Here is a 71,126-nt window from a genome sequence, read left to right as displayed (position 1 = left end):
CTAGAAAGCCTGATAAGAGTCCTCCAATAAGCCTGCCCAAGCGATAACAGCACTGGAAGAGGAAGAGAAATGGCCAGCCAGGGACTACAAGTTTGATTGGATTGTAACAAACCTTTAATTCAGACGCACGTTTGCCTGTAATAAAGTTTGTTGGGCCAAAAGAACTTTGCTAAGAGTACACATGATGGATGAGCACCTGAGACCCAAGGGCCCGGGAAGCTGAGCTGCTGATGTGCAGGTGGGGTAGGTGGGGACGTAGGAACTCTCTCTGGCTGGACTGGGGTACTCAGAAATGACTACGCCCCATTTATAAAGTCAAATGGAAAAGCAAAGGCTAGAAGTGCCTGGGGCAGGAATTGCCATCTCATCTCTACAGGCGAGACCATCCAGTCAGAGTTAAGGTGCATTGCTCAGCCGCAGTGTGGAGACACTCGCTCTGCCTGTGCCGTACGTGCCCTGTGGAGCAAGGCTGGAGAGGACTTTCGTCTCAGGGACTCCCTGTGCCTTTCACGCCTCCTTGGCACAGGAGGTGCTGGCAGGGATCTCTGCACAGGCTTCCCTCATGTTGACCCTATGGCGCTCATCCTTGTTGGCTGACTTTTTTTGTCACCCATGTAGAGTGAAATCCTGGTTCTGTGGCCCCTTCCTTATCTGAAGGGTGGGGCTTCCACTCCATGGGTGGCTTCTGCCCACCAGTCCTAGGACTTAAATAGGCTAGTGCCTTTCAGCAGGGCCGGCTCCAGGCACCAGCCCACCAAGCATGTGCTTGGGGCGGTGCCTGGAGGGGGGCGGCGTGGCGGGGTGCTCCGGCCCGAAAGCGGGGCCACGACTGGGCTCGCCACCCTCCCCCCGGCGCTCCAGCCGGTCAGGGAGAGCGGGGCCGCGGCGGGCTCGCTGCCCTCCCCCCGGTGCTTCGGCCAGTCAGGGAGAGCGGAGGGCCGTGGCCGGGCTCGCCGCCCTCCTCCCAGCGCTCTGGCCGCCGGGGAAAGCAGAGCCACAGCGAGCTCGCCGCCCTCCCCCCAGCGCTCCGGCCGGTCGGGAATTGCGGGCCCGCGGCTGGGCTCGGCCCCCTCCCATGACGCGCTGGGGGGCGGGGGCGGCGGGTGGCTTTTTTGCCTAGGGTGGCAAAAAAGCCAGAGCCGGCCCTGCATTTCAGAGCTGTGGGTGCCGTCCAGGGTTCTCTGCTTAGTGTCCCCTCCCAGGCCCCTAGCCTCACTCCCCTTCCTCTTTTGTCCCCTGTACTCAGTTGATCCTTGCGGTCTGTCCCTTCGATCTTAGGGGAAGATCTTTATTGCATCTGTAGATGGTGCTTTGGAGGCTCCACCTGCCAAAGCGGGAATCAAACCAGCCAGCACCTTCTACTAGCACTGACAGATGCAAAATTCAGTGTGTGTGTGTGTGTGTGTGTGTGTGTGTGTGCATGCACACCTTGGGTTTTGCTCCCCTCAGGGCCCCTGGCTCCCACCTCAGGCCTTACTAAAACCCCACAGAACATGGCTCTCCCTCAGCCGTGAGCTTGACCAGATTCCGTGCGGGCGGCACTCAGTGACCAATCTCACATCCTACGGGGCTGAGTCATCCCAAGGCTACCCAGGGCAGGATTAGGACGGTGTCTAACTTCAGCTTTGGAATTTCTTCAGCGGCTCTTGTCAGCTGAAGTCGCCCTACCTACGGCGACTATTAATGCAAAGTGCCCCTCTGCAGTCGGGGCACGAATCTGGGCCAGCCAGCGGAGTCGCTCCACGTCCCAGCGTGGCGGGTCTGTCCTCTGATACGAAAGAACTACAGCGTCCAGGGCATTATGTATCCTGCCACCCGCCAATGCTAGATTCTTCTTATCAGACCTAAAATAGGCCACGGGCTTTTTCTCCCAGTGACAGGCTCTGCTTGGGCCCTGAGAACTCCGCTTCCTCTGTGGCAAAGGAGCATTTAATTTCCAAGGCAATTTGGCTTTGGGCAAAAAGCGATCTCAGCGCCTCAGCCTGCTGCAGTGTTATCTGCCACATCCCGCGCTGCCCTGCCACTGAGGAACGGCTCTGCTAATCAGCTGTGCTGGGTAAGATGTGACTTAGAGCCCCGGGGCCGAGGGGCCAAGGGAAGTTGGTTTGGTTGACATGTTTGTTTTAGTTATTTATTCAGTGGCACTCCCCGCTGCAGAGCCCTGTCTGCTGTTGAGCGATAAGCAGCGAGGAGGCTGTGGTCTTGTCCCCAAGTCTCCGACCCCGGCTGGCTCTCTCAGCCTCCATTTTCTGCAAGGCCCTGTTGCCACTAGCACGCCAGCTGCATGGAGGAGCCCCCACGTAAGTCTCTGCCAAGCTGCCTTCCTGCCCCATATCTGGAAGGCCACACTGAACGCCATGGAAACGCTGTCACCCAGTGGACAGAAGGGCAGGAAAACTCATGATTTACTCAAACAGAATCCACCAGAACGACTACGCTGGGACAGAGATGCAGCACCGGGGTTATACACCCGCCTGCAGAGGCCCTACGTGTAGCACGCCATGCAAATTGTTAGACCTCGACACTAATTGCCTGGCTAAGAAATTTGCATATGTGCCACTAATGTGCATAGGCCCACATACTTCAGCTCAATGCACCCTGCCCCAAGCCGTGGCAGGGGTTAGGACCTTCATAGAATATCAGGATTGGATGGGACCTCAGGAGGTCATCTAGTCCAACCCTCTGCTCAAAGCAGGACCAATCCCCAGATAGATTTTTGCCTCAGATCCCTAAATGGTCCCCCTCAAGGGGTTGAGCTCACAACCCTCGGTTTAGCAGGCCAATGCTCAAACCACTGAGCTATCCCTCCCCCAGCCTGGGCTGTGGAGAGGGCATGTGCCACTTGGCAGGACAGACCCAACCTCGCTTCCGTTCCCCCTCCCAGTGCCCCATGGCTCCCTCATACAGAGCAATTTCCCTTGTTGTGGGCACTCCTAAAGCTCAGAGCTCTTGGCCAGCGGAGCATTGCAAACCTGTGGTGCTGCCTGGCAGCGGGAGGGAAAGGAGATGTTTCCTGGTTCCCTGGAATGACCTGCTTGGGTGGGGGCTAAAATCTGGTTGGAGGAGAAATGGCACCTCTCCCCAACCGTTCTGCCAATTCACCTCAGTCCCGCTTTGCAAAGCCACAGCTGTCTGTCTCTCCAGGTATTTGCATCACGCCCATCACCATGGTCTTGGGCCATGAAAAGAATTAAGGAAACAAAATCCAATCAGCAGAACTGGGATCCTCCACTCCCGCCTTTAATGATGCCACGGGAAGAGAGAAAGTAATGAAAACAGTCAATGAAAGTGAGGTTGCTGGGCCATTGTGATATAGCCGTTGTGAAAGGCAAATGCGAAGAGCTGGGACTGCTCTTCTGCTCTGAAGCTGGTGAGATCCGGGCTCATTCTAAGCTGTCCCAGCCCCCCGCCCACACACACACACACACACACACAGAGCTCTGTCCATGCACCTCAATCCTGACCCACAATCCTCCTGTTATTCCAGCCCTGAGTCCACATACACAGCGCTGCTGACGCACCTCAGTCCTGAACTGAAGCATTCCTTGCTCTGCCTCCGGTTTGGCATGGAGGTGCCTGTGTAACTGAGCTGTCTATGGGAGTCGGATGCAGGGCCCAGACAGGGGAGCAGAATAGACACACGCAATTGTCCCAAGTCCCTCGCCAGAGCAGTGACGCCTGCTTTGTGTTCTCTGCCCACGGACTGCAAGCATCTCCATTCCAAGTTGCTCTGCGGAAGGGAATGAGCAGTGTCTGAGAATCCCACAGCACTACACAGCCTTCCTGCTCCCCCTCCTGGCACGCTAGAGCTAAACAGCCAGATGGAGGTAAGATCCCAGGGGAGAGGGAAGAAAAAATCATACCAATTGCTCTGTCGTGTCTCCAATCTTGAGCCCCAGCAAAGCCCTCTGATGGGCTATTAAATTATCCATCACACCCGTCAAAGGAACAGCAGCACAGAGAAACTTCTCAGCAGGATTATATGGATCGTTTACTTCCCTGGCTTTGGAAGATCCTTTAAGAAGCTTGTAAATATCATTTTTCTTTCTACTGATTTGTTCTTTATTATTTGTATCACAGTAGCACCCAGAAGCCCCCGCTGAGTTAGGGCCCCAGTGTGCTGGGCGCTGTACAGACACCCTGTAAGCCGGTGGATGTGCCAAAGAGCTTACAGTCCCAGCAGGCAAGACAGATACAGATGGGAGGGGAAACAGAGGCACAGACAAGGGAACTGACTAAAGCCAGGTCTACACTACAGATTTATATCTGTATAACTATGTCACTCAGAGGTGTGAAAAATCCACACACACACCCCCGAGCAATGCGGTTATACCGACCTAACCCCCTGGTGTAGACAGCACTACATCAACAGGAGAGCTTCGCCCCCTGTCATAGCTACTGCCCCTCTGGGAGGTGGCTTAAGTGGGCTGATGGGGGGAGGGATAGCTCAGTGGTTTGAGCATTGGTCTCCTAAAGCCAGCGTTGTGAGTTCAATCCTTGAGGGGGCCACTTAGGGATGTGGGGTAAAAATCAGTACTTGGTCCTGCTAGTGAAAGCAGGAGGCTGGACTCAATGACCTTTCAAGGTCCCTTCCAGCTCTATGAGATAGGTATATCTCCATATATTATATTATAAGCTTTCCTGTCCGCATAGGAGCATCTTCATTAAAGTGTGACAACTGCACCTCTGTAGCGCTGTACTTGAAGACGAGCCCTTAGCCAAAGGCACACAGCTAGGCTGTGGCAGGGGCAGGAGTAAAACCAGGTCTCCGGAGTCTTAGCCCAGCATCCTACCTACCCCAGCACTGCCCCTTTGAACCACACCTTTCCTTAGAATTAAAAATAAAAGGTAGGCAAAGTCGGTCTCTGCTTCATTTACTTTCTTTCTGTCCTCCCGCATTCTGAGTCCTACTACTACTAATAATAATCATTAATTAATCATTTGTATTGTAGTAGAGCCTCGGAGTCCTGGCAATGGACCAGGGGCCCACTGTGCTAGGGATGTTCAGACACAACCTCCCCCCCGGAATCTGGTTTCATTAGCTGCTGTGCATTTCCTTTGGCAGCAACAGAGCGCTCAGCTTTTTAAGCTGTGACTATTTGTTTCTTTAAGTTCGTGGGGACCCCACTGTGTATTTGCAAAATGCAGAATTGAAAAAGCCAGCGAGAGTACTTTGCCACTTTAGAGACACAAAGTGTTACATTCTGTACTTATTCTAGGTAAAAACCCATCACCCCGCGAAGTGTGAGCTGCATTGCTAATTGTGCAATTATTTTGTTCGGTAGCAAAGAAAAACTTGGAGTGCTTTCAGCAAATTCTGGGGAGGAGCAAATGATGACTTATTTTAAAATGACGTACCAAAGTAAGCAGTTCTTTGTGAGATTTGTTTTTAGGCTGCAGGCATATTTTACTGCCAGTCCTCTAAAAAAACGAAAGCAGTTTGTCTCATTACATGGTGGCCTCACCAGCCATTCCTGCTGATGCAGGCACCTGCAGGCACCGAGAGGATCGCTGCCATCCACACCTGGAGTCATTTTGCAGCTAAATACCCATGAGCAATTTGTATTCACAAATGTCAGCGCTATGGGCAATCTGGGTGTCCCATGGTCTGGGCTTCCTATTTTCAGAAGGCACCGTTTTTCCTTCATGTACATTTTATTTCCTAGGATATCTCCGGTTGAGAGGTGGCACAGTCTAGTGGCTATGAGACTTGGGTATTGTTCTCTATCCTGCCACTGCCCTGCTGTGTGACCCCCTGTCTGTGCCTCTGTTTTCCTTCCCACCTTTATCTCTCTAGACAATCATGGGGGGACCCAAACTCTTTCTGAGCCTCTGTTTGGCAAACGTGGTTGTTTTAGTATTTGATTCTCTCTGTCCCCTACCGCCCCTCCCTCCCACCAAAAAGAAGTATCCCCTGGGTCAGAATGAAGTCTCCTCTCCATCTCGGCTCCAGGCTGAGCGTGTACCTGGCGCCATGAAAGAGGAGCAGAAAATAGATGAGAGAGAACAATCCCCCTTCTAAACTCAGCAAGTGATCACAGATGTTTGGAAAACAAACCTCTCCCAGACCAAAGGAACACTAAGTCTGTTTGCTGCAGATTGATCGCCAGTACCAGCAGAGGCAATGAGCAGCAAATTAGGGGGCATCTGCCTGCAGAGATTTCCAAGATATTAGGATCCGGATCTGGAAAACATAGTGACATTTTAGCCATGAGACTTATTGGGCTGTACAGTGGTAGCTGGCTAGTCAGCTAAGCCAGGTTTGTTGGTACTCTGCAGGCCAAATGAAAGTTAGCGTGGCTCTTTTCTACGCCAATAAAAGCAAACTCTGTTTCTATTTATCTTTCCTGCAAACACCCGCGTAGCTTGCTCACATGCTCTGCCATTCAAAGCTGATTGCTTCAAAAAGAATGGGCAGAACTGTGGGTGTAACGCTTTAAACTGGACTTCCGGTGTTTCCTGCTTTCACGGCAGCAGTGTCCGCATGCTCCCAGGGCAAACAGGCTCAGCACGAAAACTAGAAAGAATCAGCCGTCATACCACTGAACATCCCACACGTGTATTGTGGATGCCCTTAAAACCATGCAAATCTGTCCTTAAAATGAGGAAATACTGTGAGTATCACACAGGGGTGAAAGTAAGTTAAAGGACTTACCAGTACGCCTGAGTCCTCAGCAGGGGCGTGGCCTCAACCGGAAGAGGTGTGGCCTCAACCGGAAGAGGTGGGGCTCCTGGGCTCTAGCTGTGGCTGGGAGCCCCAGGGCCTTTAAATCACCCACGAAGCTACCAGCTGCAGAGGCTGCTGGGTGCCCTGGGGTGATTTAGAGGGCCCCAGGGCTCTGGCTGCTGCTACGGTCATGCAAAACTTTAAACCTTCCTTCCAAACCATATAGCTTGATTTTAGTACGGATTTCAACACAGCCCCACATGACATTCTCAGAAGAAAATTAGGGAAATGCAGTCTAGATAAATATTACTATATCGTGGGTGCACAACTGGTTGAAAGACCATACTCAAAGGGTAGGTTCACTGGGAGAGTGTATCTAGTGGGGTCCGGCAGGGTCAGTTCTTGGTCTGGTATTATTCAACATTTTCATTAATGACTTGGATAATGGAGTGGAAATAAAATTTGAAGGTGACACCAGGCTGGGAGGGGTTGCGAGCACTTTGGAAGACAGGAATAGAATTCAAAACAACCTTGACAAATTGGAGAATTGGTCTGAATTCAACAAGATGAAATTCAATGAAGACAAGTGCAAAGTACTTCCCATAGGAAGGAAAATCAAATGCACAACTACAAAATAGGGAATAACTGGCTCGGCGGTGGTACTGCTGAAAAAGCTCTGGAGATTATAGTGGTTCACAAATTGAATATGAGTCGATGATGTGAGGCAGATGTGAAAAAGGTTATATATTCTGGGATGTATTAGTAGGAGTGTTATATGTAAGGCAGGGAAGGTAACTGTCCCGCTCCACTCAGCATTGTGTCCAATTCTGGGCACCACGCTTTGGGAAAGATGTGGACAAATTGGAGAGAGAGTCCAGAGAAGAGCAACAAACCTGATAAAAGGTTTAGAAACCTGACCTGTGAGGAAAGGTTAAAAAAATTAGGCATGGCTAGTCTTGAGAAAAGATGATTGTGCGGGGGGAGGGGGGGGGATTGATAACAATCTTCAAATAGGTTAAGGGCTGTTCTGAAGAGGATGGTGATCAACTGTACTCTGTGTCCATTGAAGGTAAGACAAGAAGTAATGTGCAAAGTCTGCAGCAAGGGAGATTCACGTGAGATATTAGGAGAAAATTTCCACTGGTAAGGCTAGTTAAGCTCTGGAACAGGCTTCCAAGGGAGGTTGTGGAATCTCCATCCTTGTAGGTTTTTAAGAACAGGTTGGACAAACACCTGCCAGAGATGCTCTAGGTGTAGCTGGTTCTGTCTCAGAGCAGGGGGCTGAGTTTGATGACTTCTCGGGGTCCCTCCCAGCTCTACATTTCTATGATTCTATGCAATTATTGATCTCAAACTGCAACTAAATGTGGGCATTTGGGACAACTTGCATTGCATCTGACTTGGCAAATGACCTCTCTAGCTTATGCTGTTGCACAGTAAGTGCCCGATCCTGCTCCCAGGTAAAATCAAGGGCAAAATCCACACTGGCCAAAAGGAGGCAGGAGCAGACCCTATTTCCTTTGCTAAAAGTTCTCTCACTTTTAAAGTGTCTTAAGGGTCTGATCCAAAGCCCACAGACTCCAATGCAAAGACTCCCATTGACTTCAATGGGCTTTGGACTAGGCCCAAACTTGTGTCCTTCTAGACGCCTCATGGAAAAATGTAGCTCAGACCCTTGTCAGAGGGGGCCCATGCTTGGGTTACTTTCCCCCTTCGATTTCAAGCCTTCAGTCCTTCTGGGAGCTGATCCTGCCACCCTGAAGCCGGTAGCTCTTCCTCACGTGAGTAATCTCAATGACTGCAGTGGGGCTGCTCAAGTCAGCAATGGTTGCAGGAACGGGCCATAAGTTATAGGCATAAGAAAGCTGATTTTTTTTTTCTGAGAAGGTTAGTAAGGAGACCCAGTTGCTGTTTCTCCTGCGGCAAGATCTTACTGCATCTTCTGAGCGGCTTCACAGACAGAACTGAAGCTTTTAGCCTATCGGCTTTATCCCCATCTGATCAGTTTCACAGCAACTCTTTTGTTTGTGCAAAACCACCCGTTATCCAACAGACCAGGTGTCCCCGTCATGAAAGCCACCGCCACAATTTGCCCATTGACGGGCTTGTTGAGACAGGCCGAGGGCTAAACAAAGGCAGAGGACTCCACATTGGGGGAAACCCTTTATGCAAAGAACTCCCATGGGGACCAGGTCCATGTGGAAAGTATCTACAGGGTCAGACCCAGCAACTGAACTACCTCCTCAGCCAGGGCTGAGGTGCAAAAGCTTGTTGCCCCCATGTTGGGGTAAGGGAAGCTTGCATTGCTCCTGGCCTTGGACAACTCATTCTGAGGAGTCACAGAGGGCACCATGCCCCTGGACAGCCAGGCTGGCACTTCTCAAGAGCATTATTTTTTGCAGCTGGCTGGGGCTTTGGCATAGGGCTACGTTCTAATAGCCAGTGTGAACACCCGCTGGTGAAGTGAGCTGCAGTCTGAGTGTCTGCAGCCAGTTGTACAGTTCCTCCATCCTAGCAGACCATTTGTCTCCTGCATCTGTCCGGTACTTCCGTAGGGGCTCTTGTGTCGGAGACTAAAGATTCAGCTTGGGTCCTCTTGCTTTTAAGCCTGCTAACTTCTCCTAACAGTTTCCTGGCATCTACGGTCCCTTCTGCTCTCCTTAAGGGGATAATGAGTGCCTCTGGTTTGGGCGTTCAAATTTCACTGTGGCCTTTCCTCTCATTATTTCATCTGCCTTCTTAACCAAACATGAACCCACCCCAAATCTGGAAGAATAATTCTGTGCTAGTTTCCAAGGTTTCCAGACATCCGGTGCCTCAGAGCAATCAGACCTTCCAATTAGCCATAGTCTCTACGGGTCTGCTCCAATGCGGACTGAGGTGAGGAGAGTCTCTCCATTGGCTTTGCATCAGGCTCCTAAACAGTGTCATTCAGACACTAAAACTAGAAACTCTAAAGCCACCTTTCCAGAGGCGGCAGCAGTGGGTGTGCCCACACAACCTCAGGCCCGTTTGCACAAATAGTATTGTGTAATTACACACCAGTCTGCGTTCCAGTGCAGGTTTCTGTGCGCACAAAATGACCCACTGGCAGCAGACACTTCAGTTAAATCAGAACTTTCGGTAGCAGCCTCATTTTTCACCTGCTTCTGACTTTCTCAGCCCTCTCCTTCTGGACAGAAGTGCATTTACCAGATATATGAAACGGGAAGAAAGCAAGCTTTGACTCAGGGCCGGATTCTCCCAGCAAGGCACAAGGGATCAGCCTGTTCAAACACAGGATACTTTCCCAAACGCCATGCACCCATTTGCACAGCTATTTTTCAAGTTTGGCAATTGCCAATCTGGATGTCCCCTTGGGAGAATCTAGTGTTGTGAGCACGGCTTACTGATGAAAGGAGAGCCAAACAGCGCTCTACCTGGAGAGCTAGGTGAATGCCAATATACCTGTTCACACATCCCTTGAGAGGAAGGATGGTCTTGTAAGTAAAGTACTGGACTGGAACTCTAGAGATTAAGATCCCATTCTTGGGTCTGCTACGGACCCAGTATGTGACCTTGAGAAATCATTTAATCCCTGTGGATCTTAGATCCCTCTCTATAAAATGTGACAACAATACTTCCTTTCTCCCACCCTTTGTCTTGTCTGTGTAAATGGTGCTGGATCTGGGGCAGGGACGGTCTCTCGCAATGTGTTTGTACAGCGCTTACCACAATGGAGCTGCAGTTTCACTGTCTAGGCATTATTGAAAACTATTCACATGGAAATTAATTGGCTTCAGGTCTGCTCCTGTTTGCCTTCTGCAGGCCTCCATGAGACAGCTGTGTTTGGGTAAATCCTTGCATAAAGCAAATTTTAACGGCTCACGGGTGCTCTTTCATGGCAGGTGAATTTTAAACTGACCAAGAAATAAGCCGATCAAAGATATGCCTGAACCGTTTGGAATTAGGTCTATGCATGCACAAGCAATTACTTTCTGTCAGTGACTATGCTGATGACAGAAATTTCCACCATGAAATGCCTCATTCTCTAAGCTAAATAAAGACACTTAAGATTAATTTGGGTTTTTGATTAATTATCACTGATTATTTGTATTAAAGTAGCATCTAGAGGCCCCAGTCATGGATTGCAGCAGGGTCATATTGTGCTAGGCATTGTACAACCACATAACAAAGAGATGATCCCTTCCTCAAACAGTGTACAGTCTACTGTGTGGTATGACTTTTTCCCCCTCTTTTGTCTCATATCATAGAATATCAGGGTTGAAAGGGACCTCAGGTGGTCATCTAGTCCAACCCTCTGCTCAAAGCAGGACCAATCCCCAACTAAATCATCCCAGCCAGGGCTTTGCCAAGCTGGGCCTTAAAAACCTCTACAGAAGGAGATTCCACCACCTCCCTAGGTAACCCATTCTAGTGCTTCACCACCCTCCTAGTGAAAAAGGTTTTCCTAATATCCAATCTAGACCTCGCCCACTGCAACTTGAGACCATTACTCCTTGTTCTGTCAATATGTGTCAGGAGTAGGGCTATATTGTACGGGTGGGTAGACTGACAATCTACACATACTCCATGCATGAACACAGATTGAGATCATGCTACATCAGGGAGAATCACAAAGGTTCTAAATATTGCCTGAGGATCTGGCCCTCAGAGTCAAAGATCTCCAATTATAGCAAAAACTGCCCCACTGACATGGACAGGTTAAGGGACAAATTCAGTCCAGTGTAAGCAATCGCATCTGTAATTCTGCCTGAAGGGTGAAATCTTGGCCTCACTGACGTCAAAAGGAGTTTTGTCCCTGACTCCAATGGGCCCCGAATTTCATCCTAAATGAATTCATTTAGATTAGAGAATTCTGCATTCTTTCTGCTCCATTCCCTCTCTATATGTACGGGGCTCTCTGGTTTTGGGTGCCTGTCTTTGAATTAAGCCACAAAGCTGCCATGGCTTTAGCATCAGCTCACTTTGCTGTAGATATAAACTCTCTCTCCATTAACTGGAAAGACTTAAATGACCCCAAGAGCTCCATGCCTTTGCGTGTAGCTGTGTACAAGAGAGAGGGCAGGGCAGGTGAATTAAAGGGAAAAAACAGTTCCAAGTGTTTCTATAATTACTGAGAGTTGATTTTTATCCTGCTTACATTTAACTTTGCACATTCAGTTGATTGCAGCCAAGTGCAACAGCAATACCCAAAATCCTGTTAAGGAGAGAGGCTGAAGAAGTCGGGGAGTATTTTGGAGAGAAGGGAAGGACCTTCTGATGGAATTAACACCTGCTGATTTTTCATCCTTGCTAACAATAAATTGCTTGACAAGAAAATCAGTGGGGACCAACTACTGTCAGTTAACCATGCACTTGAGAAAAATAATTGGAATGCAAAGTTCAGTCATTTGTAGCAATATCCAAAATGTCCTTGGTTCTTGAGTTCTTATCCAGCAGGATCTGCCTCTCAGCAATTTGGCATCCTTCAAAGGTTTTCTTCTGTTCTCTCTCTCTCTGGTGCTAATTGCTGTGTCTTTCCAGAAACGCTCGTTAAAATTTCAGGATGAAGGAGTCCCAGGAAGGCTGGCTGGACTCACTATTGTGTCTGTGACTTTTCAACTGTCATCAATTCCAGTGGCACTTTAAATAAAGGAGTTTGATTTAAGAAGATTTGTTGTTAGAATGGAGACAAAGCCCAGCTGAATATTGGAATCACTTAGTGAAAGCTACCAGCTAATGTGATACTTGGCTCTTATGTGGCACATCTCATCCATAGCTTTACAAAAGGAAGTTAAGTATCATTATCCTGACCTTACAGATGGGAAGCCTAGGCACAGAGAGAAGGGACATGCCCAAGATCACACAACAGGTCAGTTGCAGAGTCAGGAATGGAACCCAGATCTCCTGACTATGTATTTATTAATTATTATTCTTATTATTACTTGTTGTTTCTGTTGCTGTAATGACTAGGATCCCCAGTCAAGGACCAGAACCCCATGTGCTAGGCGCTGTACAAACACAGAACAGAAAGACAGGCCCTGCCCCACAGACCTTACTGTCTAAGCATGAGACAAAAGACAACAGATGGACATCGACAGACAGATGGAGGAGAACAAGTACTGATCAGAGTGACAGGCATTGGTCTCAGTATATGAGCTACCTAACTGGTGACACTTGACAAAGGAGAGTTTGCAGGAGCACAATGAGTTAGCTTTGCGGATGGTTACAGGAAGCGCCTTGTAAACAGGAGGGGCAGAATGGGTGAAAGCAGGAAGATGTTTATTTGAAAATTCAACAAGTGGGCAATGAAGCCTACCTGAGATCAGGGCCGGCTCCAGGCACCAGCCCACCAAGCATCTGCTTGGGGCGGCGCCTGGAGGGGGGCAGCGCAGCGGGGCACTCCGGCCCAAGAGCGAGGCCGCAACTGGGCTCGCCGCCCTCCCCGCGGCGTTCCCGCCGCCGGGAGAGCGGAGCCGCAGCGGGCTCGCCGCCCTCCCCCCAGTGCTCTGGCCAGTCGGGGAGAGCGGGGCCCCGGCCGGGCTCGCCGCCCTCCCCCCAACGCACCGGCCGGTCGGGGAGAGCGGAGAGCCGTGGTGGGCTCGCCGCCCTCCCCACAGTGCTCTGGCCGCCGGGGAGAGCGGAGAGCCCGAGCCAGGCTCTCCGCCCGGCTCCCAGCGCTCTGGCCGCTGGGGGCTCTCCACTCTCCCCCCGACGCTCTGGCGCCGGGGAGAGCGGAGAGCCCCAGCTGGGCTCACCACCCTCCTCCCGGCGCTCTGGCCACCAGGGAGAGCGGGAAGCCGTGGCGGGCTCTCCACCCTCCCCCCAGCGCTCTGGCCGGTCGGGGATTGCGGGCCCATGGCTGGGCTCGGCGCCCTCCCCTACCGCGGGGGGGGGAGAGGAGGGGGAGGCGGCCCTGCCTGAGATTCCACCTCCGCTGGACACCACAACTATTTGGAATTTCACGGTGACAGAGGAGGCGGAGCTCGGATCATTCTGCCTCAAAAGCACAGGCTCCTATTACTTCAGCTACAAGAGAATCTCCATTAGGTGTTTGCAGTCTAGGGCCTAAGACACACATCTGATAAATTCTTATAATCTGATACCAAGTCTATTGTTGCACCAGGTGGTGCCTGCTGTGGCCGTGACTTTTGCGATGCAAGCCGCTGACCACTAGGAAATGGTAAGAGACCTCCTAGGACATTCCAGGTGGGACATCAGATAGTACCAATTTTAAGCCACAAGCAAACTGAGCCAGCAGAGGCTTTGTCCTTTGAAAACATCTTTGGTTCTTTCCTACCCCTTTAGATATTCAAGGACTCTGCTGTCTGCAGACGCTGGCAGCCATTTTGTGCTGAGGTCAGTGCGGATGTACAGAGGAGACACACGTACTATACTCTCTCAGGGAGACTTTACTTTTGTTCTTCCTTTTTGGTTCTTTTAATCCTGGCTGGAAGGACATGATTGCCCCTTTGGGCATAGAGTAACAGGATGCTATCTCTTTGTGTGTTTGTGATGCACCCATCACCATGGCATCTAGGTACCATGTTGGTTCTTCATAATCCCAGAAATTGCTAAAGAAAGGACAACCCTGCTTCTGATAAATTATGTAACTGACAGTGATGTAAATTAGGGAGCCCACTCTGACAGTGAAATAGAACCAAGAAACCTAGGATCTTCCTGTTAATGGCTGCTGCCTCTGGAATGCACTCATTTCAGAGATTAAATAACCACCAAAGCATTGGGGTCAGTGGTGGGATGGAGGGAGAAGGACAGACTGAATGGAGGGACAGTCGTTCTTGTTCTCCTCCAGTTAGTGCCTTAAAGGAATGATCACTGGGTTTATATGCACCTGTATGTATGTTCCTCATCTGTAACAAGCAGAGGCCCCTTCACAAAAGTTTGCTTTCACAAACCAATAGGGTATGGAGGAAGGACAGGCTACATATGTCCCTCCCATTCCAAAATGGCCACTCACCTCTTCCACACATTCCAGGCACCAAGTGCTAGATGGATGCATTTGATTTCCTATGCTCCTTACCCCCTTGTGGTCGCTATTATGTTCCTACTAATCACCCACTTCACAAACCAGGCATCTGTCTTCTTTCCAGCAGTGATTGTGCAAGCAGTCACATGAGGGATGGCAAAACAGAGGGGGGAGGGAAAACGCCTCATTTCCCATCTATTTTCCTTGTCTGGCTGGATTGACAGGCGCTATGCCTGTCATGTGGACGTGTGCTTTAATAAACAGTTGGGGTCCCATAGCCTGCTGCTAGCACCAGAATCATGTTGCTTCTTGAGCCAAAAGAATCAGATTAGAAGTAGAATCATCCCTGGATCCCAACCCCCCTGAGCTGCGGAAAGGGGATGGGGCAGGAGACCAGAATCCAAACCCAGATCTGGAGCTGAATTTATAATGGACCAAACCAGATCCTCAGAATCAAACACTTTGAGGAGTTTGAAGCTGAGCTGTATTGAACTGATGCCCAATTCTGAAATACCAGTAAGAGAAAACTCCCAACTGCCCCGGGATAATCCCTAGCAACCTCAGTGCAGCCCCAAAGAGCTTTCAGAAAGTCCTACGTGGATCAAGGCGATAAAATCAGTAGAGTTCCAGGTGAGAATCTGGCCCCCCTGAGTGAATCAGTTGAGTTTCACTGCAGATCAATTGAAAATCTATGCCAGACCTGGAGAAGCCGAAGCAGTGATGCTAGCCTGCCTTTCCTCTGCAGTAGGCTCTATTCCACCCATGTAAGACCCAGGTGCAGAAAGCACAAAGACCTTGGAGGAAATAAAATGACAAAAGAGAGCTCAGCACTCCGTCGAATGAGGCACAGAGCAATGACAAAGCAGAGAGCGAAGAGATGCCCACAGAGGACTCTGACCTTTATGGGAAATGCTAAATCATTGTGGGTTTATTTGTTGTTTAATATTCTTCATTGATTCATTTCTATCGCCCTGAAGGGCAGGAGGATTTGACTAAGAGCCTACAAAATACCTTCCTCCAGTCTCTGCTGATGCCCCTCAGTCTTGGCTTCCTGTTTTCGGCCCTGGGCCCTTCTCCCAGCTCTGCCAATGCACCTCACTTTTGGCTTCCTGCTTTCCGGCCCTGGCTGGCCATCTCTTGAGCAAAGGTGGCCAAACATACTCCAGTATAGAGGTGACAAAGAGTATGTGTGGATATTCCTTTAACTTCCATGGAACTCCATTGTGCTCCATGTCTGGGCCTTTCTTTGTTGGCTCCTGCACAAACGTTCATGAGCATCTGGTTTTGTTCTCAGGATGCTGGGGGAATAGCTGTTCTTCAGGGGGACATCCTTTTTCTATGTGCAGATGATATTGTTTGCAATGTTTTGCTCATCCAGTCATGGAGCAGAAACAATACCAGGTGACTCAGGTGACCAATCACACGCAAGGAATAATAAACCATAACAGCCAGAGACTGGTTTTGTCCTCGTGGACATCTATAAAGCCCCAGTACTTTCACTGGGGTTGCACAGGCAGCAGTGATCAGAACTTAGTACATAATTCTGTTGTTGATGCACAAGGAAGAACAGACTCCAGACCAGCCATTCTCATGTGCGTTGGCTCTGAAGGGCTAACAGGAGCAAGAAGCAGTAACCATGTATATTTGTCAGCAGATCTGAGTGTGAATACGTACAAAAGGAGCCTAAGAGAAGCTGCTGCCATCAGTTGGTGCTGACTTATTTCATATAACAGGGTGCATAAGTTATACCCTACAACCATTTTCAGCCATGACTATTGCCATGTGACCAGGAATAAAGTCCAGGTTTTCCCCCTCGCATTCCCGTACACCCACTTGGTCTGCTGCATGTGCAGAGAACCCTTCAACCCAACCATGCATAGGGACTTCCTCTTCCGCTCTTCAGACTCTGAGTAATATCTGTCCTTGCACAGATACACACTTCTGTGTGCCACACCTGTATTAGGAGCAGAACTGGTGAGCAAAACGGCATCCATTTTAGAGCCTGTTTAAGGGTGCAGCTCCTCAGAGACACGTTTAGCAGCAACAGAAATAATAATAATAATCAATAAAAGGCTCATATCCCTAGAAGAGCAACCATGAGCATGGTTAATAATTGCTTGTTCTCCTGATGCTCTTTCCACAAAACTCTCACTCTCTTCTTTCTGCTGAGTCATATATAGGCCAATCCCCACAACTCCCAGCGTAGTTCTCTGTCTCATCACTGTTTTTAAGGCCTTCGTTTCCTGGGCCCTGACGAATGCCTTTGGGGATCTCGCTTATGAATTTAATTTTTTCAAAAACTATTTTAATTACTTCCTCATGTTCCAAACGTGGGACCAGCACTCAGCATCTCTTCGGCGCTTTGCTTTGTCGCTCAAAGGTGCTGTAGGCAGCATTTGCTACGTGACTGCTAGGGAATACCATCGCTACCCTGGTGCTGGAAGACAGCACAACAGGAGATGAGGCTTCTCTGAGAAAAAGCCCTCAGAAGTAATCAAAGGCTTCACCCCACCCCATTTCAGGACTGTGTATAAGTGGGCAGTATCTTGCAATAATGCAGCTGAAAATGAGTGACTGTTGTTATTCTTTATTACAGTTGCATCTGAAGGCCTCATGTGAGATCAGGGCCCATTTGTGCTAGGCTTTGGGTATCCATGTAGCAAGGGACTGTTCCAGCCCCGAAGAGATTACAACTGAAATAGACACATGGTACGATGGGATTTGCTCAAAATTGTGGCAGAATTAAGGCTGGAACCCAGACCCCTAGATTGCCAGCCCAAAGCCATAGCCACACACTGCCTCTCCCTAAGGCAGCCTACTGTCCGGTGCCATGCAAGCCTCTTCTCTCTCTCTGTGAGCTTGGGCCCACCTGCAGCATTTCCTCCTACTATTTCTGTGTAAAGACCAGCTGAGTGGAAGCTTTGGCAGTATCTGTAATTAGATGCAAAGGAAAGACCAGCAGATTCTCTTTCGCCTTTGAGCGTAGGCTGTTTATTTGAACCTCCCTCCCTAGAGACTAGTTTATTAACCCCTTTGGCCATTTCCTCTCACCATGCTAACATGGACCTCCCCTAAAGGCAGAGATGGCTTGGGAATCCATAAAGCCTGCAGCCGTCCTCCCCATCCACGTCTATCAAGTTGCCAGCCGCAGGACAGTGATGCCGGGGCTAATCTCAGCTTTCATTGTCTAGTCTTTCTTCTCTGGCAGACAACGTTGGTGTCAAGCAATGGCTGGGTCTGAATGTCCGTTACTGATTTTTCAACAGGTCGTAGGTTAGTCAGTCACCATCTTCACCTCGCCCACACAGGCCTGGCAGTTTGGTTCCGTGCCATGGAGCAGGGCCCCGTGCTGTACTAATGCAGAATAAAGAGATGGTCTCTGCCCCCAAACTGCTTATGATCTGGGTATGTAAGTGGCTTGGTTCTCTTGATGGGGCTGTCAGCTAAAGCCTGAGTGTGACTTCTGTTTGGATTGGTAACCCAGCCACTTCGGAGTGGGAATGCCAGTTAAATCACTCAAGTGTGGATAGCCCCCCAGTACCTTCCCACAATTCCCCCCGCCCCCGTGCCCAGAAGTGCAGACAAGTCCTCCCACAATTCACTGGGCAAGCATCATAGAGCGGCTCAGCTTACTGCAGTGCAAAGACCCAGGGGATATGCCCTAGAAGTCCTAGCAACACACGTGGGGGAACACAGGACCAGTCAGGTCGCATTAACTTGGGTAGGGCTTTGCGGTGGAGGTGCTCACACCCGGGCTATGCTAACCCAAGTGCCCAAACATGGAGCCAATCACCCGAGTTAAGTCTGTACTGAAAACCTACCCATAAACAAGTCAAACTCAGCCCAGCTGAGCGGGGGAAGTCAGCACTTTTGGACATGCCGAGCTCCTGTTTGTAAGGAAATTTTAGGCTTTCTGTGAATCTGTTATTAGCAGGGAGAATGGAAGCAATTCCCCCCTGTCCCTCGCCTCCAAAACAAATCACTCCTGGACATTCCCAGGGTGCATTGCTTTCTGCTTTTCAATGATTCATTCCCCCATCATAAGCTTTTCTAAGTAGCCAGCGTTCTCAAGCGGCTGTTACACTTATCTCTTGTAAGTGTCTCTCGCCCCCTGCCTGTTCTATACCTGCTGTAATGCTGTGTTCATTAACGGGGACCTTCAGCCGGCAAGGTTATGAAGCAGCCTCCCTCCCTTATATAAGCTCTTATCAGGTCTAAAGAGTAAAAAGCAGGAGCAGTTGGGAAACTGGAGAGTGTTTATGCTTTTTGTTTTAAGTGAAGTCCTTTTCCATTTTCAGGAGTTAATTTGATCGAGGAGGAATAATAACAACAGGAGATAACGTATAACTATTGAACTATTCAGAAGCTCCTTCAAAGCAATCTCAGAATATTTTTTTTAAAAAACCCGTGGAAATATCCCTGCTAACTCCCTTATCTTTTCGGGTGCACCTGGCACTGTGAAAGATTTAAACTTGCAAATCCAAAGCTCAAACAGGGTAAATATTCTGGCTTCAATCAAACTGCCCTATAAAAAAAAATGATTCACTATATTTGGCCTTTGGATTTGTTGCATGTCTGTGGGAGGGAGGGCTTCGTGGGAGCTTATGGATTTGTTTGGGAGCTGAAAACCTTGCGCCTGCTTATTAATCTTCATAGCAATGCGTTTAGGGGAGAGACGCTAGTCTGCTGCTTTAAGTAGGGTTTGCTGCTGTTTTCTTCAATGCCCTCTTTAGCAGAGGCAGCGCTGGCACTGACTGTGGAGCTGTATTTAAAGGGTCCCTGCTGGCACTGGAATGGCATGAAAGGGCACCCGCCCGAGCCATTCGTGATACTCCATGCCTGGGAAAATTGTCTTCGGGCAGCACTTTTTCCAGTGCAATTCTGGCCTGCTGTCTCCTCTCCCCATTGTCCTCCACCGGCTGCCTCCTGCCCCCTCCTCTGTTTGAGATAATGGGCTGGAGTCGGGCTCCTTACAGCCCTTTGCGCTACTGTAAAGGACAGCACGAGGGCCCGTGTTTCCAGGTGCCCAGCACCCAACATTTAAAGCCAGGTTTCCCTCAGAGCTCAGCTCCCATTTAAGCAGCTCACCGGGGGACAGGTTTTCAAATGCTCAACACCCAGCCCTTAGCTCCATGCCCAGGCTAGCATTGGCCACTTGCTGCTTCGTTGGGTGGCCCTTGATGTGGGGCAACGGCGAATCAGGCCCTGTTTCTCCCACATTGGTTATTTGAACGCTACCAGCCCTCACCCACGCTCCACACGGATGCTTGCCAGGGAAATGTTGGCTGTAGTCCCTTTGGCTGGAACCTCGGGCTATTTTTGGAAGCTTTAAAAAAAACCACTATCGAGGGAGGGGTCGCTTTTTACTTTTATGCGTAGATTTCTCCTCCCCCCCACCCCCCAGCCCACTCCCCAGAAAAGCTATAACCAGCGTCTGCATTTAAGAAACAGAAAGCCGGGTGATTCCAGAATGGGCCAGGAAATCACCCTTGTCCTTTGCCCAGTGCAGTCCCAGGAATGTGTTCCAAAGAAACCCTGTAACAAGAAGAGTTCACCCAAGCGCTGAGGCCGTGGGCCTGAGATGAGGTGCTTGGAGTGACTAACGTCAGCTGTGGAGCAGAGCTGGAGCTGGCGTAGACTGTCACGGCTGCAGTAAAGTGCTATGATCGTTTACACCAGCTGAGGATCTGGCTCTGGGCCTCCCCAAGGTGAGGGGGTGGGTCTGGGGTTGGCTCTCCTCTTGCTCGCACCACTGGGACTCCATTGCCTTCAATGGAGTTGCACCAAAATTACACCAGTGGGAGGTGACAGAGAATTAGACCTGATAAGGTCGGAGTCATCCAGGGCAGGCTGCTTATCCCTCCCCTATTCTCCTGCTGGGGGCAAAGATACAGGCTTGGACAGCACTAATAACTCCTACTGCCATAGTCCCTAATGGGGAATAGCAGGGGTGCAAGACTGCCTGGGCCAGGCCTTCTAACCCCATTGTGCCCTTCCCTCCTCTGTCCCACCCCTGCTTTGCCCCAGTCCAGCCCTAGAGCGCCCTCTGCAGCAGGGCAACTGTGGAGGTGGCACACAGCTGGGTGGGGGTGTATTGTGTGTTGGGGGGAGATATACCAAAGAGTTGATACACAAAGGCGACATAGCATGGGGGGGGGGGGCGTGTCTGCAGCCCACCAAGGATGTTTCCCCCGCCCAGTTGACCAAGGTTTTCTGCTCATTCCACTCCAGGATTAAACCCAGCTCAGTGCCTGCAAGAGACAGTCAGGGGTGTCAGACAATAGCCTCCCCGGCTAGAAATGGGGCTGGTGACCGAAGTCCCCCAAGACTCCTGGCCACCCTCACTTTTTGCAAAGCATTCAGGCAGCTTTTGCCACACTGCCAATTTCTGCACGCATTAGCAAAGCGAAACTCCGTGCAGACAATAAATCATTCGGCTTCTGAAAGCTGCTCTCCCCAAGGAGCCTCTAGGGTGTCCTTAATGTCCTATCTCCAGACGGGCAGACTTCAGGGCCCTGAGACAACATTCCCGTCCCCATAGACCACAGCGCCACAGGCCCAAACCACTGTGAGATGATCCCTGAGCAAACATATCAGCCTCTTGCTGTTAAAAATACACCACCCGAGGGCTCGGCCCGAACAATTAATGTAATGGGATGCACTTAACGCAGCTAGATGCAAAGGGACTGTGCCGGCTGTCTTTACTGAGGTTAGTGGGACTTTTGCCATTGGCTTCATTGGGGACAGGACTGGGCACACGGTACTGGAAGCAACCTTGTCTCCACTAGGAACATGACCTATTGCTAATGAGAGGTGTAGACGAACCACTGCTGAGCAGAGTTTAATTGCAGGCAAGGACAAGGGCAAACCACAATCAGCTCCATTTCAGAAACTGGGGTCAGACCCGCCCACTGCACCTGTTGTCAGCAATGGGTCATTTTCCTAGGCTGAGGGGTCAGGAAGCATCACCATGGCCACTGGATCCATATACCTTGACCCCTGCCGTCGCAGTGGGACACGGGCCCTTTTGTAACCCTGATCCAGGTCGTATGACGGGAGCCAGGAAATGAAAACCGAGGCTGGGCTTTTCAAAGTAGCTTGGGAGTTGGGTGTCCAACTCCCTTGGGCCATGTTGAAAATGCCATGCAAGCTCTCCTGAGTGTCAAATGGGTTTCATGAGGTCTGTGTCTACACAGAGGACCATGTGCAGAGGACCATAAGGCATTCCAGGTACAGCCACCATGTCAGTCATTCCCAGTGGAATGACTCTCATGATTTGATCATCAGTCTTATGACATTTGGTTTGTTTCTTACAGCCCCAGCTCCTGGAGTCCTGTGAATACATAGGTATGCCAGCTTTCATTTTAAAAATAAGTAAGTTTCTAGCCCACATTGTTTCATAGATTCATAGATTCTAGGCCAGAAGGGACCATTGTGATCATCTAGTCTGACCTCCTGTATAGTACAGTCCAGAAGACTGCCCCGAATAATTCCCGGAGCAGATCTTTTTTAAAAAAAAACAACCAATCTTGATTTCAAAATTGTCAGTGATGGAGACTCCACCACAACCCTGGGGAAATTGCTCCAGTGCTTAATCACTCTGACTGTTAGGAATGTATGCCTTATTATTGCTGAGAAAAGCTGGAACAAAAGTCATCCAAGTTCACCCTAACGGCCCAGAACCCTGAAGGCAAATAAAAAGAACCCTCTATGTATTGTTTTGTTTGGGAAGGGTGGGGGGCTGACTCATGAGTTTTGAATGCGTGGGGTTGGCAGTACAGCAGTCCATATCAATGGCGTGTTGGGGAGAATGGGTGTTTATATCTCAAAGGCGTGGAGTCCACAGGAGGGATAAGGCAGGTCCGGAACTGGATAGGAGAAACAGCTGTTCCTCTGAAGCTCAGAAAAAGGAGACAGAGACAGTCGAATCAGAATCACAGCGTCTACCTGCTGCCTTTCAGTAATTACACAATTTAGTTTCCATTACTTTCTCCTTCTTCTTTTTAACATTGAGGTTTATTTAAGCAACCTGCCCAGATGAATTTGAATGTAACAGACGTCTCCCTGTAGGTAGAAGCTGAACAGATCTATTCCTCCACCTTGTTAGCAGTAAGGAAGAAAGAGGAAGGTGGAAGAAATTCAGGGCCGCAAGGGCTTCTAATGCCTCACTCGTCATGGCCGAGTGCAGTGCTATTTATGATGCAATTATTACCAGGCTGGAATCCTTTATGTTCCAGCTAACAACCTTAGCAGAAACCCCAGCCTCCTCCAGGCTTCCTTATGTGTCACCAGGACGCAGGCAACCTCCAGATCATGGGGTTCTTTTTGGAATCAGACAGTGAAAGAAATGTGTATCTTTGGGGTACCGAGACACTGGAATCCTGACCAGCTGGTTTATGTTATCTCCTGTATTTTAGACTGCAAGCTCTTTAGGTACTGACTGTCATTTTCTTTAGCTATGTGCAGCGCCGAGCACATTGGGGGCCAAAATGGAGGCAGTACTCTAGGCACTTCTGCAATATAAATGTTTCTTAATAATAACGAGGATGCAGAACTAGATAGTGGTTCTGGGCGGCCTGACCCTGTGGGGGAGCTGGTAGAAAGGCAGGGAAGGGGAGGTAGCCTAGCTGATGGGTTGGTGTATTGATTATTGATTCATCTCTTAGATTGCAGTGGGTCGATCAGGGTCAGGTCTCCTGAGCAGCTACCGCATAAGGAAGATTATTACCAATATTATTAGAATGAACGAGAGACCCGAGGCGCACACGAGAAACAATTGCAATTTCACAAGGTCCTTTATTAACAAATCCATTAGGCAGATAAACAATCCTGCGAACACTGAAATACAACAGCAGATACAGAGCTAATACACGAGGTTTAACCCACTGAGTGCCATCACGCCCAGGAACCCCAGAGTGTCAGTTATCGTCTTCCTTATCATCTTCATCATCATCATCCTCACAAGTGCTTGACAGTCTGGAGTCTCCCATGGCCTACAGGCCAGGTTATACCCTTTTAAAGGCATTACGCTGACACCCACTGGAGTTCAGACATATTCATGAGGGTTTTAACCCCTTTTTCGTATCTGTACTTCCACACCCCACCAACTTTGGGGTGCCCCATTTTTAATAGGCAGGGTGGGGAGAAGGCGTAAAAATGCAGCTTCTTTTTCCCTTGTCAGTGTTGCAGAAGGGGAAGCAACGGGCAATGAAGGATGCTGAATACCTTTCACACCTCAGCTGCCTTTCCTTAGTTTTCATTGCATGGCGTTGGAAGGCATCACTTCTCCAATTGCCCCTCAACGGTGTGTTATTCCAGCAGAAAGGAACCAAAAATGATGATTGTTCTTAGAGCTCTTTTGCCGTCTAATTGTCACTGATTCCGCCATGTTCACATTCCCAGCACTCCCGCAAAGGGAGGAGGTAAATCTAGGAAACATAATTAACTACCCCAAACATGCCAGCGTAATTGAAAGAAATTAATCAAATTTATTTAGGCTTTTGTGCGCTGGCTTCTGTGGATCTCAATTTGTACAAGTCTCCCTCTCAAATGATAATTAATGGGAGGAAACAATTAAGGTAAACAGAGAGCAGCTTAGAGAGTTGTCCTTGCTAAAAGTCACATTTGATTTTAATAACATTATATTTATATAAGTCGCCCACTTTTAACGAGTTTCCCATTTTCTCGCCGTTTAATCATCTTGTAAATATTTTGCTTCAGCTGAACAGTCTAGTGAAATCATAAATCAGCAGCAAGGGAGCTCTGGGGGAGAAGGAATGAACAGCTGATGGGTGCCTAATGGTACGTGAGCTGTGGGTTAGGGACTCAGGAAGAGGCAGTGTTAGACAATGGTTAGAGCAGAGTCCTAGCAATTGGCCGTCCTGGATTCTTCTCCAGTTGATGTCCTGGGGCAAGTCACTAACCTCTTTGGGCTCCTCTTTCCTACAAAATTAGCCTTAATTAACACTTAATTGCACTCACATGTAGCCTCCCCCTTGCAGCACAGCATGTGACAATTTGCAGGCAAGAGGCCTAGTTGCTCACTGAAGGAAGAAAAGGGCAGGAGCTGAGGTAGGATTAGATATGTGGCTAAAGGGTTAATGGTCTCCCTGTGCAGGCAAGCGGCTCCATGTAAACTACTGTGTTCCTCTTGCCTAGAAGGGGCTATAAACAAATGAAAGATATTTTATTGCAAGCAGTGTTCTAGCCTGCAGTTGTCATAACTGTGTCTGAACTCAGAGCTGTGCCAAGACGCAGCTTGACAGCTACTGCTGTGAAGCAAGCCGGTTTCTCTGCTGGTCATGCAGCTGTTTGGATGTCTCGCTCTTCGAAACCCTTGTTTGCAATTAATAAGGAAACCCACCTGGGTGCTTGGAGAATCTTCAGTGCAGACCAGCAAACCTCATTGCTCAGTATTAGTGAAGTCCCCAGCAGTAGAAACCCGAGTCCAAGCTTTCATTGTATTGGTACACTCTTTTGACCCAAGCAGTTAGGTAGTATTTGGTGTCTTGCAGGTTGTTTCTGTTAGGGGAAGAAACTGATGATGGAAACAGGTATTTCTTTGATGAAATCCTCTTTCTCTACAACGAATGTTCACAAAGTTCTGTTTCCCTGAACATCATGTGAATCAAACAGGAAACCGTTTCCTTGGTCAATACTCCAAGCCTCTTTTTCCAGCCAGCACTCTGCCCAAAAAGCTCTCTCTCTCTTAGCTTTTTCTCAGGGTCTCACTACAAGTGCTTCTCTGGCTGTCCTTGGCTTTCTGCTTGCCTTCTCTGTCTGCCTCTCCGGTGTGTTTGGCTGCCTCTCCTCATACATGCAGCTCCTCCAAAACAATACACATCCCTCTGCATTTGCATTCAGTCCCCAGTGAAACCCCTCTGCCTGTGTAGTTCAGTTTCTGATTCCCACTCCTAACGGAGTGTAAGTATGTCTTACATTTATTGTGAATGAAGGGTGGTTATTACACCAACCCGCTTCAACAAGGTTTCACCTGACCCCCAGAATAACAATACTGTCAGCTATTGCTCAGTGCTGGCTCTGGACTGAAGCATTCAGTAGGATTTAAATGGGCTCTTTATTTAAGCAGCTGCTCCTAAATCTCAACTCTTTGGCATGCTGAGCTCTTCCTCTTGTGTTCCCTTCCCAAGGGTCCCTCTGGTGTTCTCTAGCATGTTTTGCCTGTGCCCACTACTCTACTATTCAATGGCATTAGCATAATATCATGGACTTCTAATCTGTCTCCCTGCCTCCTGCAGCCAGGAGAAGCCTGGCCCTGGATTACTCACACCAATACACGACCTGCAGTTTTGCTTGGTCCAAGGGAGCCGTGACCATTCACGTTATGGGGCCAGATCCTCAGCTGGTGTAAATGCAGATTTACACCAATTGTGGAGTTGGGCCATGAGTTCTCCATTGCTGGCACGGATAGAAATGAATGCCAGAGAACTATCCGATCCTGGGCGGTGAGGTCATGTCATTCTGCTGTCTGTCTTGCCTCTATGCACTCAGTCAAAACCTGATGTAAGCAACCTGTGCCTCACCTGTCTCTGAGCCCCTGCAGCATCCAGGAGCAATTGAGGGGTGTGTGCATGTGTGTGTCTGGTAAGTCAATAGCCTCCTGGCCCATGGGCTAGCCCCTGTCTCAAATGCCCAGTGACTGGTCCATTCTGAATCACGCAGCCAGCTGACTCTGCGGTCATGGTTCCCTCTTACTGCAACATCCGGGTGCGGAGGCCCTGAAGCATCACGAGAACAATGAGACGGACTTGTAAAGCCGTCCCGCTGCACGGCCCTTCTCGTCCGTGTTGTTCACGCCCAGCTCGGCACCCTCTGATGAGCCACGTGCCTCTGCAAAGGGACGACTAGTGGTCCAACAGCTTCGGCTCATTGGCATTTCTTTGATCCTGAGGCTGGCTTGTTATTGGGTAGGTGCTTTGGGCTGCAGCCTCTGTCATTGGAAGGCACCATGATGCAAGAGAGGAGTGTGAACTAGTTGAGAGGACCAGAAACTCCCCTCTGATACAGCCTACTCCTTTAGACCAGTCACTGGCAGCCAGGGGTGCTGGCACTGAAGGTGCTGGGGGTGTGACAGCACCCCCAGGCTTGAAGTGGTTTCCATCACCTACAAGGTTTACAGTTTTGTTCAACGGATCTCAGCACCCCCCACTATAAAACCTGTTTCAACACCCCTGGACTGGTAGCTTCAAATCAGTTGTTATTGCTATTTATTATTTCTATTGCCATAGCATCCGAAAGACCCAGTCATCTGGGTCCCCCTGTGCTAGGTGCTGTACATACGCCTGCACCAAGGAGCTTAGTCAGACCTTCCTTGTTCATGCACATCGCTCCGGGCGTTCGTTTCCGTGCTCTCGCGGCGCCGATATTGTGCCTATCACCCTTGTGTCTGAGGTTCCCAGCATGGCACCTTGTAAAACCGCTTCCCTGCCCCAGGACACGAGAAAACAGGAGGAAATGGGATGAGCTCTACACGCCCCCCTGAGAAAAATCACCTGATCAGGAGCCTCTTCCTGCCCTCTCCAACTCCCCGTGCTTTTGCTATCACCTCAGAAGCCCCTAGCTGTTCCCTTTCCCGCTGAAATGCCCAAGCGAGGTAATTCACTGGTGTGTGAGCATAGGGAGGAGAAGGAGACTGCTCTGTAATTCTAGATAAGCAGCCGAGCGTGCCAGGCTATTAACGGCTGCCTGGCTCTAATATGGGGAGGGAATGAGAGGCTGGCTTTTTTTAATGCCTCTTACAGGCACTTCTCAAGTCTGTGTTTTCGGGTTTTTTAATCAGCCTTTCCCCAGTCTGTGGTGACCTCAGCGACCAGGGGAGCACTTTGGCCAAGAAGCTGTGGGAAGCTGAAGCAGAAGAGCAAAGTGACAGCCCTCGAGTTCAGTCTTTCATGTTCTCTCTGCCCAGGGCTTTCGCCCAGCGAGCTGCTGTCCCTTTCTCACAGGAAGGAAAGCGCCACAATTGGAGAGCTGGCACAGAGATGTGGGCCTCTCATGACAGAGGCAGTGGCTCAAATCTGAAAGGAGGGTTATGGATGGACACCTCGTGCGAACCGAAGCACTGAGGCCATGCAAACAATGGCATCGCGTCACTCTGTGGCCTGTGCATGGAATTGCCCTCACTCCCTTGAGTCTCACTTGTAGGCTTTAAATACAAAACAGCAAGTGCCAGAGAACATTATGTGGGATGAGTCAAATTCTGCTCTCTCAGCCACCCCGGGGTAGCCCCATCTGACCTCAGTGGTGTAACCTTCGGAGATTGTTTGCTTTCCACCATCTTCATGGCTCTGGTATAAAGAGCTCCTCCTTTCTTCAGCCCCCTTCTGCCAATACAAGACTTTCAGTTTGCTTCTGTGACGTAGGCACCTGGTGGGGAGTGCCCACTGCAATGCTTTGATACCTCCACGCTGGGCAAGCCGGAAAGCTGATAGATAGAAAGAAGCTAGAGACAAAGAATGATCTTATGGTGAAGACACTGAGAATCAGGAGATGTCGGTTCACATCTTGGCTCTGGCACAGGCTGACTGTGAGACCTAGGGGAAGTCATGTGAAGCCGGATTTCGAAAGGTATTTAGGCAGCTAAATAAACAGACAGGAAAGTGCCTCACTCCCACAGAAATCAACAGGGTGGGATGCACAGGGGCTGGCTTAAAGGAACTTAGTCTGGCCCCTGCTGGCTTGGCCGAGGTTGGCATTTGTGAATCATCTGACATGGCAGCTGTCTGAGGACAAGCTGGGGCCTGTTGTAATGTGTAGGATGCCCAGCCCGGCCCCCGGAGGAGGGGCTCTGCACTGCTAAGGACACTAGAAGCGCAGGCTCAGAAGAATACGTCATTTTCAGAAGAGGGAGGTTTCATTTGTCAGTGGCTGGTGCTCTCTCTCACACACATCTTCATTGACATTAGCGCCAGGATAAAGCCAGAGCTGTTACCGCTGCCCTGTGATGACTGGCGTGCCCGTCAGTGGAGTTACTCCTGATTTACACTGAGTGCAAGTGAAGTGAATCAGGATCAGGGAGTGAGCCCCGTTGCACCCAGGCAGTGCCAGCATTTTAATACCCCCGGACAAAAGGGAGCTGTTTTTTCTCTCTGGCCCTGGCAGACAATCGCCCTGGGAAGGAGGGGCGGGGAGTCTTGCCCTTAAGGACAAAGCCACTGTGTTACAACATTGTGTGGCTGTATTGCCAGGACGTCACAGAGCAAATGTTAGCTGCTGACCTGTGACCTCAGGGTGCTGTGGGTGTCCAGGAATCCCACCTCGCTCCATCAGCCCTGGCCCATCCTGGCATCACTCCCAGGAGATGGCAGTGCTGGAAGTGTCCTAAGGAGCTGGCAGGTCCCTTCAGTTTGGAATCCCTCAGAATACTAAGCAAGGACCCGAGGCTGCAACCACTCACACAGCCAGACCCAGTGAAGGCCAGGAGCGCTCAGGCAAACGGTCCCATTGAGTGAGGCCTGCTCGCATCCGGTCAGGGTCTGAACAGCGAAGGGCCCCCAGCACATTTCAGCCGCACTCGCTAGACGGATGTGTGTGAGCTCTGGGACGTAGCCAGACCCAGCCGACTTCGGAGCTCCCACTACATACGTCTCCATGGCCCAGATTTCAAACCGCCACGCCACAGAGCTTCATGCAACCCGCAAGCCGCCTCACAGCAGCTGCTGCTATTCTCCAGGTGCCTCCTCTGAGCTCTGTGTTTGCTTCTTGGGGGTTCCCTCCTGAAACGGTAAGGCAGCAGCAGAGATAAAGCAAGCCTTAATAAAACCCAGTAGAAGGCGGAGGAGGGACGTCTCACTGCAGGACTCCCGGGACTCAGCCCCAGAGGACAGCAAGCCCCTTCAGTTCAGTGGGGGAAACAATGGGGGCCATTTCCTCCGAGGGTGCAGGCAGCTTCTGTTCAAACAGCTCCAGCAGGGGTTTACGTGGCCTTTCCGTGGCTGGTGGTTGCTTGGGTTTGAGTCTATTCCAGGGGTGGGCCTGCTTGGAAGTGAAGACACATCCAGTTGATGTTATTTCCTCTTGCTTACGTAAGGTATTTCAGAGCACTGGAGGCCAAGCTACATCTCACCGCAGGGGGACAAGAGCAGTACTCTCAGTCTTGAGTTATACTCATTTTTTTCCCTATGATACATAGGAAACTAGGTGGCGGTTTGGTTTTGGTTTTCCCCTCTGGTTGCCTCTCTTAACCTTAAAATGCAATCTGGTTCACGTTAGGCAAAAGCTTGTCTTTAACAAGCAGCGGATCTTAACCTGAACAATCGTCTGTTTATTTCCCTCTATCTCAAGAACTGGCCAGTCTAATTAGTTGGGAGCCATGCCAAACACTAACGAAACACAAGACCCAGCCAGACACCTGCTGTATTAATTACTCACCTGCTTAGCTAATTTCTCACCCAGCCTCTTAGACTGGGGAAGCTGCTATTGGGGTTTCTTCGTGAAAGCAGCTGATGGAAGAAAGATAAAAGTTTCAGTTTAAGTGAGATGGAGAAATCCAGTTGGGGGGTTTTCTAATCTCTTTATTATTCCGGAGTGAGGAAGAGACCTGTACGGGTCTGGTAGCTCATAGCAATAGTGTTATACCTCCAAATTGCCACATGGTGGGAGTGTTCCAGAGTTTTGCATGCCAGGGTGTTGCAATTCACATGCAGTTTGGCATTAAGGTTTTTTCCGATATAAAACGCAGGCTGCAGAAGGAACATCTCCCACCAAGATTAGAGGAGGAGAGGAATTGGGTGCGGTGCCGGAGGCAGGCGAAAGGACTCAGGAGATCCGCTGGCCTGCTGGGCAATGTAGGGAACTTCTGTAGGGCAATGTAGGGAACTTCTGTGCCTCAGTTTCCCCATCCCTGAAATGGGGAGACTGACACTGACCTGGGGAGGTTGACCTGTGAGTTGCCCCTTTCCTCCCTGCTGTGCTCCTACTCAACTGTAGTCTCTGCCTAGACATGTGTTCCCGCCCCAACCCCATCACATCTGAGCCCCATGCACCAGATGGGCTGATCAATGCAGGGACTGCAAAACATACCGAGACACTCACGTTCAAGGGGTTCCGGGTTGTCACTGCCCTCCTTTGCCTTCCCAACCATACCGGCTCCGTTTGCTGACAAAAACAATTGGCCAGGACTACAACCCAGGCAGGAACAGGGAGATTCATTTTCAGATCGCATAAGAAATGTACCGTTAATGACATGTAAAGAGCTGATGTGTGTGTGTCTGTTGTGTAAATATATAAACATGCATATCTCTACACCCATATTTATTGAACTGTATATATAGTGATGCGTACATGCATAGACATCTGGGGGACTCCTTCATCCTTACTGTGACTGTACCGTTGATTTGGGGGTCGGGGGGCACTGATGTTTTAGGGGGACAGGATGCAGAAAATAGGGTGACCAGATGTCCCGATTTTATAGGGACAGTCCCAATATTTGGGGCTTTGTCTTATCTAGGTGGCTATTACCCCCCATCCCCATCCCCATTTTTCACCCTTGCTGTCTGGTCACCCTAAGAATGAAAGGAGCAGGCACACACTAGAGTGACTAAGTGTACCACTTCTTTTCTCTCCCACCTTTCCCTTTGGCCTGTCTTCAGCCCCCTCGTGCCACCTAGTGGAAACAGGGCAGCACTGTAGGGAAACAGGAACTCTGAAACTTGCATCAGGTTTGGTGACACTCACGTTTTCAGCGCTGTTTTTGAGGGGAAACCAGGCAGAACATAGTGGAATGTACAGCCACTCGTGCCAGCAAGGACCGGCTGCAGCTGGGGAAGTGGCAGATGAAACTACAGGCTCCCCCATCTACCACCGTGCAAGAGTGAGACTTGAACTCAGGCCCTGCTCCAAAAGATGGAGCCCCCACCCACGTGTGCTAAAGGAAAATCCCCATCATCGCGCACCAGGGCATAGAACCTCTTTGTAGGTTGCAGCCCCTGGAGGGCGACAGAGTCGCAGGGCGTGAGCAAGTCCGACATTCTACCCAATAGGGGGCAGAGGGACAGACGCTGCCGTACGGAGAAGCGAGCTTGCAAAAGCTTTAATATTATTGTTAATCCTCCATCGCTGAGCCTCCCTCCTCCCTCCCTAGGCTGAGGGAGAAGGGGTGGCTGTGAACGCAGAGTAGTTGAGACACTTGGGCTACCTCAGCCTCAGGGCTGATTGTGCTTAGGTTTCTGCAGCAAGTGGCGTACCCAAGGCACAGCGTCCTTGTGCAGGGAAGAGAACTTCCCCACCGCTTGCCTTTGCGTTGTACTGTGGCAAGTCCTTGCAAACAACCTTTAACCGGCCTCCCCTCCTTCCTCTGCAGCGCAGGAACGCTCCCAAGTGTAGCTAACCCGGCGTTCTGCTCCCAAAGCATCCACCTGGTTGTTCCTCTTCTCTCACTGGAAAATCCTGGGGCCCGCCCAGAGCATTTAGTGAGAGGCCAGCTCCTGGGAACTGCCCCACTCCTCTCCCGCGGCAGGACCGTCTCCACCTGGCTGCGGGCATGTAAAGGCTCAAACTATGTCATTATTTAACTAATGCCAAAGACCCTAACTCAGCAATGTACTGAGAGTCAAGGTCAAGGTGGGGGCTATTTGCTGAGTCGAGGCCTGAGTGAGCTGCCTTTGCTCCTCCTGCCCTACCCCAAAGGGATTCTGCAGCCCTCAAGCCCTTTGATGAAGATTGCAGAGAGCCTCCTGCAGCCATGAGCCTGATACAGGCCAGGCTTGGGGCAGGAGTCCCTGTCCCAGGGGACATTTCCTTAGAAACGTGCTGCAGCACAGTGGATTCTCCCACCCTTTGTGGTGTTTCTTTTTAAGCTTTTACCTGAAAAGCCCAGACACGTTTCCCGCTCTCCCCAGTTGCTGAGCTGGAGGCAAGCCCTGGGCTGGCGCTGCTCTCTGCACCAGGCAAGACAGGAATAGGTTTTCTCTTTTTCGTGGTTGGATTTTGTGGGTGGAGGATTCCAAGAACATCCCCCTTGGGGAATGGGTGGGCATCAGGCCACCACATGCCGTAACAGCCAGGGTGGCATTCCCTGGAGATGGCATTTCTCCTGGAGCTTTACTAAGAAAGAGGTTGGGGGGTGGCTCTTTATCAAGCCGCTTCTTAGCACACGATCAGTGATCGCACTGGGTTAGGTGGTGACCCTTGGTCCCGTAGGGGGCATTGTGGCACCTAAGCCCCCAGGAGCTCACTCCCGCCACAGGACGGCGCACAGAGTGTGGGTGCAGGCAGGACTGCCAAGTTCTGAGAGCTGGTGGATCTGGATGACATTGTCTCCCTCCCACTCCTCTCTGCCCTCTTTGGGGCAACATGTGCCCCAGCATGCATGGACTACCATTGTCTCTGGCCCTTTTGCAGGGCACCTAAGGTGCAGGGAAGCTCCTTGCACACCCTCCCTCCTGCATTGGTGGCACAAGAGCTGGGGAGCTGTTTGCAACTGCAGCTCTGGCTTGGGAAGCAATGGGGATGCTGTGGGCACGGGGCTGCCCAGCACCTTGGTTGGAATCAGTGGAACGCCCCCCGTTTCCCAGCAGCCACCTCCTTCAGCGCTGTGGCTGAACTGAGCCCAGGACACAGCTCCAGAGCGTTTATAGCTCTCCCTGTGTACCAGTCCTAACACTTCCTCCTTCTTTGAGCCAACCTCCCTCCCTATCCTCCCAGTTCTTCCTCACTCAGCCTCCCACCCCGATCCTCTCTCCTGCCTGTGCTGTGTCTAAGCCAGACTGTGAATGTCTTAGGGCAGGAGCGTTACCGCTCCATGCATCTGTCAAGGGCCCAGCTGCCGCATGAGGGCTTCTGCTCAAGCTTTGGTTGAGAGGGACTCAGAGGAAGGAATCAAACCAACCCAGTCAGTGTTCAAACAGGCACAACACAAAACACCCTCCTTTATTTCTTTGACAATATGGAAAGTTTTGTTCAAAGAGAAAAATCCTGCTCATAAAAATCCAAATGGACTCCAAGCGAACTGGAGCGATTCCAACGAGTCTCTACCAGACGCAGACGTGGAAGGAGAAGAGGCTCCGGTGGTCACCCTCCCTGGGGCTTGCCAATTCCTAAGCTAGATCACTACTGCTAAATGGCAAAGTCTTAGCAGCAACTTCCAGACACTGCCCCCGCCACATCTTACCTGTGCTACCAGAATAGGCATGACAGCGAACCGGGGGGGTCACAGGGGATGAACGAGGTGTAGGGTGAACACGTTGGCCAGTGGAATCTGCAGCTTGAGGCCACAGGAAGGGGCTGGGGTGGCGAATGGAAACCCCAGTGCTTAAGAGCCTTCTGATCAGCTTGGTGAACCGATCACACCTGCCACAAATAAATTAAAGGCACTTCCCGAAGTTCAGTGGAGAGAAATCTGTGCGTTTGCCATTGGCTTTCAAACCCCCTTCATTATTTCCATTCCCAGCAGCAGCAGCCAGTCCCTTCAGTAATCCACTGCGGCCCCCCCGTGTGGTCACCCCTGCCCTCATCCTACCCAAAACTCTGGGGGTTCCCCCACAGGCCAGGCAGCCAGAGCCCCTCAGTCCCCGTTGTCGCGCCACTACGGTCGCCTTCGGGGATCACCATGGGCCCAGTGCTGTAGTAACAGGGGCAAAGCATGAGAGGGAAAAGCCAAGTCCAGGGGTGAAGACAAAAATCCAGCTTTGACCCATCCTTACCAGCCACCCCATTCTGTCTTCAGCTTCTCAGGAACTGCAGGCCTCAGCTAGTCTGGACGGTCATCCCCCAAGCAAGGCACTTTGTTGGGAAGTAGGGAATCAAACCTCCAACGCTGGAGTGGTGGGGGAAGAAGGGTGCTGAGGGTGAGCAGAGATGCCTGAACTGAGGGGATCAGGGTGGAGCGGGCAGAGGGGCTGGAGATTCTCAATCCTTTCCTACATGGTACAAATAATACTGAACCCGGTGAGAGATGATCACCTGAACCATTCTAGATCCGAGCTCATACGCCAGATACTCTGCTGGTGTAAACGGGAGTAGCTGAGGATGAGGCCCAAAAAGAAAACAGAGGAAGAGCTCCTCCAGTGGAGACCACCACAGCCCCACCTTGCTCCAGAGATCATGGGGCAACAGGCCAGGCAGCATGGCCTAGACTGGCCTCTCACGATAGCACATGGAGCCTCCTGATGGTAGTTGGGACAGATGGGGCAGGCAGGGATGAGATCCTGGCAAATCCGTAACCCAGCGACTGATTATTTTTTAAATAAAGAACTAAATAAAATTAAACCCAACCCCTTAGAAATAATGTTGTTGGGAGAGAAAACGACCCAGTCTAGATCATCTACAGAAAAGCAGCCACAAACTCCTAGCTCATTTCCTCCACCTTTCATCTCATTCCATTGTATTAAGTGACAAGAGGAAATGAGTCATAGGCACTCGACTCTTGCTCGCCTGCTACGGAGAAGTTTAGATCCAGATCAACCTTAGCATCACGGGCCCATCACTAGCCAGAAGAATCCCAGATCAGCTCAACCGAACCACGCTGAATTTATGGACATTTAGATTTGAAGCCCCAGCCCCAAACCTGTCTCTCTCGGTTTCATTTGAAGGTTGCATCCGAAACTGGAAGAACCTCATCTTCTGATCTCAGTTCAAACTGCAGTCAAAATCTCAGGACAAAAGATTTCAGCCCAAAATGGCAGAAATATCACAAGAAATGCTGCTCTCACAAGATTTCCACCACTCAAGATGTCAGAAATCTCATAAAATTATTTGTGGGCCAAACTGCCTGAGATTTTGGTGCCTTCAAACCCAAAGCTTTTAATGAGCTGGCCCAGAAGCAGAACCCCAGCTTAAACTCAATCCAGATCCAACCGCGGCCTCTTTGGCACGCCTCTCATCTGAGCAAACTCTCCCTGCCTTCCTCGGTCCATGGCATTCCTCTTGGAGCAGATGGAAACTACATGTGGAGGTTTCTGAGTCCCTACAGAGAATTCTTTCCCAGGTCTCACACACATGCCCAGGGTCTAACTGATCGCCATAGTTGGGGTCAGAAAAGAATCTCCCTCCTCCCCCCAAGTCAGATTGGCAGAGACCCTGGGAGGTTTTTTGCCTTCCTCTGCAGCATGGGGCATGGGTCACTTGCAGGTTTAACCTAATGTAAGTGGTGGATTCTCTGTAACTTGAAGCCTTTAAACCATGCTTTGAGGACGTCAGTAACTCAGCCAGAGGTTATGGGTCTATGACAGGAGTGGGCGATTGAAGGTCTATGGCCTGCAACGTGCAGGTCAGACTAGATGATCACGATGGTCTCATCTGGCCTTAAAGTCTCTGAGTCCATGAGAAACGGGTGGCTGACCCTTGCAAGAGCAACGCAGCAGCATCTCTTAGCATTGCCAGACTGAATAAGGGGCAGAAACTTTCTGCAAATTCAGACACCCAAACAAAAGCAGAGAAGGAAGCAAACCTGAAAGACGGGAACGTACTGAACTGGGTATATTAAAGTAGCAACTTCTCTTTCGGGATTTTTGGCCATAAGCAGCTGTTAGAAGCTGACCTGAGAAGATCCGATTATTTTATTTAATTTAATTAATTTAACTTAATTCTCTTTTTTATGGACTATCAGATCAAACTCATGATTAAAGGCACCAATTCTAACTCACGGGAAGCTACTGAAACCTCCCCCCTCCTGTTACAACGCTTCCAATGATTTAAAGCCCCTTTTCCTCACCTAGCATGCAGAGACTGGGACAAGCTAGCAAACACTAGTGACCCTGAATGTGGAAGAGTCCAAAACAACGCGACACCTGGCATTCATTTCTAGTTGCCCTTGAGATTTCTTGATACCAAAATAACTTGGCATGGGGCTTTGGCTCATAGAGGCAAGCCAGTGTCCTTAGCCTGGCCCCACCTTCAGACTTGCTACCTTCCTCAGACCTAGTGAGATGCTCCTAAATCCCCTAAGCAGCTTATCAAGACTGCATGGACGGCATGGTATCACTAATCAATCAAGGAGTCTAGCTGCCACTGCGTGCCCTTTCCAGCTCTGTTTGCCGGAGAGGCTTGCGCGCGGCCGGCTGCTGAGGTCAGTGTGAGGAAGAAAAGACAGTAAAAACATGGAGGCCAAACACAGAAATAAAACGGGCAACATCTCCAACCCACCCGTGGCCGGCCCTCCCAAAGTGCTTGTCGAGTTGGCCAAGGCACCGGCAATGCCCTGGATTTTAGATCCTGCCTCTCGGGCGGAGGTCTGCGAGTTGGTGGCCGTAATCGCGGCGCTGCAGAATGCCGGTCAGGATGTGCTTCAGCTGAGTGAGGCGGGCCCGCAGCGAGGTGGTGGCAAAGAGCCGGAGCTGGTCGGATGGGTCCAGGGGCAAGATGGAAATAAGCCACCAACACCAAGCTGGTCCATCTTTGGTGGCCTAGGGGAGAGAGAAGAAAGAGGGCGGGAGCTTGACACGAGCTCAGGCAGTAGGGCCTGGAACCTGTGGGATATCCTGTAGGAGGCATTATGCCCCTGGTCGACAGGATCGCCCCGTCAGACCATTTTTAGTCAGGTGTCTGCTTGGACATCTTAGTTACCCGTCAAGGGCCAGGCTCATTGCAGAACAGAATCCAGGCTCCAGAACTGAAAGACTCAGACAAATAGACCACACGGTGCCCCTGGCCGGAAAAGTGCAGTTATGGCCGGAAAAGGGGCTGCAAACATGCCAATTCCTTACTCAAAACACCCCTTTCTGGGTCTTCAGATAAGCTCCTTGCTTTGCTGAGCAGGGGCCCAGATCTTCTCCTCTGTAATACCCACACAGCCTCACTGGGGCTGCCCCAGAGCAGTGTGCACTGTGTCCAGAAAGGAGAGTGTTGCCTACAGCAGTTCTCAGTGGGGAAAGCCTTACCCAGGGTATCTTTAGGACCTTATGTTTGCCCTTTGTTTGGCCATCTGCACATGCAGCTCCTGGACTTGAATGCGGCACTGCAGCACCTGTTCATGCCATTTAGGTGCGCAGTTGGGCACTTAAGTAATCTGAAAACCACACTCTTTAAAATATAACCAGGTTTAAGAGAAAACACCCCACTCAGGGGAATGAGGACAGGGCCTGCCTCTCGTTTCAGGCTGTCTAAGGCAGGGTAAGGTCCAGTCACATCCAGGAGAGACTCTTTGCAACCAGTAGAAATGTACTTGCTTAAGAAAAGGGAAGCTTGTGTTCTGCAGAGTCTGAATCCACCAGAAGCATGTGACAAGCGAGTTGGATCCAGCCCCTGGGGCACCTCGGCCCTAGCCAGAGAGGCCATTTCCTTGAAGGAGCCACAAATATTTACTTTTTAAATTTTGATTCCAGGAACAGTTTAAAAATATCTGTGGGCCAACTGTTAGATGGCTGAGGGTCACACACCAGCACTAAAAATGATGCTTGGCAAGGAAAATCCTCTCTAAATAGCAACAGGAGCAAAAACTAGACGAGGCAGGACACATTGACTTATTTGTCACCTCTAGGGTCCCCACCAAACAGCAAGAGCTTTGTGGGGAATGGCTCGTCCCGCAGCGTATACTCTAAAACCAGGCAAATGGGTCTTACAGATGATATATTCACCAGGACAGTGAAAACTCATTGTCGTGCACCTGGGATTGAGATATATCCACTGAAAGGATCTCCCCGCTCCCCCCCTGCCCCCGCTCCAGCTCAGACCCCTTGCAGGGTTTAGAGATCATAGTAGGTTCCCCAAGCAATTCATCTTGGCATGCAGAGGAGCTCAGTTTCCCCTGTGACCATATCACTATCCTCAACCCTGTTCTTGTTTTAAAAAGGAGAGAGTAATAAATTGCTCTTTGGGGCAGGCACAAGCTGCCGCACCTAGCGCAATGGAGCTTTGATCCCCAATTGGGACTCCAGGCACTTTTACAGCAAACAAACAATTAGGCAGAAAATAGCCACCCAAGTATTTTTGGTCAGTAACGCGGAGTGCAAACTCCATTCCCCTCAGCTCTGCTAATGTATGATGGTGTGACCTGCTGGTCCAGTCCTGGGCTCCCCCAATGCACCTCACTCTCAACCTGCCGGCCCCTTTGCTGCTCCTGCCCTGGGCACCCGTCCCTTTTATTTTGTAATGGCAGGTTCTGCTTGGTGCCGGTTAGATTTTGACAAGTCAGAGAGGATTCAGAGTCGATCTGTAAGAGTGACTCAGTTCGGGAGAACACCTCACAATGAGAGACTAAAGGAGCTCATCCAGGAGTGATTTCATGACGTCTCTAAGTGCCTAGACAGGAATATCTCTGCTATGAGAGGTCTTTAATCTAGCAGACAGAGGCATCTTGGGATCCAATGGCTGCAAGTTGAAGTCAGCTACATTCAAGCTGGAAATCAGATGCAAATTTTTAACAGTGAGGGTAATTAACCACTGCACCAGCTCCTCAAGGGACATGGCGGATCCTCTTCCGCTTGGAGATCAAGACTGGATGTCTTTCTAAACGTCTGCTCTACTTCCACCCCGGGGCTCCAGGTGATGCAGGAGCTCAGATGAGAGATTCACGATTGACCCTTTCTGGCCATTGCAGCTGTGAAATCTGTACGTGTATTTCTAAGAAGGCAGCCTCCCGTAGGCGCCCAGCCAGCAACTCCCTCATTACCTGGATGTCCTCTTCCTTCTCAGGCAGGGGTCCGCGGTGCATCAGAATCTGCCTCAAGGCGGCATCCCCATGTTCACAAAACTTCTGCGCCTGCTGGTAGGTGCATTCGTGCAGATGCTGCAGCTCAGCCAGTTCTTCCCCTTCCACCTGGCCAGCGGGGAGGAGAAAGCAGCGTGGAAGGAAGCGTGAAGGGGAGCACACAGGGGAGGGGGTGAGGGATCAGGGGGAGGGAGTTGGAAGGAGAGAGTGTAGGAGCGGTGAAGACAGGAGAGGAGAAGAAAGCAACACAGGGATTTTTGTTAGAATCATAGAATATCAGGGTTGGACGGGACCTCAGGAGGTATCTAGTCCATCCCCCTGCTCAAAGCAGGACCAATCCCCAACTAAATCATCCCAGCCAGGGCTTTGTCAAGCCGGGCCTTAAAAACCTCTAAGGATGGAGATTCCACCACCTCCCTAGGGAACCCATTCCAGTGCTTCACCACCCTTCTAGTGAAAGTTTTTCCTAATATCCAACCTAGACCTCCTCCACTGCAACTTGAGACCATTGCTCCTTGTTCTGTCATCTGGTACCACTGAGAACAGTCTAGTTCCATCCTCTTTGGACCCCCTTTTAGGTAGTTGAAAGCAGCTATCAAATCTCCCCCCCCCCCGCCCCATTCTTCTCTTCTGCAGACTAAACAATCCCAGTTCCCTCAGCCTCTCCTCATAAGTCATGTGCTCCAGCCCCCTAATCATTTTTGTTGCCCTCCGCTGAACTCTTTCCAATTTTTCCACATCCTTCTTGTAGTGTGGGGCCCAAAACTGGACACCGTACTCCAGATGAGGCCTCACCAATGTCGAATAGAGGGGAATGATCACGTCCCTCGATCTGCTGGCAATGCCCCTACTCATACAGCCCAAAATGCCGTTAGCCTTCTTGGCAACAAGAGCACACTGTTGACACATATCCAACTTCTTGTCCACTGTAACCCCTAGGTCCTTTTCTGCAGAACTCCTGCCTAGCCATTCGGTCCCTAGTCTGTAGCAGTGCATGGGATTCTTCCATCCTAAGTGCAGGACTCTGCACTTGTCCTTGTTGAACCTCATCAGGTTTCTTTTGGCCCAATCCTTTAATTTGTCTAAGTCCCTCTGTATCCTATCCCTTCCCTCTAGCATATCTACCACTCCTCCCAGTTTAGTGTCATCTGCAAACTTGCTGAGAGAGCAGTCCACGCCATCCTCCAGATCATTAATGAAGATTTTGAACAGATAAACTGGTTCAGTAACATAGTACATGCAGGAGCATCATGGGTACTGATGAGGTTCCTCTCACCAGCAGGCAGCGCTCACCCAGCATGATACTGCTGTCATTCCAGCCACCCACCCCCACAGCACTGTGTCCATTTAGTGACTCCTCAAAAGGCTGCAATCAGCAGAAGTTGGCCTGGGTCAGCTCACCCGCGGAGGGGGCAGATCCCATGCTCACCAGTGCACAGCACTAGTTCCTCGTTCACCACCACTGGTGCCATTGGTGAGCTATACGGCCAGCGGGGGGAAGGGATGCCCTCCATGACAAACCTGGCTTGCAGCACAGAGGTGGGGATAGCCAGTTAGGCATTGGGTGCAAGGAGGCCAACGTGGGTGAATGGCTGAAGTCCGTTCTTGGAAACCCCAGCACGCTCTAAGCCTGGGAAGATTATAAAGCAGCAAGGGATGAGCCAGCAGCAGATGGCTGCAGCGAACGGACATTCTGAGCCCCAGAAACGCGCCTGGAGAGAACATTCCCATGCGCCAGAATTCACCGTTCTGGGATTGCCCCATTTCACCGGTGGTCTGCCCCACTGAATGACTGCTACTGCCCCTGCTGTGCATTTATTCAGCAGCCCTCCATGGGCTGCCCTCACCTTCTCATCCTCCAGGTACTCGATATCAGCAGTGTTGTAGCCGTCCCTGTGTCCCCGTCTCAGCACCCGGAACCGACGCCTTCCTATCGTGTCCACCAGGGATCGCCCATCGGCCAAGAACTCTATGTGCTGAATCTCCAACATGCAGCCGTAGTCCGCGAAACTGGAGCGGATGAGAAGGGAGTGGGGGGGGAGCGTAAGCATGAGAGCAATGAGAGAGCATCTCTCCACACAAAAAAGAAGAAAAAGCCCCAGTAACTGGCTGGATGAAGGCCCCATGCACAGAGAAGATACCTGTCAATCTGTAATACCCTCCACTAAGCCAGATACATCTGCAAGGGAGTGATTCCTCCAGCGTCCAGGACACCAAATTATGTCCAAGCTACGCTACCGGGGACTACGGCTATATTTTACTCAGGGCTCCCCACATCATTGGTGGAGCCCTGAGCATCTCTGACCCTTGTGATCCAGGTGGGCAGTCCACAAGCTTCCCGCCAGCAGGGAGGGGTTTTATCTTTTGGAGCCTGTCAGTGCTGCTCTGAAAGGAACTATAGGATTACAATGGGGTTTAAAAGAGAACTGGATAAATTCATGGAGGTTAAGTCCATTAATGGCTATTAGCCACAATGGGTAAGGAATGGTGTCCCTAGCCTCTGTTTGTTTGTCAGATGATGGAGATGGATGGCAAGAGAGAGATCACTTGATCATTACCTGTTAGGTTCACTCCCTCTGGGGCACCTGGCATTGGCCACTGTCGGCAGACAGGATACTGGGCTAGATGGACCTTTGGTCTGACCCAGTACGGTCGTTCTTATGTTCTTATATTCTAACTAGAGAGGCGCCTCTTGGAGGAACTGTGGGGCTTCTTTTCCCCACCCTCCAAACTCCCTTCACTGTGGGGTCATTCTCCTAACAGGGTTTCCAACAGATAAGCTGGTAGAGTTTTAGACCACAGCACTGCTGCAACTGGCCCTAACCACTGGACCATCTTTCTTCCAGCATTGACTGGCCCCTCGTGGACGTCACAGGGCCCCTAGACTGACAGCTACTATTTTGGAAGACAAAGACACAGGAATTGACATGGCTACAGCAAAAGGTGGGGTAGTTGATAGGTCTGAGAGGATGATGGGTGGGTAGCAGGAGGAGGGAGTTACAGATGGAGGGATGAGAACACAGCTGCAGTTGGTGCCTTGGTCTGTCGCTCACCTCTTCCCATTCTCATACATACACATGCCAAACATCTTCGTGCCGGTTTCCTGGCACCTCCGCATCATGAGACGGTAGCGAGGTTCAAAGACATGCAGCGGGCACGAGATGCCCGGGAAAGACATGGTGCACACGAAGATGGGGATGTTCTTGGTCAGGCTGCAGGGAAGGGGATGACAGGAAAGAAATTCTCGGTCACTTTGAAACTTCACCCCTTTTCCGTGCGGACATGGCAAGAGCAGCACATGGAAAAGCGGAGGACACCACATCTCAAGGAGTCAAGTTATATTTAGCAGGACCTGGCCATTCTCACAAACCAGCTCTTTAATATTGCATTCCGCCAAGAGGAAACATGAAGAAACAATGCTCTGGCCTCGCAGAACAGTAAATCATCGCCTCAGATTATCCAGGGAGTATAACTCTGCCAATGAAGCAATCCAGCTGATCTGATATGGAGGCCCAGTGGCAAGAACCCCACCAGGCAGCAGCTTCTCAGTGGGATCCTCTCTGTTCTCTGAAGGCCCCATTGAGACTGAAGGTCTCCCCTGGCCACATTACGGTACGTGCACATACACTCGCTCTCCCACCCCCAATCCCCACCGCACATACACATACATATTGAAGACATTCTTTGTTTACTTTGAGAGCTCTGCCATCTCAGCCTCATGCACCCGTTTCCTGTCTGCCAGCTGCGAGGGAAAGGTGGCCACCATGATCTCCACCAGCAGCACGGTGGGGTTGTACTTCCCAGCCTTCAAATACTGGATGAAAGAGAAAGAAAGACATACAACCTTGGACAAAAACATTCAGGGAAGTCCAGGGGCCCAACTGAAGCTGGGAACTATCCCCACCCCTCATGGAGCCAAAGGCAATTTCAGATAAAAGAATGGCAAGGAGAGAGCCCAAAATCTTCTCCCAGTGACGTGGGCTCCTCCCATTCCAGCTCTAGGAGGGTTTCCCACAGATGTAATAGGATTAGGTGTTATAGGAAAGGAATTGCCAGAGTGGATCAGACCTATGGTCCATTTAGCCTAGTATCCTGTCTCTGAGAGTGGCCAATATCAGATGCTTCCGAGGAAGGTGCAAGAAACCCCTGAGATAATTTGCTTCATGATGGTCTCCTCTTAATCCCTGTCATTTAGAGATTCTCCTAGTCCCGGAGGCATAAGGTTTTAATCCCCTTCCATTTTTGTTAGTCTTCACTATTATAACCCTAGATGCATATAAATGCGCAGTTCCTCTGTGAATCTAGCTAAATTCTTGGCCTCAACTAGTCTTGTGGGGATGAGTTCCTCAGTCTAATTGCACGTGGTGTGAAATAGTAGGATATGATCACACGTACAGGTGCAGACCCAGGACCCCATCTGGCAGAGAACACTGCTTGCCAACGTACAGCACAGCCCTACTCTTACACCCTCCTACGTTGGCCAATATTGCCACTGCGAGGGGTGCACACCCTTCCAGTCCTGCAGCTTTCCCACCTGGAGCGTGCTAACAGCAGTGCTCCGATCTCCCTTCTGCTCCAACCCATAGAGTCACCAGAGGCTTCCTCTTACCTCTCTCAGGCTCTGTTTGCAGAGTGGGCAGTTGGGCCTGTGGTCCAGACTGCGCTCCAGGCACTCCTTGCAGAAGGTGTGGCCGCAGGGCGTGGTCACTGGCTCAAAGAACATCCTGTGGAACAACGGGCACAAGGGTGAGCAAACCAAAGGAAGGAGGGTGGAAGTGGGGTGCGTGGAGTTAGTTACAGGCCACGATTTGGCCTTAGAAGAGGTGAAAGCCCAGGAAGGAGAGCAGAGGAGAACAGGCCCCCCCAGGTAACTGGGTCCCAGTCTAGTTAAGGTTTTGTATGCCAGCAAAGTGCGTCTGCTCTCTGGGCAGCCAGTGTAAAGGATGCGTGGGAGGCTCGCAAATGCACACCTTGAGCTGCTGCAATCTGCCCCAGCTGCAAGCGAGGGCACTGCTTTGCTGGCAGCCACGGCAGATGGAGTTACCATGCCCTGGCAGCCAACGGACCAGGGTGTTGAGGGGCAGCGGTCGGCCACTGCTGGAGAACGGAGATCGAGTTCTACGCTGCTCACAAACCCACCAGAGGTGCACCTTGGCCACCACTGACCCATGGCTCTCCGTAGCCAGAGCTCAAGAAGGACCCACCACGCTCTTAACAGCTCCAGCTGTGCCCTATGGCACCTAGGACTCACCTGCTATGCGACCTGTCAGGATGCTTTACTGGGGACCTGGCAGAGGCTGGAGCCAACACCCCGGAAAGGGGACAAGCACTTTACTGGGGATCTGCTCGTTAGTTTGTTCTATGAATGACTCTCACTGCTGGGGGAGGGAGGGAGGCTCTTAGAGCTAGAGAAGAAGGATGGCCACTGGTTAGAGTGCTAGCGGACACCTGAGTTCAAGTACTGCCCTGCCATCGGCCTCTTGGGTGAGTCACAAAGTCATATAAACCCAGAAGGGACCATTAGATCTAGTCTGACCACCCCTGTATCACAGGCCATTAACTTGCCCCCAAATCCCCCTATGTCGAGCCCAGTGATTTCCCTTAAACTAAAGCATTTCAGTCCTCAGGAGACTAAACTGCTGTGTGCCACAGGTATCAAGTACAAGCGAGACAGAGATCCCACCGATGCCCTGCAATGGCAGGGAACTGAGTAGGTGAGACAGAGCTTCATGAGCCCAGCAGGGGAACCAGCCTCATGTTGCAGAGGAAGGTGAAAAACTCCCAAGGTCCCAGCCAGCCAGCGGGGGCAGACTCCTTCCTGACCCTGACTAGGGCGACCAGTTAAACCTTGAGCATATGAGCAAGACCCACCAGCCAGGCATCTAAGACAGACAATTGTTTGTACCAGCCCAGAGCACCAGTCCACCCCGGCCAGTATCATGTCTCATCTTTGATGCTTCAGAGGAAGTTGGGGAGAAAAAAGATTCAAAGTGTATGTTGGGGGGGGCGGGATTCCTTCCTGCCCCCTGCAAGTGATTGGCTGAAGCCCTGAAGCATGAGATTAGACTACAGTCATTATCACACTGTTAGGAGCATGTTGAAGGCAATGCAGACAATCCCGTTCTCTCCCTAGTCGATGAAGGAAGGGGCTGAACAAGGGGAAGCACAGATTCACAGTCAGTCTGTCTGCCTCAGCTGGCCATCTGTAAAACAGGACTAACAGCCCTTCCCTCCCTCACAGGGGTGCTGGGAGGATACATAGCTTTAAGAGGGTGAAGCAGTCAGGGGCTATGGAAAACGGAGCCATAGAATTACCATAGACAGAGAGAATTCACCCTCTGACACCTGCCCAGCACCTCCATCCTACAACGCAAGCCAGCTCTCCTGCACCTGGTGCTCACGCCCCTACCAGCCTCCTAGCGGGCAATTGACTGTAGAGGAAACGTACCATGCCTGGGAGACAACTGACCCCATCACGCTCCGTGACTTTGCCCCAGAGCCTCACGTTCGCATTAAATAACATCACTGAACATCTCCGCTTTCCTATCAGTGGCCGTCTCCCCTTCGCCAGGAGCAGCCCGCCCAGCAGGTTATTCCCAGAACTTGCCAGCACTTGACACCAGTTTGCCAGGAGGCCCAAGCTCCATGCGGCATCTTGGCTCGCACACACCATTTCCTCTCGTCGAACTGACGTCTGCCCTAACGGATTAGTCGCACTGTTATTTTTAATTGAGGGAACTCAGGCTTAAAAAATAACCAGCCCTCGAGCTGCAGACCAGGGCTGGGTCGTCCAGAGGGATTAGCGCTTCACGCCACCGCTCCTGGGTTCAGAGGCTGATCTGAAGTCCCAGGGTGGTCTCGGGGGCACGGCTCAGGGACAAGTTGCCCACATTGCAAAAGCGCAGTGCGGCCGTTGGTCTCTGCTGAACAGAGGCCCGAGGAGGGAGCAGCAGGTTTAAGGTCAGGACTGAGGAGACCTGGCAGAGCTGTTTGCTCAGGTCCTGTCTGCTGCTGGCCAACATATCCAAACACAAGGCCTAGTTCTCCTCCCGTCCCTGGTGGTGGGCGTTAAGGGTAGCTCCGCTGAGCCAGTGCACAGTCAGACCCAAACCGGAGAAAAGGCAGCATGTGACCATGGCTGCCTCACATGTACCACTTCCCCTTCTTACAGGGAAGAGCCATGTCCCAGATCTCCTTTCTCGCTGCTGGGAGAGGCCAGCCGTTTGTGAGGGAACACGCCGACCTTGGCCTGCTGCTTAGTTAGCTGAATGCTCCTGTTTGAAGCCTGTCTGTGATGCTAGCTTATTGCTTAATCAGAAGTATAAATCACCCGCCCCAGATCGGCAGCCTGGGCTCTGATCGATGGAGTTAAACCACTAAAACCTCGGAGGTCAGCCCCACAGCATTCTGCTCCAGGTGTGAGCTCTGTTTCCATCCCTGCTGGAGTCCTGGTGATCCCACCTCATGCTGTCTTCTCACTGCACCTGCCTAGAGGTAGGGCAGGGGTTTCCTCTGGAGGCAACTGGGGCGGTCAGCGTTAGGCAATGTAAGAAGCTCCATCCCACCAGCACCGACGAAGGCCAAGCGTGCTGCCTCCAGAGCGTTCCCAGGGATCTCCTCGCCCAGCAGAGCGCTAATGACTGGCCTATGTGACTTTCCGTAGCAGGCAGCAGGGACCCACCAAAGGCCCCGACAGCCTTCCCCCAGAAGAGGGGAGGGTCCACCCAGACACGGAGAGTAACAGATTACTTGGGACAAACCCAGGAGTGCAGGGAAGGGAGGGAGGTCATGGGCCAGCAAGAGAGTAGGGACCAAAGAGGGACATAGAGCAGAGAGCCCTGGACCAGTGCCCGCTGCTCGAAGAAGATGTTAACGGGCCAGGACATGCTGCCCAATGGAAGCACCAACCATTGAGCTAACACTTCTCTCCTGGCTTCTCTCTCCATTACAGTTTGGGCTTCTGGACACTTGTACATCCCTCGTTCCCCTCCTCAAAAAATAGTCCTGGGATTAAACGACTGGCAATTTTCAGGTACATTGGGCCAAATTCACCCCTTTAACTCCGCCCTCCTCAGTTCACTTACACGGGGGATGGTACATTTCCCAAGTTGCCCGTTTGCTGCTCTGAACCCCCATCTAGCTACTAGGCGCAGGGAAAGGATTAGGAGCAGCCAGACTGCAATGTGCAAAGATCTTTGTCTTCTTGTTGCAGCACACGGGCTAGCAAAACCCAACACCACCGTTCAGGAGAGGCGAGGAGGACAGCTGTGTAACGGTTCCAGGTACTCGAAGAGTTAAATGGATAATGAAGTTAATTTTAACACACCCTTTGGCAAGTTTCACTATCAGCTCATGCAGCCACATGGCCCCAGCCCACTCCCTGCTCTATATTATCCAACAATCTGGTTGCATGCTGTCTTCTGTACCAGTTTCCTCTCCACTGCACACACAGCTCTGCCAATGCACCTCTGGTTAGACTCGCATTGCCCCCTGCTATTCCAGTCCTGGAGTTTCTCTCCAACAGAGATGCCCAATGGTCCCCAGTTAAAGAAGGTGCCCCTCACTTCCGAGCCTACAGGAGCCTAGTGTTTTCATTACAGTGAATTACACCGAGTGCACTAGGAATGCTGACTCATGAGCCGGTGGTAACAGACTCCGTTATCGACATCAAAGGGACCAACCACACATTGTTATCCATGTCCTGCACGCTTTACCGTGCGTGACTCGTTTAGCTTTGCCTGTGCTTTGGCGTGCAAAATTTTGCAGCAAGATGTGAGCGAAAGATCTGGGCCAGCAAACTGGGGCCCCGCTCGGTGTTTATCCCTCACTGCAAAAGCCCTTTGGTGACTCACCGTATGCAGAGAGAGCACTCCAGGTCAGACACGCTCAGTAGGTCCCTAAGCTCTGGCTCGTGGCGATGGCTAGATTTTGCTGTTGCTGTGTCTGCCGTTTCCTCCCCAATACCTAGGAGCAGAAGGAGCAGAGGAAGGAGTGATGCCCTCTGAGAAGTGCTTGGGAGTTTTCACAGATTTAAGTTCAGAAGGAACCTCTATGATCACCTCATCTGCCCTCCGGCAGCAGACAGCCGCAGGGTTTCAGCCGGGTGGGTTTCAAATGGAACATTTTAGCAGGCAGCGTGGCCTGGGTCTCAAGTCTAGTGAAGCAAGCGTAAAACCAGGAGCAATCATTTCTGCCCTGCCACTGAGTCACTGCACGGCCTGAGTGAGTCATTTCGTCCCTCACGGTCTGTTTGCCCGTTTGGAGAATGAAACTAATCCTCTCCCCCCCACGGGTGGTGTGAGGTGTACGGCGTTTCTACCCAGACAATGCTTTGAAGAGGAAAAGCCGAAGTGCTAGGTACGTATCGCAGCAGCCGACATGCCAAATGCTGAGGCCAAGTTCCTACTTTGGAAAAACCTTTTCCCCCCAGTGTGTCTGGGACGGGAAGTGTTTCTCACTCTGGAATGGAGGGCCTGATCCAGAGCCACATTGGGACTATTTCCACAGACTTCGGTGGGCTTCTGGTTTGAGATCCAAGTAGCTGCACTTGACTTTTAAGCCGGTCTATGCGGAAGACACACTGTAACTGGAGCCGGCATTAACAGCCGCCTTTCTAAGTGAGAGCATGCATGGGGAAACCACCCTGCTAAATGCTGGGTGTGGGGGAGCGCAAGCACAAGCGCTAGGAGACGGGAATTCACAGTACAAATGGGATGGGATGGAATTCACAACCACATGATGCTGGACATCCAAATACAACTCCAACCTGAATCCAAATACCAGCCAGTCCCCCCCAGCCTATGAGACCAGGTAGCGGGGATAGACACGGTTAGGGTTACCATTCGTCCGGATTTACCCGGACATGTCCTCCTTTTTGTGCTAAAAATAGCGTCCGGGGGGAATTTGTAAAGCACTCACAATGTCCGGGATTTCCCCCCCGCAGAGCAGAGCGAGCGGCTGGGAGGGCTGCAGGGAAGTCCCGGGCTGGACTCAGGAGCAGCTGTAGAGGAGCCGGATCCGCCCTGCATTCTGAGCCGGCAGCTCCCTTGCAGCCCAGTCCGGCAGCACTGTGCAGGGCCAGACTGGGTTTTGTTGTGCAGGGCCAGGGACCGGGTTTTGTTGTGCTGGGGAGCTCAGCCACGTGTCTGGCTCGGCTGCACAGAGCCCAACACCCTGTTCTGAGCAGCAGGGTAAGGGGGACCGGGGGCAGGAAGGTTCTGGAGGTGGCAGTCAAGAAACGGGGGGGGCTTTTTGGGGGGAGTGGAGAAAGTTTTGGGCAGTCAGGGTACAGGTAGGGGGTAGGGTCCTGGGGGGCAGTTGGGGGGGGTCTTAGGAGGGGGCAGTTAGGGGACAAGGAACAGGGAGTCTTAGGTAGGGGGTGGGGTTCTGGAGGGCAGTTAGGAGCAGGGGTCCCAGGAGGGGGCAGTCAGGGGACAAGGAGCAGGGGGGGAGTGTTTGGGAGTTCTGGGGGGGCTGTCAGGGGGCAGGGGTGGGGAGATGGATCGGAGCAGTCAGGGAACAGGGAGCAGAGAGGTTTAGATGGGTTGCGAGTTCTGGGGGGGGCTGTCAGGTGGCAGGAGTGCGGAGAGGGATCGGAGCAGTCAGGGGACAGGGAGCAGAGGGGTTTAGATGGGTTGGGAGTTCTGGGGGGGGGGCTGTCAGGGGGTGGGGAGTGGTTGGATGGGGCGTGGGAGTCCCAGGGGTCTGTCTGGGGGTGGGGGTGTGGATAAGGGTTGGGGCAGTCAGGGGACAAGAGGCAGGGAGGCTTAGATAGGGAGTGGAGTCCTGGGGGGCAGTTAGGGGCAGGGGTCCCAGGAGGGGGCAGTCAGGGGACAAGGAACGGGGGGAGGGTTGGGGGTTCTGGGGGGGCGGGAAGTGGGAGGGGCAGGGGCGGGGCTAGGGCGGGGCTCCTCCCGTCCTCTTTTTTTCTTGCTGAAATATGGTAACCCTAGACACGGTCCAGTTCAGGTCATGGCCTTCTCCTCTGTACTTCCTATGAGGAGGGGATTGCAGCATGTGACTCTAGGGTGGAGTTTGACCACATACAGTCAGAAGTCCCTGGAGTAGACTCCTCTCCACGGCTCGGTGAGGGGACACACTCTGGAGGAGACTGACAAAGCCTCATTAAGAAATGTTGGGTTTCCACAACCACTGAGACTCTTCTGTTCTCCATGAATATTAAGCCCCATCCACCTTGGGTACCAATGGCAACAGAAAGGCTGCAAACTTGCCCTGCAATGGCGGATGGGGTGACACACACACTCGCGTCATTTAGATGGGCTTCCAGGTGTCTGCGAGGCCACCTACCTAATGATCTCCCCTCTTGCCTCTCTGCTGAAGTCCCTGAGTCTTTCCTTCTCCTCGGCCACCAGGCAGGCTGCTGGGGACTTTGAGGCTCCAACTGGCTACGTTCAGACAAAGCTTCCTCCTTCCCATCCTCCGTCTCTCTCTCTGGATCCTAGATCACAAAAAAATAGAAACTCAAGCCTGATATCCCTGCGTCCAGTGCATTCTCCATAGACACATCTGCGCTACTGAGTCACAAGGGGGAAGGATTTTCCACACATACTGGGGATGGGAGGATTTTAGACACACACACACACAACAGAGGAGAACAAAGATGCTGTCCCCTTGTTATCCAACCTGGGCACCTATCATGCATGCAGAGGATGGCCAGTGTTGTGCTCAAAACACGGGCCGACTCTCTCCAAGCTCTGCCCACTCCTTGGGTGTGTTTGAACCCACACTCCCGCATCTCCTCATCCCTCCTCAACTAGCAGGGTCTCCCAGAGAGGGTAACGTAACAATAGGAGCTGGCCTGAATTTTTTCCCCTCAAAGAATAAAACTTGGGGAGGGGGAATTGCTGACACGACCCAAATTTGCTGTCACATCTTTTGATGCCTGAAATCAGTTTGGAAATATTTTGCTTACCAAAAACACGGCAGGGGGGAAAATATATGGAAAATGGGGGAGTTCTCATCCCTACCCAATCCCTTCACAAGATGTGGGGGTATCGCTTTCCCGGTGTTCAACCCGCCCTGTTCACTCCTTTGCGGTGCTGAATCTCTGCTAGCTGCAACTCCCTCAGTCTTTCTTTCATCCCCTTCCCAATCCCAGAGAAAGACATTGTGCACATGACAGCACTCTTGGTTACCACACACACACCCCTCTGTGTGACTATCTTCACCTGATCTTTGCTCCTGCACCCATAACCATAGCAGGCCCAACAAGCCCCCTCACCTGCCCGTACTCTCCTCCGGAAGAGGGCCTCAGCAGAGGGTCTGCTTCTTCCTTCCCTGAGTTGGAGCTTTTAAAGTCCAGGCTGGCAGCACTCAGTAGCTCCACGACAGTGCCTGGGAGTGGGGAGTCAGCCTGTGTGAGGATCTGCAGGTGGAGGAGTCGCGTTACATTTTTGGTGCAGGGAAAGCAAACCATAAGGTGCAACGTTGCTTCTAGATCGGGGTGGAAGAGTCGAAGCTCTCAACACCCTCTGCTCCTCCCCACCCCAACCCTATATATTCTAGAAAGCTAGGCAGGACCAAACTCCAGCCATGCCTGATGCCTACAGACAGGGTAGAGAGGAAGATCCAAGCCCAATTTCTCTTCTCCAGAGCCTCTGGGCAGAATCCTGGTTTCCTGCTGCAGTGACACACCAGTTCTACCCATTGGCACATGAATGCCCGGGCAGTGCAGTGAGCTGGGAAGAAAGGGTGGGAAAAGAGAGTGAATATGGCCGTGGTGATTAACAGCCGTGGGGACATTGCCAACAGAACTGATACAACACGGGCAAGCGCAGTGCAAACTGCCCCACCCACAACAATGTTCCTCACCCCGGACTCGGATGGAGGAAACATCTCTGTGCCCATGGAGGCTGCCAGGGGTAGCAAGCGGTGCCAAAGGTCATGGTGATTTCTGTAATGGGAGGGACGCCGGCCAAAGAGTATCTGCACTGAGATCCCCCATATGCCGGGCTGGCTAGACTGCTCTTTCTTAACCAATCAGGGAGCAGTGCTCAGCTGAGACTTGCCCAGGCAAGAGACTTGGAGATGTGGCTCTAGAGACAGTTTTCTGGACAGAAAAACTGCAAGGCTTTTGCCTGGGGAAGGTGGTGGGGAGGGGAAGGAAACCTGTTCATAGTTGCACTCAGGAACAGTCTAGGCCTCCCTCCCATGCTGGTAGGGATAGCTCAGTGGTTTGAGCATTGGCCTGCTAAACCCAGGGATGTGAGTTCAATCCTTGAGGAGGCCATTTAGGGACCTGGGGCAAACAATGTGTCTGGGGATTGGTCCTGCTTTGAGCATAGGGTTGGACTAGATGACCTCCTGAGGTCCCTTCCAACCCTGATATTCTATGATTCAGTCTCCAGGAGAAAAGGAGCGTATCCTGGCTTTATTTTACTGCCTAATTCAAGGGCACTGAAATCCATGCCCAGATTTCTACCTCCTGGGGAAATGGACAGGTTTAAAGTGGAGCCTGGCTCTTGGCTGAAAGGCCCCGGGGCACGTTCACCTTTTCCATCTCGTGTTGAGCGGCAGGGAAGCTGGGATTGAGTGTAAGGCAATGGTGGAACTGCAGCAAGGCTTCGGACTTCTCTCCCAACTCCAGCAGCACCTTCCCTTTCCGGAAATAGCCCTGCAGAGGAGCAAAGCAAATAGGACGGAGCCATCCAGATTAGTCACCAGCTGGTTGTTTTCTTCAGCCCTAGAAACCCAAGTCCTCATTGTATCAACTCACCAGGCAGCACTAATACAAGTTTCTCCACCAACTCAGACCTTGCGGAACCCCCTAAAAAAACCCCAAATGGCCACCTAGGCTTCCCTCTAAGAAGCCCCATGCACTGAGCTATGAATCCCATGAATGTCCTAGAGAGCCGCGTGCAGTGAAATGTGAGCTTGGTACTGCTGCTACCTCTGAGAATCACAGAAATTAGAACTGGAAAAGACAAGGTGGTGGCTAGTCATGCTGAGCAGTACGGAATGTTTTTAACACACTGACAAAATGGATATTGCGTGATGTGGCTGGTTTTCTATAGGATAGCAACCTACTAATGCTGCCTGCTCATAACTTTACTCCTTAAGCTCATGTGCTAGTGTTTGTTCTGTGGTGCTAAAGGATCCAGCTTCAAACCCTGCAGACGAACCGTTACACCTTCAGTCAGGTTTTCTCATAACTCACATCTTGATCTATTTACCCTACTCCCCCACTTACCCTTCCTATGCTTTATCAGCAGATGCGCCAACGAAGGAAACAGATGTCCATAAAGGTTTCTTAAGGCACAGAAGGGGCTTTTATTCCAAAATGCAACATAGCAAAAGCAAATCAAATTAAATTGTAGGCTGAGAAACTGGAAAATCCTTGACAAAGCAGCAATAAGTCTTCCCACTTTCCCAATCCTTCCACTAAGGACCAGACCACTCTGATATATCAGATCCAGCCATTGCTACCTATCCACACATCTGAAAGTGTCATGCAGGCTCTCCTCCTCCTGCATCTCAGTCCTGCACTATCCGTCTCTCTGGCCCTGGCAAATGCAACCTGGCCCTGTTCAGATCTATTCAGAATGCTGCTGCAAAGAGCATTTTCCTCCTTGCCCATCGCTTTGACCGCCTCATCCCTCTCTTTGCATCCTTCCACTGGCTCCCCTCCTCTGTAGCACCAAACATACGCTGCCTGGCTTCGCTTTCCAGGCCCTTCGTGATCTAGCCCCACCCTACCCAGTCTCTCTTATTCAGCACCGAAACGTCGACTTCTGCCTCCATCCGGTCCATGATGCCAGCCTGCATCGCCCACTTGTGACATTTTCAAACAAGCACCTCCATGCTGTCTCTCGTGCTGCCCCTCGTGCTTGGGAGAAGCTCCCGATGCACATCCACAAACCCACTTATAGTCCCTCCTTCAAACTCGCCTTTTCCAAGATGCCTACCAAAAAAACTTGACAACAGTTAGGCCCCTGTCATGCTGACCAATGTCGCCTCATTGTTTCCTCGTACTCCCCCATCTGTCTCTAACCATCTGGCATCTTACTTTGATTGTAAGCTCTCTGGGGCAGGGACCAGCTCTGTGTTCTGTGTTTGTAGCACGCCGAGCACAATGAGGTCCAAGCCCGTGACTGGAGCTCCGAGGGGCTACAGTAACCCAACTAAGTAATAGTAATACTGAAAACCCCTCCACCTGCAGCCCAAAGCTGTGTCCCCGCTAGCCCACCCTGTGATCCATGCACCAGTCCAGCAGGAATCAACCTCTCCCTTCCACTCTGCTGGAACCGCTGCCTTCATTACCTTAGTTCTATGCAAGCAATGAGTTTGCTTGAATGAAGATTGCCTTTGACAGGATGCCAGACACTCCTGGAGTGCTTCACTTTGGGTTGTTGTTTTTTTTTAACCCAATAGAGTTATCTAGGTGTGCTGGGCTTAATGAGATATGACAGATGGCCCGATTAGCATAATGGAGTGTTTACATTCAATAATTGCAACTTGCCACTTAATTTGGTTAGTGTGTTTCCAAGCAAGACACACCCAATGACTGTGCAGAGAGCAAGCGTGTGAGTTCAGAATTAGCAATGGACCCTGATCCCGGCTTGGTAACCAGCTGCCCCAAGGCTGCTGGCAAGGTGGTGGCATTCAAGATGGTGGCATTTGGATCCTCTGTATAATGAGCACATTTTTCCATCCGCTCTGTGGATCTAAAACTCTTGCCACCCTCTGTAAGCTGTCCCTTTCCCAGACACTCCCCAGGGACACAGGGAACGGCCACCATGCAAGTTTTCCAAACTATAGGCCAAGGGAGGCTAGGAGAAACCCCTTAGTGGCTACTGCATTTCCCCTGCACTGCCGGGGCCTAGCTCCAAATTGAGCTGAGGGTAAGATATTTGCACTGGGGGGAAATTTGGCAGTTTTGGATTCCAAAGAGAATTTGTGACACTGAAAAGAAAAACCCTCTCATCTTTCTGTATAATTTGTATTAGTGCCGCCATTAAAGACACAGCGCCGCATGGTGCACTCCAGCCAAGCAGTGCTCAGTGCAGGAAAGGAGGGGACAGAGACACCTTTGTGCTCAGTCCCCAGTGTAAATTAGAGCAATCTCAAGGCTGCTGTAATTCACACTCCGCTGCCCACAGCCCCCAAACCTCCAATTCACTCCAGCCAGGCTCTCTTTTTTCCTTGATGTGCCCCTGGTACACAGGGGGCTGCAAGGGAAGCCGGCACAGAGCCAGCCATGCCCGGTCTTCCCCTGGGGACCTAGTTGTGCTGAGAGTATTCCCTCATGGGGAGATCTGGCTGCCTTTGTGTAGCTGGAAAAGTATAAAGGGGCCACAACGCCACAGGAAATCCAGCCCACGCTGTACAAACACACACAGAGAAACCAGATCTCTTCAAAACCTGGACAAGCGAGCTCAGAAAAATCAAACAGCATTAACATTTGTCACTGTCATATTATCCAAACTGCAATGCTACTCCCTTGCTCACAGGCGCTGAACGAGGTCCAAAGAAAACGAGGTCAGCTCCACCCATGGCGAACAGGAGCCTGTGTCATAAAGAAAACATGGGCCCACGGTCTGGCATAATCAGCCAACTCAGTTTAAGCACGCAGGCTGGAGGCCGAGCTGCCTTTCCCCTTCAAGGTCTGGCCTGAAATCTCTAGTAGGGCACTGGAGGCGGGAGGGAACCATGCATCCAGCTCCTTTTATAATGGGTTTGTCTAGCAAATGCCCAATTCTACCTGGCCTGTGGAGGGAATGCCAAGAAGAAAGCACCTACTTCCAGCATTTAGTGAGCCGCAGGAAGATCTCACCATAGAGAAACCAACTCTATTTTGTTTGGCAACATACAAGGGAACAACAGCTGTGCCAGCGTTAACAAAAAATGGCCTGGTCCCCATATGCCTTTACAACACTAACTATATAAGGGATGAACTTCCTGCCAAATGCACCTTGGAAAACGCCATCTGATTTCCCAGGAGAAGGGATGAGGGAAAAGTTCCCACCTCTGAGTGTTTGTCCTCAAAGGCTCAATAGTTTACAGCGTCACATGACAATGCTGCCTCACTGAATGATGACGGAGTCGTCGCACCATGACAGAGCATTGCAATGCACGAAACAAACCGCATGCACTTGATGGCAGAGCAAGTTAAAGCCTGATCCAATGCTCATTAAAGTCAATGGAAAGATTCTCAATGTTTATAACAGGCATTGGATCAGGCCCTAAGACTCATGGGATGCTGACCTGCCCATGAATTTCAGGAAGAGTGGCAAAAAGGCAAAGCACCCTGGAGCTGGAGCGGGGAAGAGGCTTCATGGAGAAGACCCTCCAAAACCGCAACAGCTGAAATCTGAGTGGGTTCTGAGTCCCAGAGCCGAATCCTAGTACACCAGCAGAGAAGTTGCTAGGTGCATCATGTTCACTCCTGGCATGGTTTATGTTTGATAACAGATTCAAATTGTGTTCTTAAATATTTGTAGAACCCCCCTCCCCATCTCCTTTGGACAGCTCTAAATCTCTCCGGGGAGGTAGGCGGGTTCGCAGAAGTGTGGCAAAACAAGATCAGGGAGATTCCTGGGGCCAAATGAAGCCCTCTAGGAGAAACGGGGAGGAAGAGCCCGCCAGCATTTAGAGTTCTAACAGTCCCAGGAACAAAATCCCCGTCCCTGTGAGCAGACGGCTGCAGTCCCACAGCTCAAGCGCAACATTTCGCATCACGTTTCATTTCAAGGAGCCCTTGTAGCCCACAGCAGGTGCCCCGTCCACCTTCTTGTAGCAGAACCAACCCACCAGCCACGCACTGACTCACCTCACACTCTTCTGGCTCACTCCGGCACACCACCTCCAAATCCTCCAGCGCCTCTGAGTACTGCTGCAGGGCCACATACGCCTCCGACCGGCACAGCCTCAGCGAAACATCATCAGGAGCTGCAGGCAGAAGCCCTCAGTGCCGTTAATACAAGGTCTGCACTCAATATCTCCTAGACACGGTGAATTCTGACCTAGTGCAAACAGGTGCAAGTCCTATGGAAATCTCCTGGACAAATTCAGCTGGGGGGAGGATAACATCAGAAAACAGATGTCGGGGTAAAGTAGTGTAACTTGCACTGACTTGGCACTGGATGGACAAGGCAAAATAAGCATAACTTGCACATCAAAAGCATGGTGGAGAAGGAAAGCCAGCTAACAGGATAAAACAGTTGTGACAATTGTTTTGCACACTCGTATGCCAAATCAGTGAGACTTGCACTATTTTATCACATATATTCGCATTTGCATTTTGATCAACTTACGCCATGATTTTGTCACCACTAAATTCACACTGTTGGCACTAATTATTTTTTGTTAATGACTTAATTTCCGGCCAGGATGCAGAAGGGTCCGTAAGGCAATGAATATACAGGTTAGCACTCTCACAGTGGAATATCCACATCAGACACATGACTAAGAGATCTAATCCAGCTAACTAGGTGATCTAGTCTGACACTAGTCACAGATGTCAATATTTTATAACAGGAACTGGTAATGCAAAAGCAGGCTTGGATTAAACTAGAGTTAGTCAACAAAGCTAAAGACTCTATAATTCCAGACCTTAGCTCATGAAAACTCTGACATTTTCAGAGCTGATTTCATTCTGCTGGGTTTCAAAATGGGCCCGGTTTTTCATTTTTGATCCCCAAATATTTGCAAGGAATTCTTTTATCTACATTACTGTATTCACATGTTTTGGAAATTTCTCAAAAATGATTTTTTTTTTCAATTTTGAAATAGACACGTTTCATTTAGGGTGTACTTCTTATTTTTGTAGAAGCCTGCCGCGTGGTGAATTGGTCTGATCCAAACAGGTACAATCATCAAACGAAAACAAACTGAAAACTGATAAGTAAAAAATGAAAATGGTACATAAAAGGAAGAAAACTGTTTTTCAACTAAACATTTTTGACCAGTTCTACTTAAAACCACTGGGGGTATCTCAGATTAACTAACCGCCCTTATAATATTGAATCATGTTTATTATGGTAGTGCCTAAGGACCAGCAAAGATTGGGGCCCCACTGTGCTGGGTGTTGTACAAACACAGAGTAAGAGACAAACTCCGTCCCGAAAAGCTTCTGATCTAAATAGATGAGCCAGACACAGGCTATGGGAAAAGGACAGAATAACAAGTACTGCTTAGAGACAGGGAATCAGAGCTTCCATTTCATCTAGTCCCTTTCTTGCTAATGCTGAACTGCTCCCTACTTTTTAATCTCAGGTGCTTGGTGGAATAAGGCTGAATCACAGCCAGCATCCCTTCAGAGACTATTCAACAATCTAAGCAACCTAAGGATTCCCCTCTCCCACCCCTTAAATTTCCCTTCATTCCAATTTATCCTGATGTATCCAATCTCTTAGCAAGACCTCAGCTGAGTGGCATCTGACAATGAATATTAGAGCTGCCTTTCAAGAACAGGACCTATTGATTCGAAGGTTGCAGGGGCTGTTCTCCAGACATCCAGAACCACATTTTTTGGGACACAGCTGTGCTTCTGTGGCTGGAGAAAGAATAAAAATAGTCCCTGTGGTGTGCTGTTGCCATAGAAGGCCCAGGGGCGTCTGCTGTGAGTCACTGAGCGATGCTGCTGTGAGACATCACAAAACAACATTTCGGCTGAGGACCCGTAGGCTGCAGTGACACTAGACAGCCTCTCAGTCCGTCTGGCCAAGTGTTTGCCATCTCCGTGTCAAGGAAGATGGATGGAGGAGGAATATGGAACAAAGAGAGGGAATCTGTGTCCCTTACTGGCTCTGTTTTCAAGTAGAAATTGAGACTGAGATTCCCCAAAGCCACCTACGGGAGTGAGGAATTCAATTCTCGTTGACCTATTAATAGCAGTTGGGCACCTTTGAAGTTCCCCGCTTTAGTACCAACTAAATGTGCTGTAGTGCCAGTTCTACAGAGCTCTGCTAGCACCTGGACAGACAGCACTGCAGAACATTCACTTACACTGGGCCTCATCCACTGACCTGGTGGGATCAGCTCTAAGGTTCGCCTTTCTTCCAGCACTTCCATTGTGGGTGCAAGGGGTATTGCTGGTGTCATATGGCCACTTGTTCACTAACACCCCCAATTCTAATTTCATAGAGGTTACCGAATAAGCACAAGATGATATTGCTTTCAGACCCTACTGACCTAGGCTGGATTTCAGCTGATGACTTCTAACTAAAAGTCTCCCTGGGACAACCTGTCATACCGTATATTAATTTGCAGAGGGGGCCACCTGTCCCCCAGTATGCTGGTAATTTTCCTGGCCAAGCAGTCTGTCTACGAATATTTTCTCTCTTTCAGTCACTCCTCATGAGAATGTTACAGGACTGCTGACGGGTACAAGCTTAATCAATGAGAAAGCCTGGCTGTGACCCTCAGCCCATCTCTGCAATCCACAGCGGGCGACAGACGATACTCCTGCACTAACTGCACTGCTGGCTCTCCGGTACTCCCAGGAAGGCTCATCTCCCTGGCCAGGATAACATCGCCTCCATGTCTGTGCTGGGGAAGCCGTCACCCTGCTCAGATGGGTTTCGTTTGGGCTGCACTGGTGCGTTAAAGTGAGAGACTGACAGCAGCGACCCAGAACCAAGTGATAACAAGGACAGACGCAGTGCCATCCTTCTGAATGAACACAAACGCCGTGGCCAGGCATCCACCTCAGGAAAATCATTTGCGGAGTAAGAATAGTCTTGAGAAAAGAAGACCGGGGAAGGGGGGAACTGATGACGGTGTGAAGGGCTGTTCTAACGAAGACGGTGATCAATCGTTCTCCATGTCCACAGAAGGCAGGATAAGAAGTAATGTGAATCTGCAGCTTCAGGTTAGGTATTAGGAAAACTTTCCAGCTATAAAGGTAGTTAAGTTCTGGAATAGGCATCCAAGAGAGGTTATGAAATTCCCATCACAGCAAGTTTTTAAGAATAGGTTAGACGAGGCTTATTTGGCCCTGCCTTAGCACAGGAGACTGGCCTTGACTTCTCGAGGTCCCTTCCAGTCCTACATTTCGATGATTCTATGATTTTAAGACTAAGGGGGGGCAAAAATCTGCTGCTTGATGTGCGTGTTAAACACCGATGCAGCCCTAAGAAAATTCAGCCACGGACTTCTCTATAGCCAAAGGGCCTTGGGCTAAAATTGAGCAACAAACTAGAAACGCTTTCCAAGTCCTTACAGTTATTTAACTCCAGATAAGAGATTCTAGCAAAACCGCTCGGAAGAAGGCATGCTGGTGAAATGTGAGCAGCGCTCTCTTCTCCATAATAAAACAATCGTAAGTGCTCTGAACATATGCTCTGGTGCATTGCTCTGGGTAAGCCTGAGGGTGTTCAGCAGTTTTTGGCTTGGTTGGCTATGGAAGTTTCCCACACACACAACACTGCCAGTGCACCTGAATCCTCTGCCATTGATGCAGTTCTGCCAATGAGCCGCAGTCCAGGAAGGCCGACAGCTGTGTCTACGATGGCCAATGTGACTATTTATTCACGCAAACATACCTGTCTTTACTGTAACCTTGCCCACATCCCCATGTGTCTCTTTATCCACCTGCTGTGTCTTGTCATAATCCTGGAGAATGAGCTCTCTGGAGTAGCAGTTGCCTTTCCTTTACTTATCTACACGCTGCCTCACACAATGGGGCTCCTATCTCTTACTGGGTCTCCTCTCCCTGGTGCTACTGCAATATATATAACAGCAGTAGCTGCAGCTCCTTCTCCCAGTGCTAGTCTTTGAGCCAGGACTGCCAACCAAACTGAGCAGTGCAGTGCGTTTTGTTAAGAGGAGCAATGGAAACCACGGTGAAATCACAACTCATTTGTCATTTGGGGCTCAGAATCCAGAGGGGAAGAGCGAGGGTGTGACTCCTTTGCACTACGTCACCTGTCCCCTTCAAGTGTGTGTAAAGCCAGAATGCCATGGCCAGTCGTATTCACAGGTTTAATGATGTCTACGGATCAAGTTTATTTGCCACATGCACAGAGACCCACATGAACTTGAGCTTGTGGGGGAAAGTAAGATACTACACCCCAAGTTCAAGATCTGGCTAGATGTTCTTTTTGTGACTGCTCTGTGTTTTTTTTTTTTAAGTCTGTAGCTGTTGCCTAATGGTATTTCGTTATCTTGATTGCCACTATAAGTTAAGAAGATTCTCACTGATACACTAGCTCGTTGGCAGAAGAGATATAAGACAACAGATGGATTGACAAAGCACTGCCTTTGGTTAACTGTGAAGTGCTTTTGCATTTCCCTTGAAAATAATACGTTTTGAAACTTTGTTTATAGACAGGCAGTATCCATAACCAAGATGGGAAGTTCTTCTGGGCAGGGATTGAGTATTTCTTATGTGTTTGTACAGCCCCTAGCCCCAGAAGACTGGCGCAGCAGCAGTCCAAATGATAATAAGAATAAAGACAAACATAGAACCGAGAACTTTTGGAGCACACATACAGTGTAACAAGGATTTGGAGCTTTGAACATTTTTATCAGTATTTCTTTTACAGAAATCCCATGATGTAAAATAAAACAGTAATGAAAATGTTAATAAACGCACATGCATGCATTTGCTTCAAGACTTGATCAAGCAGTCATGATGCTGAAAAGTGATGCATGTCTTACGTTAATATGTTGGATAAAAGGATCTGCTCAGGACACAATGAGGATGTATTAGCCATCAGCAAGTCACTTACATAGATACACCCCCTTCCCATGCTCTGGTACTATGGTGATTAATGAATTAATGTTTGTGCCGTGCACTGCAAATACAAAGCTGTAGCTAAGTGCCAAGTGGGTACTCAGTATTGTTGCTGTCCTAGGAGCAATCCACATTCCCTCTTATGTTCAGAAAATCCAGGGCCTGATCCTGCCGGCAAATTTCCCCTGGAGGTCAATCCTGAAACAAGACTGCAGAATCCAACCCTGGCCCTCGGAGTCCTGGGAGAGTAGAGAATTAGTCAACCCCTGGCTACGAGTCTTTGCCAGGGCTGCATTCTCCCAAGAGGCAGAGGTGGCTCTGACAGGTGCAACTGTGGGGGGATACACTGTGACGGTCTCACAACCCTGCTGATCATTTTCCATCTTCATAGCCCTTTTCCACATCGCTCCAGCAACAGTGGCACTGCCCCTGTGACCAGCAAAGCTGGGCCAAGAACTTCCTCTGGGACTGACACATTGCTGGATGTGAGCGCTCTGTGCTACTGATCTTCCAACTTCTAAAACAGCTATTCCCCTCCCATCCTCTCAGAAACTCACAGCTCCTCCTGCAAATCATGACTCGAATTCTGCTGCCACTTAAACACCCAAAACCCTTCGGATTAGAGGCTGACAGCAGAAACTATACCCCTCAACCTGCCAAAGAAGTGGGTCATGAAGGGAGAACAATGACTGCTCATACGCATCGCGGGAAGCTATATATGTGCAAATAGTGCCCAGGGCTTGCAAAAGAAAATATTGGCAACTGCCTGCAAAGCAGAGGGCTGTTACTATCTGACTTTGGAGCTGTGGTACAGATGATGATAAACGTGCCCTTTTTAAAGTCCTGGGGGGGGGGGTTGGAGGAATTAAACCCTTCATCAGTGCAAGCTGGTGAAAATGAGCTGCCCCCGTTAGTGACACCGCGTGAAGTCACAGCTTCATTCACCGGCTTTGATGGTGGGGTTCCCCTCTCGGCGCATAAAGCGGCTTTTTATGAACAGGAAACTAAGAAGGAGAGAGACAGTGCAGTGGTGCCTGGCGGTTTCTGGCGAGAAGTTACATAACCAGGAGCTGGTGGGGGGTGGCTTGGTTTGGGTGCGTGGATCCAGACACTGACCAGCCTCCCTCCCTCCCCACCCCCCCAGTCCCGCCACGCTTACCCAGTTCGAGCCCTTTCTGGGTGGTCCTCAGAGCAGCCCGGTAGTCCCGGCCCCGGAGCAGCTCCTGCGCGTGGCTTTGCAGCCGGGCCAGCTGGGTGTCCCGGGCCAGGCACTTCTCCAGCAGGCTGCCCAGCAGGACGTTACAATGCACCGCTCTGGAGCCCGGGAGTCTCAGCCGGCCCCGGCACACGAGGCAGCGGGAGGGCAGCGCCTCGCCCAGGCACCGCTTGCAGAAGGAATGGCCGCAGGAGACGGTCACCGGGTCCCACAGGACAAGCCGACACGCGGGGCAGAGGAAAACGTCCATAGCTCCGGCTCTGGCCCCGGCCCGCGGCGGCGGGGCGCTACCGCGACCCTCCCCCGGGCAGCAGCGCGCCGGGATGCGCCCCTGGAGCCGGGCTGGCCGGGGCGCGGGGGACGGGCTGGATTTCCGCCCCGCCACAGGCTCCGGGCCCCCGCAGGGCCAGGGACACTGGGGCGGGGGGTGCCCCGAGACAAGGCGAGGGGCTGAGAGCCGCGCACCCGAGCGAAGCACCCAAGGACCCTCCGCGCCCCTCAGCCCATCCTCGCCTGGCTGGCACAGCCCCCGGGGGCAGCGGGGCTCGCTCGGGCTGCCCGTGGGTGACACCCCCTCCCCGGCCTGCGTGTCGGGGTCACCGTCTCGGACCCGCTCTGACAGGTTTCCCCGGATCTCCCCTTTCGCATCCCTTGTGCCGCCCTGCCTGGGGGAGGAGGCTGCTCCTCCCACCCTCCTCTTCCCTGGGAGGAAGGCGGGGGGGGGCAGGTGGGTGCAGTCACTTCCCCAGGGCTGGAGCAGCCCAGCTCCATCCCCGAGGAGCGATTTGTCGGGGGGAGGGGAGGGGGCTTGGCCCCCTCCCCCCGGCTCGCCACCGCTTTTGTTGCTTGCACAAAACTACATTACGTAAAATCTGGAGCAGCCCCCATGTGATGGGGCTCCGGCGCCTGCCCATTGGCGGCCGGCTCAGGCCCGCCCCTGTTGTGAAACAGACCTTGCGGGCTGCGTTTCATAACCGAGGGGCTGGAGTTTGCTTGGAGGGAGAGACAGGGAGCCTTGGGGGGGAGGGTCTGGGGGAAAGGAGTCACTGACCCCGCGCCCGCCTGCAGCATCCCCCTTGGGGCGGCTCGGGCTGGTCCCTAACGCCACCTGGCAAGGGACTGGCTGCTTATGCAAGTGCTCCGTTTGCAACGCCGGTGTTCCTGCCTGCGCCCAGGTCACCCGGCTCGGTTGCAAGGCACTGCCCCCGGGATCAGGGCTTGGCTCCCTTCGGGGAGTTCACTGGAGCCGAGGAGACGTGTGTACATGCGGGCTGAGGAATGGACAGAATGTCCCGAGAGAGCGCGAGAAAATCAGGATATTAAATCAGGATGCGTGTGCATGTAGTGCACTCCTTGTTTGCATCGCAGGAGCACCTGGAGCTGTAAGCAGTCTCATTATGCCAGCGCCTGTAAAGACTTATTAGGGTCGGAGGAGACCATCCCTGTTCCAAAGTTTGCAGTTTAAAGAGACAGGCCAGACAGAGGGTGGGAGAAAAGAAGCATGAAATTATCCCTGTTATCCAGAGGAGAAACTGACACCCAAGGAGATCAAGAGATTTCCTCCAGGGCAGGCCACACACGAGTCTACACCATAGCTGGGAATTGAATCCAGATCATACCAATCCAGTTCTGGAGTCATAAAACCGTCCTTCCCCTCCACTGGAATAGAATTGGAAATGTATAGATACATAGTCAAATGACATTGTTTTCATATTTATTCATGTGTCTCTGTGTGGGGCATGAAGGCGATATGGTATTCTGTCAAGCCTGAAGAACTATTAATCTAGTCTCCTGTCATTCTACAATATAATTATGTGGCAAAGACAGTTTTATATAACGTATTCCTGAGGAAGTGACAGAACCATATTAACTGTATTGTACTCTGCGCTCAGCAAATCGTACATTATATAAAGTATTTTTGCAGATTCAACCTGCTTGGTTTGTCTGTTCCTTGTGGGCTCCCTGAGTTAAAAATTAAAAAAAAAAAAGACTAATCAAATAGATAGAAATAATGACTGGAATACCAGGGAACAGGTGGAGCTTTCCGCACATTTAAACACAGAAAAAAGGGGGCTCTGTTCATTGGATGAATTAGAAATAGCCATGGCAGATCAGACCAACTCTATAAAAACGGCAGAGAGACTGTGTGATAGGTTGCGAGTGCATGGAATTTGCTCACCAGATCTCATCTCTGGGTGTATGTAATGCAAGTGTTTTATAACTGGGTGGACTGTGCCCTTTGGCATTTAAAGTTACACTTAGCGTGGAGCACAAAGGAGCTAGTAAATGTTGTTATAATTTCAACCAGAAGAATGGGGACAATATTCAGTCACCGTGGCAACAGACACCGACACACTGATTCTTTATGCAGATCCCAGGCTAGAACACTAGAAAAGCAGCACTAGAAAATCAAAGCCTTTATGTAAAGGTCATATATTAGGTGTCTGCTACCCATGCTATTCCATTTATCGGCTAGCCCTAAGAGCAGGGGTAACTACTGAGAATATAACAAGCATAATCCCAAGATATTTTTTCAGATGCATTTGATCCTCCTGCTAGGCATGTTTGGGGACCACATGTGGGGTGGGAAATTCATGCAGGGCAAAGGAACTGTCTTCCCTCATATTGACCTGCCCCTGGTCAATAGTCCACGCCCCTGAATGCGTATTCAATGGAAAGGAAATATATCCCTGATCACCATGTGGTTGCCAAAACTGGCAGGTCCTGTTCTCTGGATCCAGGGCTACTTAGCCCCTTCTCTCATGACACTGCTGTTGCTGGCGATGTCATCAATCGTCCCACGCTTAAGGCTGTGCCCAGGGTTTGAACGGAAGATCTCTTACTAAAGACCCTCCCCTTCTGCTCGCTCCTTCATTTAGCAAGAGCGACCTTAGTTCAGCAGTTCTGAGCACATGCTTCAGGTGGGGGTTGAATTGAGAGGGATCTATGGGGTATGGGAATACAGTGCCCATTGCTGAAATAATTAGTGATGGACTGGAGAAAGAGGGAAGGGGAGTTCCTTTAGTTAACTGTTTGTCATTCAACGCTGAGTGCAGCCACAGGTGTGGGGCTAGTCATAGCTTTGAAGCAGGCCTGCAGGTTGGTTTGGGCTATTTTTTGCTGTTGGTTACAACCTAATAAATAAGGTCATATGCATAAAAGCCACCAAAGCCCATAGATTAGCTGGACCCGTCATGCTTGGCTTGTACCCCGTGCAGTCAGTAATAAACCCTCTCTCGGGGAGACCTTCTCCATATGGAAAGAGTCCCTTTAAAAATTTCTGAATCTCTGGCCCAGTCTCCGTCACGGCGGATTGGACGGCAGGGCAATCAGCCAGAACTCAGACCATTCATTGCTGATAAGTTTTGTTTCCGTTTCCCCTAACCCCACACCGGATGGTTTTTTCTTCATATCATAGAAAGCCAAATGCAGGCGCTTTCCTGACATCAAATTCCTGTTCCTTTCACTGACTTTCTTGGCCTGACTCAGTGTAAATTTAAAAACCACCTTAAATACCCAGCAGTGACCATGCCATCATGAGTGAGAACTTCCTGTTTTGCACAGTGAGTTACACAATACAAATTACATTGATTTACTAGGTGATACTTGCAAAGCACAGTGGAAATTTTAATATGGTGCACAGTCCAGAGCCAGTTTAGGGTAGAGACCTCGCGTAATCATTACCATCTTAACTGATTCCTTTCTCCCCAGATGTTGTCTATGCAATCAGTGTGTGCGCATGCAATTATCCTGGATGACAGGGTCCAGATTGTTCCCTGGTGCCGCATTGGAGTCAACGGAGTGACACCAGGGATGAATTTGGCCCCTCTGTGTTTACGTGAAATCTGATATCACAACTGGCTGTAGATAATTTAACAAGCTCGCGATTAAGAGGAATGAGGGCAGAGGTGAATTTAACAGCACAAAGCTAAAGGCACTGCCTGTGAAGAAGAACAGGAGTACTTGTGGCACCTTAGAGACTAACAAATTAGTGTTAGTCATTACCTGTGAAGGTAGCTGTCCTAGGAAGTCTTCAGTGAGCACCTTGGACAGCTAAATAGGTATATACTAAACTGGAATAGATAATATAGAAATAAATTTTCAGTCACTTTTTAGGAAAGCGGATCCCTATTTCTGTATCTCTGTTCAGCAAATAAGCTATAGGATCTATCTATCTATCCACACACACTCCCCTACCTATCTACCTAGCTATCCCCACCCTCACGCCTATCTATTTACCTATCATCTTGTATGATCCTCATCGCCATCATATCTGAGTACCTCATGGCATCTATTTTGTCTCTTACATTTCCTGGGAGTAAGCCGGATTGAAGATATTGTGCAGCAATGAAAGAACTGTCTTCCCCATATTGAAGGCACTGGAAATCAGAAAACTTGTTTCTGTAACCATTGTTTTTTAAGGGTTAATTTAACAGTTGGCGTAACCAATTATTTTAATCCCAATACATGCAAACAATTGGCATGATTCATTTAGCCTTTTTCTCCACTGCCAGGGTGTCTGCAAGTGGATCATATGTCCCTGGAATGTATTGGTTTCTTGTATAAGGATACATTTACTTGCAGTACATAATTCAACCACTAGATTTCTCCGATTGCCATATAAGAGATCCAGACAAGCCCTGGTAAACAAAGACCAGCTGTGTGGAAGCCTGTTTGCTTGTGTCTATACTTGCATTAGTTTTCTTTAATAAATGCCTCCTCTTTGTGACGGGCTGGCTTTCCATGTATCACAACAATTTGAAAGCACTTGAATTTGGATGTGAATGTTGTTCTCTCTTGGGCTGATCGCAGACAGTTTGCTGCAAGTGTTTGGTATTTGATATTCCAAATTGGAGCCGTTGATTAGCTGTGAATAGGCATGTATGTTCAGTGGTATTGTTTCAAGTCCCTGAATGTCTTATCATCTGGAGAAGAACTCAAAGAAGCCACTGCAGCTCTGACCTTCTCAGTAAGAGGGATCGGATAAATAGGATTAGGGAATTAAAGAAAAAAATAATCTTTTCCTTTGCTAAATTGCATGGACTTTGCCTGAAGTGACATCATTCCTAGAAAAAACATCAGATTTCGTCTCCTCCCAGCCACACAGAGGAACTGTGCATTCATCCGAGGTCCTGGCGACCTGGCTCAAATCCACATCTGGCTCCTTTAGTTGCCTCTGCGCCAGGGATCTGGTGCGAGGCTTGAAGGAATTCCATCCCTCTGCTCTTTGAAGAAGCTTCCCATCTATTATTAAACTCTCTGGGTGTGACTACTCCAGCTCGCAAGCTTAGCACACGCTCTCCGTGGGCATTCATGTGAATAAAAATGTGACCTCTTGAGAGTTCCTGGAAAGTGAACCCAGCAGAGCTCCAGGCCTGGCCACTGCTGACTCATTAGTCAGTTCAGGGAGATGGTTATGAAATGTATTTGCTCTGCTCTGACACATACAGACACTTCAGGTGCTTCTAGTGGTTCTTTCTTCTTTGTAATTGGATACAGCGATGAGAGCCAGGTTTCAGAATGGCAGCCGTGCTAGTCTGTATCAGCAAAAAGAACGAGGCGTCCTTGTCCTCGTTCTTTTTAGTGATTAGAGCAGCATTTCTCAAATGCAGCCACCAGGAGCTTTTCTTGCGGCCACAGCTTTCTGGGCAGTGATTTGGGGGAGGAGGGGCAAAGCAGCGGCCCCTTCCCCAGGGGCCCCCAGAGTGGTTGGGCCCCACCCTCCTCTGGGGAGACACAAGTGGCAAGAGCAGGCAGTCAGTGAGTTCCCCACCTTCCTGGGGGTGGTGGGGTTAGACTTCAGCCCTGGGGTGGCAGTCTCCAGCCACGGGGCTTTGGGCTCTGTCCCCCAGGCTCTTTCCCCAGGGTGTGGGGCTTTGGGATCCGTTCCCTGGCTGCCTGGTGGCAGGCTCTGGCCCAAGCTCACCCCTACGATCACCTCTGGTCCCCACTGCCTCCCCCAGTGCCCCATTGCCCATGTCCCCACTGCCTCTGTACCCACCTCCCCATCCACGGCTTAATTTGTCCCTGAGGTTGCCAGGGCTGAATAAGTCTGCTGTGAAAAGTGATATTAACAAACATACAAATATCACTTTTTGCAGCAGACTTCCTTATAGCTAGCAAGTCTTAAAAACAACCCAACCCAAAAGAAACAACAAGAAAAAAGAACGTTCAAAGCACCTTATTTGTGTCTCTATTCTGTTTAGGTCCAGTAAAGAATAGAGACAACTGTACATTATTTTTATTATTGAGTCTGCAAAAAAAAACCCACCCCTACATAGACAAATTACAATGATTTGGGCATGTGTGTGTGCATATTTATTTGCTTTTTCTAAAGTTAATTATTTTAGGAAAAATTGTCAGAGTGGCCACCAGCAAGAGTCAGTGGCCGCACTCTGAGGCCACCAAAAAATTCATCCTGAGAACCCCTGGATTAGAGGATCTTGTGTATGTCATTGGAGTTTCCCCTTCACGCAGAGAAGCCCAGTTCATTCGTCATTCCATAATCATTATGGTTCGTATCGTAGTGTGGAGAGGGCCTAGCTGTGATTGGGGCCCACGGTGCCAGGGGCTGTACATACACATAATCAGAGACAATTCCTCAGCTCCTGTTCCAGCTGCACTAAAGGGGCCTGATATAAATTATTGTAGCTCCACTGAAGTCAGCAGCTGAGGCTCTGGACCATGAATCTCAGTTGTCTTTTCCTGTCTGCACAGAGATAGGCTGAGTGGGTGTTTTCCCATCACTTGGCTGTGTTTCGGGACAGGTTTGGCTTGATACATAGTCAGTGGGCATAGCCCAGAGCTGCCATCTCCACATGGGACTCTGGAAGGCAGGGGGCCAGAGGGGCTCTCCAGCACCCCAAAGGTTGAGCTCCTACAATATTTGGAGGATGCTTTTAGCTAAGAGATCATTCGGAGCAGGTCACTGTGCCACAGCAGCACAACCCAGCAGGATCAGGGAGGCCTAGGGATGGTCCAACTCTGCACCCCTCATCCTAGCAGGTGAGCAAGTGCTCAATGCTGTGAACAAAAGTCCCTGTTAAGCTTGATTAGCAAGACAGCCTACGCCCCTGCAAATCACAAATGACATATTAAGACAAGAGCGCCCTTCCACACCGGTGGGACGCCACTGATTTTGGAGGAGCTACTCCTGATTTAAACCAGTGTGACAACAGAATCAGGCAAGTCACTTAATCTCTCGCTGCGTGCCTCAGTTTCCTACCTGTAAATTGGGGGTGATAACACTTCGCTGCCTCCCCGGGCTGTTGAAAGACTATCTCCATTCAGAGACGCTGCAGGCATGGGATCTGTGTAAGAACCCAGAGAGATTATGGAGCATCCCAGGGGATCAGGACGAGGTAAATCTGGTTGCACATATATGCCCCCAGGGCTAGCAAAGGCAACAACACCCCCTACCTGCGCAGATTACTCTAGCAGGACTAATCTGCGTGGGAAGTCCAGGGAAGGGTGTGTGCTGAACACAGAGACCCAGCAATGCCTCTTGTATGCTAGCTTGGGTTTGGCTGGATGACAATCTTACCACAGCTGACTGAATAAACAGAGGGCTGCCTTAGGCATCGAATCCAGTGTTTCTTAATGTCTTTGGTCCGTGCCTCAGCAAAGGGTCAACAGCCTCATCCCCCACTCTACAGAACCCGCACTCCTTCTCAGCTGGAAAACACTGCGGGGCTTCGGCATGTGAATAAAGCCTGAGAGGTTCTTAGGTGCAGTGGGATCAGGAGATGGGGTGGGGAGTGAGGCTGCTGGGACGGTGCTCGCTGTTTCTGCTGGGCTCCCACTCACCGGTCAAAGGCCTCCTGATTCCCAACAGGGTACACGTCAGCAGCTCGCACATGGGCTCCCTCCCCACCCGCCTTCGGCTTTGTGTAGCGAAATTGTGAACGGTGGGTGGGTGGAGCATGTGGCTGGGAGACTGAACAGATGGCCGAGTCTTTGTCTGGAGTGACAGCTCCA

At 50.6% G+C, this 71,126-nt stretch overlaps 1 protein-coding gene across 1 annotated transcript; it reads right to left on the bottom strand.

Moving 5' to 3' along the window:
* Window positions 1–33,490: 33,490 nt before the first annotated feature.
* Window positions 33,491–65,073, bottom strand: LOC128841873 (LON peptidase N-terminal domain and RING finger protein 1-like). The gene is made up of 12 exons (XM_054037375.1): window positions 63,093–65,073; window positions 57,026–57,144; window positions 52,748–52,870; window positions 51,479–51,622; window positions 50,545–50,695; window positions 48,090–48,201; window positions 43,847–43,961; window positions 42,930–43,051; window positions 42,291–42,449; window positions 41,085–41,247; window positions 39,199–39,345; window positions 33,491–36,994 (listed from the first exon to the last, which is right to left on the bottom strand). Exons 1-12 carry the CDS (start codon window positions 63,397–63,399, stop codon window positions 36,797–36,799), a joined length of 1,860 nt encoding a protein of 619 aa, XP_053893350.1. The 5' UTR covers window positions 63,400–65,073; the 3' UTR covers window positions 33,491–36,796.
* Between the last annotated feature and the right edge of the window lie 6,053 nt (window positions 65,074–71,126).

The sequence above is a fragment of the Malaclemys terrapin genome, chromosome 8 (genome assembly GCF_027887155.1).
Source record: "Malaclemys terrapin pileata isolate rMalTer1 chromosome 8, rMalTer1.hap1, whole genome shotgun sequence".
Lineage (NCBI taxonomy): Eukaryota > Metazoa > Chordata > Testudines > Emydidae > Malaclemys > Malaclemys terrapin.
Note: the sequence above shows the minus strand (reverse complement) of the source record. Positions and strands in the feature narration are given on the sequence as shown.

Bases quoted from the DNA above. Each gene is read 5' to 3' on its own strand.
- LOC128841873 (XM_054037375.1), bottom strand. From the start codon at position 63,399: ATGGACGTTTTCCTCTGCCCCGCGTGTCGGCTTGTCCTGTGGGACCCG. The intron at 43,962-48,089 runs GTGAGTCACCAA...GTTGTTCCACAG, and splicing joins GAGTGCTCTCTCTGCATACG to GATGTTCTTTGAGCCAGTGA. The intron at 42,450-42,929 runs GTAAACAAAGAA...CCTTCCCTGCAG, and splicing joins GAGATGGCAGAGCTCTCAAA to CCTGACCAAGAACATCCCCA.